The sequence below is a fragment of the Coregonus clupeaformis genome, unplaced genomic scaffold (assembly GCF_020615455.1).
Source record: "Coregonus clupeaformis isolate EN_2021a unplaced genomic scaffold, ASM2061545v1 scaf0235, whole genome shotgun sequence".
Taxonomy (NCBI): domain Eukaryota; kingdom Metazoa; phylum Chordata; class Actinopteri; order Salmoniformes; family Salmonidae; genus Coregonus; species Coregonus clupeaformis.
Window position 1 is genome coordinate 142,435 of NW_025533690.1, and position 69,306 is coordinate 211,740.

The following is a 69,306-nucleotide window of genomic DNA, read 5'->3' on the forward strand; positions in this document are numbered from 1 at the left end:
GGAATGGGCCAAAATACCAGCAACAGTGTGTGAAAACCTTGTGAAGACTTACAGAAAACGTTTGACCTGTGTCATTGCCAACAAAGGGTATATAACAAAGTATTGAGAAACTTTTGTTATTGACTAAATACTTATTTTCCACCATAATTTGCATATACTCCAGAATGTCATGAAGAGTGATCAGATTAATTGCAATTAATTGGCCCTCCTGTAGCTCAGTTGGTAGAGCATGGCGCTTGCAACACCAGGGTTGTGGGTTCGATTCCCACGGTGGGACAGTATGAAAAATGTATGCACTCACCTAACTGTAAGTCGCTCTGGATAAGAGCGTCTGCTAAATTACTAAAAATGTAAAAATAAAAATGTAAATGTAATTGCAAAGTCCCTCTTTGCCATGAAAATGAACTTAATCCCCCAAAAACATTCCCACTGCATTTCAGCCCTGCCACAAAAGGACCAGCTGCCATCATGTCAGTGATTCTCTCGTTAACACAGGTGAGAGTGTTGACGAGGACAAGGCTGGAGATCACTCTGTCATGCTGATTGAGTTAGAATAACAGACTGGAAGCTTTAAAAGGAGGGTGGTGCTTGAAATAATTGTTCTTCCTCTGTTAACCATGGTTACCTGCAAGGAAACATGTGCCGTCATCACTGCTTTGCACAAAAAGGGCTTCACGGGCAAGGATATTGCTGCTAGTAAGATTGCACCTAAATCAACCATTTCTCAGATCATCAAGAACTTCAAGGAGAGAGGTTAAATTGTTGTGAAGAAGGCGTCAGGGCGCCCAAGAAAGTCCAGCAAGCGCCAGGACCGTCTCCTAAAGTTGATTCAGCTGCGGGATCGGGGCACCACCAGTGCAGAGCTTGCTCAGGAATGGCAGCAGGCAGGCGTGAGTGCATCTGCATGCACAGTGAGGCGAAGACTTTTGGAGGATGGCCTGGTGTCAAGAAGGGCAGCAAAGAAGCCACTTCTCTCCAGGAAAAACATCAGGGACAGACTGATATTCTGCAAAAGGTACAGGGATTGGACTGCTGAGGACTGGGGTAAAGTCATTTTCTCTGATGAATCTCCTTTCTGATTGTTTGGGGCATCCGGAAAACACCTTGTCCGGAGAAGACAAGTTGAGCGCTACCATCAGTCCTGTGTCATGCCAACAGTAAAGCATCCTGAGACCATTCATGTGTGGGGTTGCTTCTCAGTCAAGGGAGTGGGCTCACTCACAATTTTGCCTAAGAACACAGCCATGAATAAAGAATGGTACCAACACATCCTCCGAGAGCAACTTCTCCCAACCATCCAAGAACAGTTTGGTGACGACCAATGCCTTTTCCAGCATGATGGAGCACCTTGCCATAAGGCAAAAGCGATAACTAAGTGGCTCGGGGAACAAAACATCAACATTTTGGGTCCATGGCCAGGAAACTCCCCAGACCTTAATCCCATTGAGAACTTGTGGTCGATCCTCAAGAGGCGGGTGGACAAACAAAAACCCACAAATTCTGACAAACTCCAAGCATTGATTATGCAAGAATGGGCTGCCATCAGTCAGGATGTGGAGGCTCTGTCCTAGCCGGCCGCGACCGGGAGACCCATGGGGCGGCGCATAATTGGCCCTGCGTCGTCCAGGGTAGGGGAGGGAATGGCCGGCAGGGATGTAGCTCAGTTGGTAGAGCATGGCGTTTGCAACGCCAGGGTTGTGGGTTTAATTCCCACGGTGGGCCAGTATTCAAAATAATGTATGCACTCACTAACTGTAAGTCGCTCTGGATAAGAGCGTCTGCTAAATGACTTAAATGTAAATGTAAATGTATGTGGCCCAGAAGTTAATTGACAGCATGCCAGGGCGGATTGCAGAGGTCTTGAAAAAGATGGGTCAACACTGCAAATATTGACTCTTTGCATAAACTTAATGTAATTGTCAATGAAAGCCTTTGAAACTTACGGAATGCTTGTAATTATACTTCAGTATACCATAGTAACATCTGACAAAAATATCTCATAACACTGAAGCAGTGAACTTTGTGAAGACCAATACTTGTGTCATTCTCAAAACTTTTGACCACGACTGTACAAAGCCCTACTTTTGAGGGGGTCATACATGCTATTGACATCAAAGCTCTGAGATTCCCCAGGATACTTCAACTGATGACTATCAGGGAGAATAAAGGAAAAATGAGCAGTCTGTTTCTGTGTGAATCTGATATTTCATTTAAACTGAACACTGTTTGGGGTGTACCGTTTCCCCATAATGACAGAGCTCTCAGGGTGGAGTTTACTGTGCTGTGATCATTGTGTAACATCAAAATGAGATGTTACATGACTCTCTGTAAAGGCGCAAGATCAACAGCACTGCATTAAAAAGGTTCATTCAGTTCCTCCAGCCCAACCCTGGGAAGTTCAGTCCTAGTCTATTCTAGCCTTCCCACACCTTCATCCCCCCGTCTGTACCCCAATCTGTCTCTGTAGGGACTTGGAGAGTGCTGGGCAATTTGTAAGAGATATGGTTTTCATCCCAAATAGCACCCTATTCCCTATGTAGTGCACTACTTTTGACCAGGGCCCATAAGGCTAAAGTACAGCACTAAATAGGGAAGAGGCAAGGTGCCGTTTGGGACGCATTCGTGCTGTCAGAAGTTGAAGTGTTTCTGTACTAAAGCCTTCCTGGAACCAGTGATCTCACAACAACATCCCCACCCACATGGTCTTGGCTGTGACCTCCAGTAACCCTGACAGGTTCAGAAACATCTGAGTCCCAAATAAATGGCACCTATTCCCCCTGTATAAAGCAATACTTTAGAGGGGGTCATACATCCTATAACTTCATCATAATGCATTACACAGAGATCCTATACAATTATTTCTAGTAATTAATTATATGGGATTATACCTGCAAGCTCTGGAATAAGAGGTAATAGAGGTAAGTCTATGACGATATCCTTTAAGTGAAGTGTTACCTGTGTTATGTAAATCAATCATAGCCGCCTTTAGAACCAGAATAAACAGCCTGCAGCTGGGCGCTAGCAGAAGAGCACTGCGCTGTTGCACAACAACTGTAGACTAGTGCCTTATGAACCGGTTCCGACTGGATCAGTCTGGATCCCTTCCGCAGTGAAGAGGCAAGAAGAAGACAGTCTGTTTGTCGGTCTGCAGCAGACTACTGTGGTCCTCTGTAGCTCAGCTGGTAGAGCACGGCGCTTGTCACGCCAAGGTAGTGGGTTCGATCCCCGGGACCACCCATACACTAAAATGTATGCACGCATGACTGTAAGTCGCTTTGGATAAAAGCGTCTGCTAAATGGCATATTACTAGAACGCAGAATGAAAGCGAAACAATGCAAAATGACCATCTACTCTCTAGGCTTCATAGGACAGCAGCGCTCCAGTGTAGTACCGTTATAGACTAGAAGCCTATCTGCCAACGCCGTTCACCTCTTCACTAGATAGAAAGCCTACCTACTCTTCTGTATTTGTAAATAGGATATAGGCAAAAGCGCGCACCTCAAGACAGAAAATGTCCAGAGTCATTGCTAAATAAGTGCAGATTTGTCTTGCAGACAAAGACGATTGAAGAGCGTGCTTTATGAGCCATACAACAGCTAGCGCAGTAGCGCGCGCGGTGGGTTCCACATGTAACATGTGTGTGTGTCAGAGAGAGAGAGAGACAGATGACAGCGCATAGGGGAACTCACCAAGGCTTCACCCGGTACGGCAGGAAGCTTTGTGTCCGCTCGAGTCGTGCGGTCCGACTGGCTGGCTGAAACACTTTATGTAAAAACAGTAGAGACTCGCGCTGGAAGTGTGAAACGACCGACTGACAAACTGCCTTTAAATTATCAATCAGAATCTGCCTTCTTTGCTGGGAAGAGGCGGGTCTACGGGCACGGTGAGTCCGGCTCAGCCAATAGCAGAAGCCGATGTAATCAAAAGGAACTAATACTGGCCAATGAGCGCCGGGGCTTCAGCGGAACTCCAGACGATTCATCGAATTCATGACATGACGTTAACAAAGTCTCAGTATCACAGAACAATGTCAAGGTAGCGGACTGGGGTGGATAAACACTAACCACTCAATGATAAAACTAGGAAAATGTTACATTGGACTCATAAACAGATTATGTCAAGTTATGGTCTCAAGAGTGCAGTTTGCCACCCTGAGATCATGCCATGCCAGAATAATAACCTAGTTGAAAATGACTGATAGACATGAACGAGACGTAGACCTATGTGACTGACATACCTTTGCTCCTTGTCAATCATTCATGACGCGTATCAACATTTGCGTAACAAGTTATTGGCTACAGTAGTCTATGGACAGCTTTTCAGATGACATTAGTCCATTTTGTTCTATCTGAACAGAACATGAAATTCAAATAAAATACAATCTTATTTGTCACACGCGCCGAATACAACAGGTGTAGACGTTACCGTGAAATGCTTACTTACAAGTCCTTAACCAACAATGCAGTTCAAGAAAGAGTAAAGAAAATATTTACTAAATAAACTAAAGTAAAAAATAAAATGAAAAGTAACAGTAAAATACAGAGTCAATGTGGGGGGGGTATCAATGTAGATAGTCCAGGTGGCCATTTGATTAGCTGTTCAGGAGTCTTATGGCTTGGGGGTAGAAGCTGTTAAGGAGCCTTTTGGACCTAGACTTGGCGCTCCGGTACCGCTTACCGTGCGGTAGCAGAGAGAACAGTCTATGACTATGGTGGCTGGAGTCTTTGAAAATGTTTTGGGCCTTCCTCGGACACCGCCTAGTATATAGGTCCTGGATGAAATTTGACATTTCTATTTGTTAACTGTTGAATACACATTCTCAGCAACACAGATGCACATTTACGTCATTTAGCAGACGCTCTTATCCAGAGCGACTTACAAATTGGTGCATTCACCTTATAGCCAGTGGGATAACCACTTTACAATATGTTTATTTTTTATTTTTTAGGGGTGGGTAAGGGAGGTAGAAGGATTACTTTATCCTATCCCAGGTATTCCTTAAAGAGGTGGGGTTTCAAGTGACTCCGGAAGGTGGTGAGTGACTCCGCTGTCCTGGCGTCGTGAGGGAGCTTGTTCCACCATTGGGGTGCCAGAGCAGCGAACAGTTTTGACTGGGCTGAGCGGGAACTGTGCTTCCACAGAGGTAGGGGGGCCAGCAGGCCAGAGGTGGATGAACGCAATGCCCTCGTTTGGGTGTAGGGACTGATCAGAGCCTGAAGGTACGGAGGTGCCGTTCCCCTCACAGCTCCGTAGGCAAGCACCATGGTCTTGTAGCAGATGCGAGCTTCAACTGGAAGCCAGTGGAGTGTGCGGAGGAGCGGGGTGACATGAGAGAACTTGGGAAGGTTGAACACCAGACGGGCTGCGACATTCTGGATGAGTTGTAGGGGTTTAATGGCACAGGCAGGGAGCCCAGCCAACAGCGAGTTGCAGTAATCCAGACGGGAGATGACAAGTGCCTGGATTAGGACCTGTGCCGCTTCCTGTGTAAGGCAGGGTCGTACTCTCCGAATGTTGTAGAGCATGAACCTACAGGATCGGGTCACCGCCTTGATGTTAGTGGAGAACAACAGGGTGTTGTCCAGGGTCACGCCAAGGCTCTTCGCACTCTGGGAGGAGGACACAACGGAGTTGTCAACCGTGATGGCGAGATCATGGAACGGGCAGTCCTTCCCCGGGAGGAAGAGAAGCTCCGTCTTGCTGAGGTTCAGCTTGAGGTGGTGATCCGTCATCCACACCGATATGTCTGCCAGACATGCAGAGATGCGATTCGCCACCTGGTTATCAGAAGGGGGAAAGGAGAAGATTAGTTGTGTGTCGTCTGCGTAGCAATGATAGGAGAGGCCATGTGAGGATATGACAGAGCCAAGTGACTTGGTGTATAGCGAGAATAGGAGAGGGCCTAGAACTGAGCCCTGGGGGACACCAGTGGTGAGAGCACGTGGTGCGGAGACAGATTCTCGCCACGCCACTTGGTAGGAGCGACCGGTCAGGTAGGACGCAATCCAAGAGTGAGCCGCGCTGGAGATGCCCAACTCGGAGAGGGTGGAGAGGAGGATCTGATGGTTCACAGTATCAAAGGCAGCAGACAGGTCTAGAAGGACAAGAGCAGAGGAGAGAGAGTTAGCTTTAGCAGTGCGGAGAGCCTCCGTGACACAGAGAAGAGCAGTCTCAGTTGAATGACCAGTCTTGAAACCTGACTGGTTTGGATCAAGAAGGTCATTCTGAGAGAGATAGCAAGAGAGTTGGCTAGAGACGGCACGCTCAAGAGTTTTGGAGAGAAAATAAAGAAGGGATACTGGTCTGTAGTTGTTGACATCAGTGGGATTGAGTGTTGGTTTTTTGAGAAGAGGTGCAACTCTCGCTCTCTTGAAGATGGAAGGGACATAGCCAGCGGTCAAGGATGAGTTGATCAGCGAGGTGAGATAAGGGAGAAGGTCACCGGAGATGGTCTGGAGAAGAGAGGAGGGGATAGGGTCAAGCGGGCAGGTTGTTGGGCGGCCGGCCGTCACAAGTTGCAAGATTTCATCTGGAGAGAAAGGGGAGAAAGAAGTCAAAGCATAGGCAGTGTGAGCAGGACCAGCAGTGTTATTTGACTTAACAAACGAGGATCGGATGTCGTCAACCTTCTTTTCAAAATGGTTGACGAAGTCATCCACAGAGAGGGAGGAGGGGGGAGGGGGAGGAGGATTCAGCAGGGAGGAGAAGGTGGCGAAGAGCTTCCTAGGGCTAGAGGCAGATGCTTGGAATTTAGAGTGGTATAAAGTGGCTTTAGCAGCAGAAACAGATGAAGAAAATGTAAAGAGGAGGGAGTGAAAAGATGCCAGGTCCGCAGGGAATCTAGTTTTCCTCCATTTCCGCTCGGCTGCCCGGAGCCCTGTTCTGTGAGCTCGCAATGACTCGTCAAGCCACGGAGCAGGAGAGGAGGACCGAGCCGGCCGAGAGGATAGGGGACATAGAGAGTCAAAGGATGCAGAAAGGGAGGAGAGGAGGGTTGAGGAGGCAGAATCAGGAGATTGGAGGGAGAAGGATTGAGCAGAGGGAAGAGATGATAGGATGGAAGAGGAGAGAGTAGCGGGAGAGAGAGAGTGAAGGTTGCGACGGCGCATTACCATCTGAGTAGGGGCAGAGTGAGTAGTGTTGGAGGAGAGCGAGAGAGAAAAGGATACAAAGTAGTGGTCGGAGACATGGAGGGGAGTTGCAGTGAGATTAGTAGAAGAATCTAGTAAAGATGAGGTCAAGCGTATTGCCTGCCTTGTGAGTAGGGGGGGACGGTGAGAGGGTGAGGTCAAAAGAGGAGAGGAGTGGAAAGAAGGAGGCAGAGAGAAATTAGTCAAAGGTAGACGTAGGGAGGTTGAAGTCACCCAGAACTGTGAGGGGTGAGCCATCCTCAGGAAAGGAACTTATCAAGGCGTCAAGCTCATTGATGAACTCTCCAAGGGAACCTGGAGGGCGATAAATGACAAGGATGTTAAGCTTGAATGGGCTAGTGACTGTGACAGCATGGAATTCAAATGAGGAGATAGACAGATGGGTCAGGGGAGAAAGAGAGAATGTCCACTTGGGAGAGATGAGGATTCCTGTGCCACCGCCGCACTGACCAGATGCTCTCGGGGTATGCGAGAACACATGGTCAGACGAGGAGAGAGCAGTAGGAGTAGCAGTGTTTTCAGTGGCAATCCATGTTTCCGTCAGCGCCACAAAATGCACGACATGCACACCTATCTGGGTGACACACACCAAGCTCAAACAACCAACCATTTCATTTGCATTTGACAGGTTATCTAAGACCTACAAGCAGTAAAATATCCTCAACTGATAGGCTGATCTGAATATAGAGGGCAACACCTGATAGAGTGATCTGACTATAGAGGACAACACCTGATAGGCTGATATGACTATAGAGGACAACACCTGATAGGCTGATCTGACTAAAGAGGGCAACACCTGATAAGCTGATCTGACTATAGAGGACAACACCTGATAGGCTGATCTGACTATAGAGGACAACACCTGATAGGCTGATCTGACTATAGAGGGCAACACCTGATAGGCTGATCTGACTATAGTGGGCAACACCTGATAGGCTGATCTGACTGTAGAGTGCAACACCTGCCACCAGAGTTGGACTGGGACCAGAAATCAATCAAGGCACTTCTGACACACCAGCCCATTTTTTACCTTGGCCCCCACACCGGCCCATTAAGTTTCTCATGGCCCCCATTATTAGCCAAATAATGGCAAAACCCCCAATTTAAACAGGCCAAGTATGCAAAAAATTGACCAGCCCATCTGGAATTTGCCAGAATTGCCCTATAATGACCATTCTGTCTCTGCCTGACATTGTTCTGACAGTAGAGGGCAACACCTGCCTGACATTGTTCTAAGGCACCTCCCGAGTGGCGCAGTGATCTAGCTGTGCCAATAGAGATCCTGGTTCGAATCCAGGCTCTGTCGTAGCCGGCCGCAACCGGGAGACCCATGGGGCGGCGCAAAATTGGCCCAGCGTCGTCCAGGGTAGGGGAGGGAATGGCCGGCAGGGATGTAGCTCAGTTGGTAGAGCATGGCGTTTGCAACGCCAGGATTGTGGGTTCGATTCCCACGGGGGGCCAGTATGAAAAAAAAATAATAATAATGTATGCACTCACTAACTGTAAGTTGCTCTGGATAAGAGCGTCTGCTAAATGACTAAAATGTAAATGTAAAATGTTCTGACTGTAGAGGGCAACACCTGTCTGACATTGTTCTGATGGTAGAGGGCAACACCTGCCTGACATTGTTCTGATGGTAGAGGGCAACACCTGCCTGACATTGTTCTGATGGTAGAGGGCAACACCTGCCTGACATTGTTCTGATGGTAGAGGGCAACACCTGCCTGACATTGTTCTGATGGTAGAGGGCAACACCTGCCTGACATTGTTCTGATGGTAGAGGGCAACACCTGCCTGACATTGTTCTGATGGTAGAGGGCAACACCTGCCTGACATTGTTCTGATGGTAGAGGGCAACACCTGCCTGACATTGTTCTGATGGTAGAGGGCAACACCTGCCTGACATTGTTCTGATGGTAGAGGGCAACACCTGCCTGACATTGTTCTGATGGTAGAGGGCAACACCTGCCTGACATTGTTCTGATGGTAGAGGGCAACACCTGCCTGACATTGTTCTGATGGTAGAGGGCAACACCTGCCTGACATTGTTCTGATGGTAGAGGGCAACACTATTTGACTACTCTCCACTCCTTCAGCTCTATAGGACCAGGGTAGTCTCATAGTAGGAGTGCTCATCTAGGATCTGTCCATATAATATAAAAGGCAGATCCTAGTTCAACACGCCTACTCTAAGACGCTTTGTGGATATGGGCCCTGGGTTCAGAATACTGTAGCCCTACTGCATAACACAAACCCACTGTTTCTAACACATCAACTCACCCTCATCAAAAGACAATGAAAGAAAGCAACACAGGAGGGCACGCAGTGACACCCTCAATAACACAGAGGAATAGAAAGCCTACATTCTTACATTACATTTTAGTCATTTAGCAGACGCTCTTATCCAGAGCGACTTACAGGAGCAATTAGGGTTAAGTGTCTTGCTTAAGGGCACATCAACAGATATTTCACCTAGTCGGCTCGGGGATTAGAACCAGCGACCTTTCAGTTACTGGCACAACGCTCTTAACCACTAAGCTACCTGCCGCCCTACCCAGGTCAGCAATGACTTATAACACAGAGGAATAGACAGCCTACCCATGTCAGCTATGCCTTAACTTTACCTCAGTCTGGATTCTAGGATCCTCGCTCTCCGGTGGAGTGATTTCAGTTGTTCACCAGTGAATGCAGCCTGACGTCAGGGGTTTCTCCGGCAAGACGGAGGCAAGCACAGGGAAAGTGATTTTCTAACTATCTGCAGCAGAGTGATGAGTAGAATGGTACTCTCTGTTCATCTCTCTGTACAGAACACACAGAGCTCCCTCTGCTGGTCACTGAGGTATGGCACTGGTTCATCTCTCTGTACAGAACACACAGAGCTCCCTCTGCTGGTCACTCTGAGGTATGGCACTGGTTCATTTCCGGTATCAAATTTCATTTCACAACAGGAGGCTGAAAAACTGGTCCATGTCATTAGTCTCTCCAGGGTTGTGTTATTGGAACACCCTCCTGTCTAGTGGCTCAATTACAACCCTGCAGCTTGTTTCACTTCCAAGTTCGATTAGTCATATGTACGGGTCACGCATGGTAACAGGGGATGTTAGCATTCTCTTTGGGGGGGGGAATGATATTTATGCCTCCAACTTTCTCACTCATCATTATTCATGTTTCATTCAGGATTATCTGTAATCATGGTAGCATCACATTAATGTAGAAGTGTTTAGAAACATATTATACTCTTATTTAGGGATGTACAAGCCTGATGTAATCATTGCGCGCTATGAATATGGGACCAAATACTTCACTTTTTACTATAATACACATAAGTGAATTTGTCCAATATATTTGGTCCCCTGAAATGGGGGAGGGGGGGGACTATTTACAAAAAGTGCTGTAATTTATAAATGGTTCACCTGATATGGATGAAAATACCCTCAAATTAAAGCTGACAGTCTGCACTTTAACCTCATAGTCATTGTACCATTTACATTTTTTTTAGCTGTTAATTTTTTATTAATTTTAAAATGTTTTATTAAAACATAATTCCGCTTTTACATTATGGAGTATTGTGTGTAGGCCAGTGACACAAAATACATTTAAAATTCAGGCTGTAATACAACAAAATGTGTAAAAAGTCAAGGGGTGTGAATACTTTCTGAAGGCACTGTACTACAGTAATTTACGCAAAAACACTACAGTAAATACTACAGTATAATACAATCCGCAAAAACACTACATTAATTACTATAGTATATACTACAGTTTTTTTTACTACAGTATTTATACTATAGCTAACTGTAAATACTACAGTATACTACAAGAAGTACTACAGTATTCGACTGTAGTGTTTTTGCAGACTTTGCAGACAATGGGTGGGAGACACTGCCTTAATTGGGTGTTTTTATTTCAGCTAGGTCTGTCCACAGTGTCAAGTTCACCTACTGTATTTGTATTTATTATGGATCCGCATTAGCTGTTGCCTCCCCATCCTAGCTACTGTTATATCAATATGTTTTTACCATGACAGGTTTTTTATTTTATTTAAATTTTTATTGGGGGGTAGATCAGCTTAATATTGCAGATAGATTGTAACTTCCATCAATGTAATTGTCTGCATCACTTCCAATCCCCCATGTTTTTAAAAAATATATATACAGTGGGGAGAACAAGTATTTGATACACTGCCGATTTTGCAGGTTTTCCTACTTACAAAGCATGTAGAGGTCTGTAATTTTTATTATAGGTAGTACACTTCAACTGTGAGAGACGGAATCTAAAACAAAAATCCAGAAAATCACATTGTATGATTTTTAAGTAATTAAGTTGCATTTTATTGCATGACATAAGTATTTGATACATCAGAAAAGCAGAACTTAATATTTGGTACAGAAACCTTTGTTTGCAATTACAGAGATCATACGTTTCCTGTAGGTCTTGACCAGGTTTGCACACACTGCAGCAGGGATTTTGGCCCACTCCTCCATACAGACCTTCTCCAGATCCTTCAGGTTTCGGGGCTGTCGCTGGGCAATATGGACTTTCAACTCCCTCCAAAGATTTTCTATTGGGTTCAGGTCTGGAGACTGGCTAGGCCACTCCAGGACCTTGAGATGCTTCTTACGGAGCCACTCCTTAGTTGCCCTGGCTGTGTGTTTCGGGTCGTTGTCATGCTGGAAGACCCAGCCACGACCCATCTTCAATGCTCTTACTGAGGGAAGGAGGTTGTTGGCCAAGATCTCGCGATACATGGCCCCATCCTTCCTCCCCTCAATACAGTGCAGTCGTCCTGTCCCCTTTGCAGAAAAGCATCCCCAAAGAATGATGTTTCCACCTCCATGCTTCACGGTTGGGATGGTGTTCTTGGGGTTGTACTCATCCTTCTTCTTCCTCCAAACACGGCGATTGGAGTTTAGACCAAAAAGCTATATTTTTGTCTCATCAGACCACATGACCTTCTCCCATTCCTCCTCTGAATCATCCAGATGGTCATTGGCAAACTTCAGACGGGCCTGGACATGCGCTGGCTTGAGCAGGGGGACCTTGCGTGCACTGCAGGATTTTTAATCCATAACGGCATAGTGTGTTACTAATGGTTTTCTTTGAGACTGTGGTCCCAGCTCTCTTCAGGTCATTGACCAGGTCCTGCCGTGTAGTTCTGGGCTGATCCCTTACCTTCCTCATGATCATTGATGCCCCACGAGGTGAGATCTTGCATGGAGCCCCAGACCGAGGGTGATTGACCGTCATCTTGAACTTCTTCAATTTTCTAATAATTGCGCCAACAGTTGTTGCCTTCTCACCAAGCTGCTTGCCTATTGTCCTGTAGCCCATCCCAGCCTTGTGCGGGTCTACAATTTTATCCCTGATGTCCTTACACAGCTCTCTGGTCTTGGCCATTGTGGAGAGGTTGGAGTCTGTTTGATTGAGTGTGTGGACAGGTGTCTTTTATACAGGTAACGAGTTCAAACAGGTGCAGTTAATACAGGTAATGAGTGGATAACAGGAGGGCTTCTTAAAGAAAAACTAACAGGTCTGTGAGAGCCGGAATTCTTACTGGTTGGTAGGTGATCAAATACTTATGTCATGCAATAAAATGCAAATTAATTACTTAAAAATCATACAATGTGATTTTCTGGATTTTTGTTTTAGATTCCGTCTCTCACAGTTGAAGTGTACCTATGATAAAAATTACAGACCTCTACATGCTTTGTAAGTAGGAAAACCTGCAAAATCGGCAGTGTATCAAATACTTGTTCTCCCCACTGTATATGCCATATCTTTCTAACTGTGCTCCTTCACAAAAACTCCCAACCTACAACCCATACACTTATTATGGACACAGCGTGCCTACAATATTAGTTATCTTGTTATTGTTTGTTGTTAGTTGTTATTAGTCCCATCCTTCAATTCCATTCAACCCCTCCCATCTATCTCTTAACACCATCCACATAGGATTTCTATTTGCCATATATTTTTCAACTGTACTGTGATGTCTTACAAAAGTTCTGAACCTTTCTATTCTCATTGTTTCTACAGATTGTGAATTGAAAATAAACAATTTTGCTAATAGTATTATTATGTTATTGATCGATTGACTATTACTTTTCAGATCACCCAGTAGTGCTATCTGCAGGGTTAGCTCCAGGTAAATATTGCAATCCTTTAGCCATTCCTGGACCTGTGTCCAAAAACAAGCTACAAATGGACAGAACCAAAACAAATGATCTAATGATTCTGTCTCTTCGCAGCAAAACATGAGCTTAGTTAAACTGTCTTACTGGAAATATAAGCTTGTTTTACTCCACTGTTTGTAAACAAACACTGTACAGCCTCAAAACATGGTTCAAACTATTATGTTGATCTCATAGATGGTCAGTCGTTGCATCCATAACTCCGTCTATGAATTTGAGAGTGGTTCCATTTCTCCAGCCCCATTGCTCAGCTGTTTACATAAAAAAGTGGCGGGGTGGGCTTTGTTGTTGGTTCAATCCCAAATTGCCCCTTTATGACATACAGTATGAATCAAAGTTCACAACAAGTTCTAATACATTTTTTAAAAGTTAAAATAAATCAATAACTTGTATTTTATTTAGTATTTTTAATCAAAAGATGACTGCATAATTTTGAAAACACCAGTGCCATGGTCTTGTATCAACAGACACACGTTATTAACACTATATGTCCAGTTATAAACCTCTTATGAACATTATTAAGTAGTTTGTTTTAATAAATATATGAACTTATAAATACTGATTGATAAACAGTTTATTTGCTAATTGTTAACAAGCTATTTAATAATGTCTTATAGATTATAAACAGACATTAAGGTAGGGTCCCAAATTGCACCCTATTCCCTATACCGTGCACTACTTTTGACCAGCGTCCATAGGGCTATATTGAGGATAGGGTGTCATTTGGGATGCATCCTAGGTCAGTGTTTACCTGATCACTCATAATTTACATAGGAACACAACATTCAGAGGCTATGGGGCTGTCCCATTCCAACTGTTCACTTCAATCTAACAATAAGTAAATAAGAATATATCACAACCCCTGGCCTGAGATTACAGTCTCTATATCACAATATCTTATTTAGCAAGTGTGTTCATTTACAGAGATCATTCCTAGTACCTTTGTTCACCGCTGTCCAGCTGCCCTGATTGCAATGAAATTACCGCTAAATAATCTATATACACTACCAGTCAAAAGTTGACACATCTACTCATTCAAGGGTTTTTCTTTATTTTTTACTATTTTCTACATTGTAGAATAATAGTGAAGACATCAAAACTATGAAATAACACAAATGGAATCATGTAATAACCAAAAGAGTGTTCAACAAATCAAAATATATTTTAGATTTTTCAAAGTAGCCACCCTTTGCCTTGATGACAGCTTTGCACACTCTTGGCATTCTCTCAACCAGCTTCATGAGGTAGTCACCTGGAATGGATTTCAGTTAACAGGTGTTCCTTCTTAAAAGTTAATTTGTGGAATTTCTTTCCTTCTTAATGCGTTTGAGCCAATCAGTTGTGTTGTGAAAAGGTAGGGGGGTATACAGAAGGTAGCCCTATTTGGTAAAAGACCAAGTCTATATTATGGCAAGAACAGCTCAAATAAGCAAAGAGAAACGACAGTCCATCATTACTTTAAGACATGAAGGTCAGTCAATACGGAAAATATCAAGAACTTTCTTCAAGTGCAGTTGCAAAAACCATCAAGCACTATGATGAAACTGGCTGTCATGAGGACCGCCACAGGAAAGGAAGACCCAGAGTTACCTCTGCTGCAGAGGATAAGTTCATTAGAGTTACCAGCCTCAGAAATTGCAGCCCAAATAAATGCTTCACAGAGTTCAATTAACAGACACATCTCAACATCAACTGTTCAGAGGGGACTGTGTGAATCAGGCCTTCATGGTCAAATTCCTGGAAAGAAATCACTACTAAAGGACACCAATAAGAAGAAGAGACCTGCTTGGGCCAAGAAACACGAGCAATGGACATTAGACCGGTGGAAATTTGTCCTTTGGTCTGGAGTCCAAATTTGAGATTTTTGGTTCGAACCACCGTGTCTTTGTGAGACGCGGTGTGGGTGAACGGATGATCTCCGCATGTGTAGTTCCCACGTGAAGCATGGAGGAGGAGGTGTGATGGTGCTTTGCTGGTGACACTGTCAGGGATTTATTTATAATTCAAGGCACATTTAACCAGCATGGCTACCACAGCATTCTGCAGCGATACACCATCCCATCTGGTTTGCGCTTAGTGTGACTATAATTTGTTTTTCAACAGGACAATGACCCAACACACCTCCAGGCTGTGTAAGGGCTATTTGACCAAGAAGGAGAGTGATGGAGAGCTGCATCAGATGACCTGGCCTCCACACTTACCCGACCTCAATCCAATTGAGAAGGTTTGGGATGAGTTGGCCCGCAGAGTGAAGGAAAAGCAGCCAACAAGTGCTCAGCATATGTGGGAACTCCTTCAAGACTGTTGGAAAAGCATTCCAGGTAAAGCTGGTTGAGAGAATGCCAAGCGTGTGCAAAGCTGTCATCAAGGCAAAGGGTGGCTACTTTGAAGAATCTAAAATCTAAAATATATTTTGATTTGTTTTACACTTTTTTGGTTATTACATGATTCCATATGTGTTATTTCATAGTTTTGATGTCTTCACTATTATTCTACAATGTAGAAAATAGTAAAAAATAAAGAAAAACCCTTGAATGAGTAGGTGTGTCCAAACTTTGACTGGTACTGTATATAAATAATCTCTATATTGTATCAATACTTTATCAACACTGACCACAAGAGGTTCAGAAAACACTAGGTCTAAGATCAGAAAACTCCATGTCTCAGGTGTAGGAGCAGGTCAAGGTGCAGGTGTAGGAGCAGGTCAGCTCCTCCGAGGGGGTTAGACAGGCACCGCTGTCACTTTCCACAACTCCTGGAAAAAGAGAATGTCTAACATCGGAATTGGAGTTGATGACAACACAATACATAAAAGACCGTAAATACCCAACTTGAAGCAACCATATATTTAGCCATGGAGCATGTTCTGATTGGCCAGTGAGGGGTCATGCCTTGACACACCTACAACTTATTCATCAAAACCAAGCCCTTTCGCGCCACCGCCAGCTCCTGCGCTCATAATTCCCGCTGTGAAAATAGCTAAACTATTTCAGACACCCGCCCTGGACCTATAGTGCTTCCGCCAGCGCTAAGATTTACCATTGTGTTAGGTTTGTAGATGTACCATTGTGTTAGTTTTGTAGATGTACCATTGTGTTAGCTTTGTAGATTTACCATTGTGTTAGGTAGATTTACCTTTGTGTTAGGTAGATTTACCTTTGTGTTAGCTTAGTAGATTTACCATTGTGTTAGCTTTGTAGAGTTACCATTGTGTTAGCTTTGTAGAGTTACCATTTTGTTCGATTTACCCTTACGTTAGCTTTGTAGAGTTACCATTTTGTTCGATTTACCCTTACGTTAGCTTTGTAGAGTTACCATTTTGTTCGATTTACCATTGTGTTAGGTTTGTAGATTTACCATTGTGTTAGGTAGATTTACCTTTGTGTTAGCTTAGTAGATTTACAATTGTGTTAGGTTTGTTAAATGGAGCCCACAATCCCACAGTGTACTAGAAATATAAGGATATAGTACTAGAAACATTCTGTTGGGTAGGGGTTTAGGATATAGTACTATAAACATTCTGTTGGTTAGGGGTTTAGGATATAGTACTAGAAACATTCTGTTGGTTAGGGGTTTAGGATATAGTACTGGAAACATTGTGTTGGGTAGGGGTTTAGGATATAGTACTAGAAACATTGTGTTGGGTAGGGGTTTAGGATATAGTACTAGAAACATTGTGTTGGGTAGGGGTTTAGGATATAGTACTAGAAACATTGTGTTGGGTAGGGGTTTAGGATATAGTACTAGAAACATTCTGTTGGGTAGGGGTTTAGGATATAGTACTAGAAACATTCTTTTGGGTAGGGGTTTAGGATATAGTACTAGAAACATTCTGTTGGGTAGGGGTTTAGGATATAGTACTGGAAACATTCTGTTGGGTAGGGGTTTAGGATATAGTACTAGAAACATTGTGTTGGGTAGGGGTTTAGGATATAGTACTAGAAACATTGTGTTGGGTAGGGGTTTAGGATATAGTACTAGAAACATTCTGTTGGGTAGGGGTTTAGGATATAGTACTAGAAACATTCTGTTGGTTAGGGGTTTAGGATATAGTACTAGAAACATTCTGTTGGGTAGGGGTTTAGGATATAGTACTAGAAACATTCTGTTGGGTAGGGGTTTAGGATATAGTACTATAAACATTGTGTTGGGTAGGGGTTTAGGATATAGTACTAGAAACATTCTGTTGGGTGGGGGTTTAGGATATAGTACTAGAAACATTCTGTTGGGTGGGGGTTTAGGATATAGTACTAGAAACATTCTGTTGGGTGGGGGTTTAGGATATAGTACTAGAAACATTCTGTTGGGTGGGGGTTTAGGATATAGTACTAGAAACATTGTGTTGGGTAGGGGTTTAGGATATAGTACTAGAAACATTCTGTTGGGTAGGGGTTTAGGATATAGTACTAGAAACATTCTGTTGGGTGGGGGTTTAGGATATAGTACTAGAAACATTCTGTTGGGTGGGGGTTTAGGATATAGTACTAGAAACATTCTGTTGGGTAGGGTTTAGGATATAGTACTAGAAACATTGTGTTGGGTAGGGGTTTAGGATATAGTACTAGAAACATTGTGTTGGGTAGGGGTTTAGGATATAGTACTAGAAACATTGTGTTGGGTAGGGGTTTAGGATATAGTACTAGAAACATTGTGTTGGGTAGGGGTTTAGGATATAGTACTAGAAACATTGTGTTGGGTAGGGGTTTAGGATATAGTACTAGAAACATTGTGTTGGGTAGGGGTTTAGGATATAGTACTAGAAACATTGTGTTGGGTAGGGGGTTTAGGATATAGTACTAGAAACATTGTGTTGGGTAGGGGTTTAGGATATAGTACTAGAAACATTGTGTTGGGTAGGGGTTTAGGATATAGTACTAGAAACATTGTGTTGGGTAGGGGTTTAGGATATAGTACTAGAAACATTGTGTTGGGTAGGGGTTTAGGATATAGTACTGGAAACATTCTGTTGGGTAGGGGTTTAGGATATAGTACTAGAAACATTGTGTTGGGTAGGGGTTTAGGATATAGTACTGGAAACATTCTGTTGGGTAGGGGTTTAGGATATAGTACTAGAAACATTCTGTTGGGTAGGGGTTTAGGATATAGTACTGGAAACATTATGTTGGGTAGGGGTTTAGGATATAGTACTGGAAACAATCTGTTGGGTAGGGGTTTAGGATATAGTACTAGAAACATTCTGTTGGGTAGGGGTTTAGGATATAGTACTGGAAACATTCTGTTGGGTAGGGGTTTAGGATATAGTACTGGAAACATTCTGTTGGGTAGGGGTTTAGGATATAGTACTAGAAACATTGTGTTGGGTAGGGTTTAGGATATAGTACTAGAAACATTCTGTTGGGTAGGGGGTTTAGGATATAGTACTAGAAACATTGTGTTGGGTAGGGGGTTTAGGATATAGTACTAGAAACATTGTGTTGGGTAGGGGTTTAGGATATAGTACTAGAAACATTGTGTTGGGTAGGGGTTTAGGATATAGTACTGGAAACATTGTGTTGGGTAGGGGTTTAGGATATAGTACTAGAAACATTGTGTTGGGTAGGGGTTTAGGATATAGTACTAGAAACATTGTGTTGGGTAGGGTTTAGGATATAGTACTGGAAACTATCTGTTGGGTAGGGGTTTAGGATATAGTACTGGAAACATTCTGTTGGGTAGGGGTTTAGGATATAGTACTAGAAACATTGTGTTGGGTAGGGTTTAGGATATAGTACTAGAAACATTCTGTTGGGTAGGGGTTTAGGATATAGTACTAGAAACATTGTGTTGGGTAGGGGTTTAGGATATAGTACTAGAAACATTGTGTTGGGTAGGGGTTTAGGATATAGTACTAGAAACATTGTGTTGGGTAGGGGTTTAGGATATAGTACTAGAAACATTGTGTTGGGTAGGGGTTTAGGATATAGTACTAGAAACATTGTGTTGGGTAGGGGTTTAGGATATAGTACTAGAAACATTGTGTTGGGTAGGGGTTTAGGATATAGTACTAGAAACATTGTGTTGGGTAGGGGTTTAGGATATAGTACTAGAAACATTGTGTTGGGTAGGGGTTTAGGATATAGTACTGGAAACATTCTGTTGGGTAGGGGTTTAGGATATAGTACTAGAAACATTGTGTTGGGTAGGGGTTTAGGATATAGTACTGGAAACATTCTGTTGGGTAGGGGTTTAGGATATAGTACTAGAAACATTCTGTTGGGTAGGGGTTTAGGATATAGTACTGGAAACATTATGTTGGGTAGGGGTTTAGGATATAGTACTGGAAACATTCTGTTGGGTAGGGGTTTAGGATATAGTACTAGAAACATTCTGTTGGGTAGGGGTTTAGGATATAGTACTGGAAACATTCTGTTGGGTAGGGGTTTAGGATATAGTACTGGAAACATTCTGTTGGGTAGGGGTTTAGGATATAGTACTAGAAACATTGTGTTGGGTAGGGTTTAGGATATAGTACTAGAAACATTCTGTTGGGTAGGGGTTTAGGATATAGTACTAGAAATATTCTGTTGGGTAGGGGTTTAGGATATAGTACTAGAAACATTCTGTTGGGTGGGGGTTTAGGATATAGTACTAGAAACATTGTGTTGGGTAGGCGTTTTCTAGGTTCAGTAAAGTGTGTTTCTCACCAGCTGCTCTATGCGCTCATACAGCAGGCACTGTGGGAAGGAGGGGGTGACCTGCTCCACTGTGAAGCATGTCCGGCCGTCCCTTAGCTCCTGCATCTCACACAGACAGTTGCGGAAATGGTTGTAGGCCTCGCAGGATACCTCCAGGTGTCTCAGAGTGAAGTTCAGCCTGGGGAACACACACACACACACACACACACACACACACACACACACACACACACACAAGTAGGCAAGCACGCGCGCACACACACACACACATCATTACACAAAGACTAAATGACAAGATGTGGCACATGAGCTGGATTTATTTTTTACATTTAGCATAAATCTAGAATATACAGTGTTATATATATATATATATATATATATATATATATATATATATATATATATATATATATATATACACACACACACAGTGAGGGAAAAAAGTATTTGATCCCGTGCTGATTTTGTACGTTTGCCAACTGACAAAGAAATGATCAGTCTATAATTTTAATGGTAGGTTTATTTGAACAGTGAGAGACAGAATAACAACAACAAAATCCAGAAAAACGCATGTCAAAAATTTTATAAATTGATTTGCATTTTAATGAGGGAAATAAGTATTTGACCCCCTCTCAATCAGAAAGATTTCTGGCTCCCAGGTGTCTTTTATACAGGTAACGAGCTGAGATTAGGAGCACACTCTTAAAGGGAGTGCTCCTAATCTCAGCTTGTTACCTGTATAAAAGACACCTGTCCACAGAAGCAATCAATCAATCAGATTCCAAACTCTCCACCATGGCCAAGACCAAAGAGCTCTCCAAGGATGTCAGGGACAAGATTGTAGACCTACACAAGGCTGGAATGGGCTACAAGACCATCGCCAAGCAGCTTGGTGAGAAGGTGACAATAGTTGGTGCGATTATTCGCAAATGGAAGAAACACAAAAGAACTGTCAATCTCCCTCGGCCTGGGGCTCCATGCAAGATCTCACCTCGTGGAGTTGCAGTGATCATGAGAACGGTGAGGAATCAGCCCAGAACTACACGGGAGGATCTTGTCAATGATCTCAAGGCAGCTGGGACCATAGTCACCAAGAAAACAATTGGTAACACACTACGCCGTGAAGGACTGAAATCCTGCAGCGCCCGCAAGGTCCCCCCTGCTCAAGAAAGCACATATACAGGCCCATCTGAAGTTTGCCAATGAACATCTGAATGATTCAGAGGAGAACTGGGTGAAAGTGTTGTGGTCAGATGAGACCAAAATCGAGCTCTTTGGCATCAACTCAACTCGCCGTGTTTGGAGGAGGAGGAATGCTGCCTATGATCCCAAGAACACCATCCCCACCGTCAAACATGGAGGTGGAAACATTATGCTTTGGGGGTGTTTTTCTGCTAAGGGGACAGGACAACTTCACCGCATCAAAGGGACGATGGACGGGGCCATGTACCGTCAAATCTTGGGTGAGAACCTCCTTCCCTCAGCCAGGGCATTGAAAATGGGTCGTGGATGGGTATTCCAGCATGACAATGACCCAAAACACACGGCCAAGGCAACAAAGGAGTGGATCAAGAAGAAGCACATTAAGGTCCTGGAGTGGCCTAGCCAGTCTCCAGACCTTAATCCCATAGAAAATCTGTGGAGGGAGCTGAAGGTTCGAGTTGCCAAACGTCAGCCTCGAAACCTTAATGACTTGGAGAAGATCTGCAAAGAGGAGTGGGACAAAATCCCTCCTGAGATGTGTGCAAACCTGGTGGCCAACTACAAGAAACGTCTGACCTCTGTGATTGCCAACAAGGGTTTTGCCACCAAGTACTAAGTCATGTTTTGCAGAGGGGTCAAATACTTATTTCCCTCATTAAAATGCAAATCAATTTATAACATTTTTGACATGAGTTTTTCTAGATGTTTTTGTTGTTATTCTGTCTGTCTCTGTTCAAATAAACCTAGCATTAAAATTATAGACTGATCATGTCTTTGTCAGTGGGCAAACGTGCAAAATCAGCAGGGGATCAAATACTTTTTTCCCTCACTGTATATACACACAGTATCAGTCAAAAGTTTGGACATACCTAATCATTCAAGGCTTTTTCTTTATTTTTACTATTTTCTACATTGTAGAATAATAGTGAAGACATACAAACTATGAAATAATACATATGGAATCATGTAGTAACCAATGTAAGTGTTTAACAAATCAAAATGTATTTTATATTTGAGATTCTTCAAAGTAGCCACCCTTTGCCTTGATGACAGCTTTGCACACTCTTGGCATTCTCTCAACCATTGTCCGTAGAGCACAGATCTGGGGAAGCGTACCAAAAAATGTCTGCAGCATTGAAGGTCTCCAAGAACACAGTGGCCTCCATCATTCTTAACTGGAAGAAGTTTGGAACCACCAAGACTCTTCCTAGAGCTGGCCGCCCGGCCAAACTGAGCAACCGGGGGAGAAGGGTCTTGGTCAGGGAGGTGACCAAGAACCTGATGGTCACTCTGACAGAGCTCCAGAGTTCCTCTGTGGAGATGGAATAAACTTACAGAAGGACAACCATCTCTGCAGCACTCCACCAATCAGGCCTTTATGGTAGAGTGGCCAGACGGATGCCACTCTTCAGTAAAAGGCAAATGACAGCCCGCTTGGAGTTTGCCAAAAGGCACCTAAAGGACTCTCAGACCATGAGAAACAAGATTCTCTGATCTGATGAAACCAAGATTTGGCCTGAATGCCAAGCGTCACGTCTGGAGGAAACCTGGCACCATCCCTACGGTGAAGCATGGTGGTGGCAGCATCATGCTGTGGGGATGTTTGTCAGCGGCAAGGACTGGGAGGCTAGTCAGGATCGAGGGAAAGATGAATGAAGCAAAGTACAGAGAGATCCTTGATGAAAACCTGCTCCAGAGCGCTCAGGACCTCAGACGGAGCGAAGTTTCACCTTCCAACAGGACAACAACCCTAAGCACACAGCCAAGACAACGCAAGAGTGGCTTCGGGACAAGTCTCTGAATGTCCTTGAGTGGCCCAGCCAGAGCCCGGACATGAACCCGATCTAACATCTCTGGAGAGACCTGAAAATAGCTGTGCAGTGACACTCCCCATTCTACCTGACAGAGCTTGAGAGGATCTACAGAGAAGAATGGGAGAAACTCCCCAAATACAGGTGTGCCAAGCTTGTAGCGTCATACCCAAGAAGACTAGAGGCAGTAATTGCTGCCAAAGGTGCTTCAACAAAGTACTGAGTAAAGGGTCTGAATACTTATGTAAATGTGATATTTCCGTTTATAATTTTTTTTACATTTCCAAACATTTCGAATAACCTGTTTTTGCTTTGTCATTATGGGATATTGTGTGTAGATTGATGAGGGAAAAAACTATTTAATCAATTTTAGAATAAGGCTGTAATGTAACAAAATGTGGAAAAGGTCAAGGGGTCTGAATACTTTCTGAATGCACTGTGGTACAGGTATGTTACCTCTTCTCTATAGACAGGTATGTAGTACAGGGGAGATGGAGGTTGTTACAGATTCTGTACAGAGTTCGGAACAGCGCGTCTGTCAGATCGTCATCATAGCACACTGGAATAAATCACAAATAAAGCACCATTTATTCCATTAATATTCCATAGAGATCATTCAGCACCATACCTGTGTTCAGCATCTCTAGCTCTGCTCTGAGTGCTAGTGAATTTGCAGGGGGAAATCCCAACTCAATAGTAAGGTTACATTAGATACCTACAGCATATAGGTAGATCAGTAGGGTCACACCTGATCCCACCTGATAACACCTGAACCCACCTGATAAACACCTGAACCCACCTGATCAACACCTGATCCCACCTGTCTTACCATCAGCCGCGATGATAACCGTTGTGTTGTCATGGAGATCTGCCACTTCATCCTCCGTCCATCCAAACTCTGCATCAGCATCTGAAACAAGGGATGAATTGAGAAAAGGAGGAGAGATCAGCAGAGAGACCATGGTTTAACATGGTGTGTGTGTTTCTCTATGTGTGTTTGTTTGTCTGTGTGTGTGTGTGTGTCTCTTTGTGTGTGTGTGTGTGTGTGTGTGTGTGTGTGTGTGTGTAGCCTACCCACCTGTGCAGAGATCGTGTCTGAGCCAGTCCAGTAGACGTACTCGCACCTCCCCACCTGTTATAGAGACAACACTATAATACTCAATACTATCACCTCCCCACCTGTTAAAGAGACAACACAACACTATAATACTCAATACTATCACCTCCCCACCTGTTAAAGAGACAACACTATAATACTCAATACTATCACCTCCCCACCTGTTAAAGAGACAACACTATAATACTCAATACTATCACCTCCCCACCTGTTATAGAGACAACACTATAATACTCAATACTATCACCTCCCCACCTGTTATAGAGACAACACAACACTATAATACTCAATACTATCACCTCCCCACCTGTTATAGAGACAACACTATAATACTCAATACTATCACCTCCCCACCTGTTAAAGAGACAACACTATAATACTCAATACTATCACCTCCCCACCTGTTAAAGAGACAACACTATAATACTCAATACTATCACCTAACCAGGTAAAACTCTGTTCCCTGTAGGGTATGACCGGGATTAATAAATTGTAAAACGGTTTTATATGGGCTATGATGGGACCAGCATTTTTCTAAAATCAGGTCATATGGGTTTTATAAAACTGCTGGAAAAACTCCTGGTCCTAGGGAGGATGAAAACTCTGTCGAACTGCAGCAATCTTGCACTTGTTCATATGAATTCCATGTAAAGACTAACAGGGTTGTACAGACACAGAGACAACAACTGTGATTGCACAATAGAACTAACAGGGCTGAGCTGGCTGTATGCAGGGTTGCATCATGTACGCCTTCGCATCTGTAATTAAAAAGGTGAATCACACAGTCTGTCATCACTATTGTGTTGATAGATTTTCCAGTTCATAATGTTGGATTAAACATGTCTAGGTAGGATTAACCATGTCTAGGTAGGATTAACCATGTCTAGGTAGGATTAACCATGTCTAGGTAGGATTAACCATGTCTAGGTTGGATTAACCATGTCTAGGTTGGATTAACCATGTCTAGGTAGGATTAACCATGTCTAGGTAGGATTAACCATGTCTAGGTAGGATTAACCATGTCTAGGTAGGATTAACCATGTCTAGGTTGGATTAACCATGTCTAGGTAGCCTAGCTAGCTGAAGTTTGAATATAAACCACATTTGATGACCTTAAATGATTTTCTCCTAACACAAATAAAAGGGCTATAAATAGATAAGGTTAGCGGTTGGTTTACCCTGTCAGAAAGGACAGGGCCACAGCAGGCTGTATTCGGTAGGCCAGTTGATCAGACTGGTAAAACGATTTCCTTTTGATCCAATACAGCATGTCAGACTGGTAAAACCATCTCCTTTTGATCCCATACAGCATGTCAGACTGGTAAAACCATCTCCTTTTGATCCCATACAGCATGTCAGACTGGTAAAACCATCTCCTTTTGATCCCATACAGCATGTCAGACTGGTAAAACCATCTCCTTTTGATCCCATACAGCATGTCAGACTGGTAAAACCATCTCCTTTTGATCCCATACAGCATGTCAGACTGGTAAAACCATCTCCTTTGATCCCATACAGCATGTCAGACTGGTAAAACCATCTCCTTTTGATCCCATACAGCATGTCAGACTGGTAAAACCATCTCCTTTTGATCCCATACAGCATGTCAGACTGGTAAAACCATTTCCTTTTGATCCCATACAGCATGTCAGACTGGTAAAACCATTTCCTTTTGATCCAATACAGCATGTCAGACTGGTAAAACCATCTCCTTTTGATCCCATACAGCATGTCAGACTGGTAAAACCATCTCCTTTTGATCCCATACAGCATGTCAGACTGGTAAAACCATCTCCTTTTGATCCAATACAGCATGTCAGACTGGTAAAACCATCTCCTTTTGATCCAATACAGCATGTCAGACTGGTAAAACCATCTCCTTTTGATCCCATACAGCATGTCAGACTGGTAAAACCATCTCCTTTTGATCCCATACAGCATGTCAGACTGGTAAAACCATCTCCTTTTGATCCAATACAGCATGTCAGACTGGTAAAACCATCTCCCTTTTTGATCCAATACAGCATGTCAGACTGGTAAAACCATCTCCTTTTGATCCCATACAGCATGTCAGACTGGTAAAACCATCTCCTTTTGATCCCATACAGCATGTCAGACTGGTAAAACCATCTCCTTTTGATCCCATACAGCATGTCAGACTGGTAAAACCATCTCCTTTTGATCCAATACAGCATGTCAGACTGGTAAAACCATCTCCTTTTGATCCCATACAGCATGTCAGACTGGTAAAACCATCTCCTTTTGATCCAATACAGCATGTCAGACTGGTAAAACCATCTCCTTTTGATCCAATACAGCATGTCAGACTGGTAAAACCATCTCCTTTTGATCCCATACAGCATGTCAGACTGGTAAAACCATCTCCTTTTGATCCAATACAGCATGTCAGACTGGTAAAACCATCTCCATTTGATCCAATACAGCATGTCAGACTGGTAAAACCATCTCCTTTTGATCCAATACAGCATGTCAGACTGGTAAAACCATTTCCTTTTGATCCCATACAGCATGTCAGACTGGTAAAACCATTTCCTTTTGATCCAATACAGCATGTCAGACTGGTGAAACCATCTACTTTTGATCCAATACAGCATGTCAGACTGGTAAAACCATCTCCTTTTGATCCAATACAGCATGTCAGACTGGTAAAACCATCTCCTTTTGATCCCATACAGCATGTCAGACTGGTAAAACCATCTCCTTTTGATCCCATACAGCATGTCAGACTGGTAAAACCATCTCCTTTTGATCCCATACAGCATGTCAGACTGGTAAAACCATCTCCTTTTGATCCAATACAGCATGTCAGACTGGTAAAACCATCTCCTTTTGATCCAATACAGCATGTCAGACTGGTAAAACCATCTCCTTTTGATCCCATACAGCATGTCAGACTGGTAAAACCATCTCCTTTTGATCCAATACAGCATGTCAGACTGGTAAAACCATCTCCTTTTGATCCCATACAGCATGTCAGACTGGTAAAACCATCTCCTTTTGATCCCATACAGCATGTCAGACTGGTAAAACCATTTCCTTTTGATCCAATACAGCATGTCAGACTGGTAAAACCATCTCCTTTTGATCCCATACAGCATGTCAGACTGGTAAAACCATCTCCTTTTGATCCCATACAGCATGTCAGACTGGTAAAACCATCTCCTTTTGATCCCATACAGCATGTCAGACTGGTAAAACCATCTCCTTTTGATCCAATACAGCATGTCAGACTGGTAAAACCATCTCCTTTTGATCCAATACAGCATGTCAGACTGGTAAAACCATCTCCCTTTTGATCCAATACAGCATGTCAGACTGGTAAAACCATCTCCTTTGATCCAATACAGCATGTCAGACTGGTAAAACCATCTCCTTTTTGATCCAATACAGCATGTCAGACTGGTAAAACCATCTCCTTTTGATCCCATACAGCATGTCAGACTGGTAAAACCATCTCCTTTTGATCCAATACAGCATGTCAGACTGGTAAAACCATCTCCTTTTGATCCCATACAGCATGTCAGACTGGTAAAACCATCTCCTTTTGATCCAATACAGCATGTCAGACTGGTAAAACCATCTCCTTTTGATCCCATACAGCATGTCAGACTGGTAAAACCATCTCCTTTTGATCCCATACAGCATGTCAGACTGGTAAAACCATCTCCTTTTGATCCAATACAGCATGTCAGACTGGTAAAACCATCTCCTTTTGATCCCATACAGCATGTCAGACTGGTAAAACCATCTCCTTTTGATCCAATACAGCATGTCAGACTGGTAAAACCATCTCCTTTTGATCCAATACAGCATGTCAGACTGGTAAAACCATCTCCTTTTGATCCCATACAGCATGTCAGACTGGTAAAACCATCTCCTTTTGATCCAATACAGCATGTCAGACTGGTAAAACCATCTCCTTTTGATCCCATACAGCATGTCAGACTGGTAAAACCATCTCCTTTTGATCCAATACAGGATGTCAGACTGGTAAAACCATCTCCCCTTTTGATCCAATACAGCATGTCAGACTGGTAAAACCATCTCCTTTTGATCCCATACAGCATGTCAGACTGGTAAAACCATCTCCCTTTTGATCCAATACAGCATGTCAGACTGGTAAAACCATCTCCTTTTGATCCAATACAGCATGTCAGACTGGTAAAACCATCTCCCTTTTGATCCAATACAGCATGTCAGACTGGTAAAACCATCTCCTTTTGATCCCATACAGCATGTCAGACTGGTAAAACCATTTCCTTTTGATCCAATACGGCATGTCAGACTGGTAAAACCATCTCCTTTTGATCCCATACAGCATGTCAGACTGGTAAAACCATCTCCTTTTGATCCAATACAGCATGTCAGACTGGTAAAACCATCTCCTTTTGATCCAATACAGCATGTCAGACTGGTAAAACCATCTCCTTTTGATCCCATAAGCATGTCAGACTGGTAAAACCATCTCCTTTTGATCCCATACAGCATGTCAGACTGGTAAAACCATCTCCTTTTGATCCCATACAACATGTCAGACTGGTAAAACCATCTCCTTTGATCCCATACAGCATGTCAGACTGGTAAAACCATCTCCTTTGATCCAATACAGCATGTCAGACTGGTAAAACCATCTCCTTTTGATCCAATACAGCATGTCAGACTGGTAAAACCATCTCCTTTTGATCCAATACAGCATGTCAGACTGGTAAAACCATCTCCTTTTGATCCAATACAGCATGTCAGACTGGTAAAACCATCTCCTTTTGATCCCATACAGCATGTCAGACTGGTAAAACCATCTCCTTTTGATCCAATACAGCATGTCAGACTGGTAAAACCATTTCCTTTTGATCCAATACAGCATGTCAGACTGGTAAAACCATCTCCTTTTGATCCAATACAGCATGTCAGACTGGTAAAACCATCTCCTTTTGATCCCATACAGCATGTCAGACTGGTAAAACCATTTCCTTTTGATCCAATACAGCATGTCAGACTGGTAAAACCATCTCCTTTTGATCCAATACAGCATGTCAGACTGGTAAAACCATCTCCTTTTGATCCAATACAGCATGTCAGACTGGTAAAACCATCTCCTTTTGATCCCATACAGCATGTCAGACTGGTAAAACCATCTCCTTTTGATCCCATACAGCATGTCAGACTGGTAAAACCATCTCCTTTTGATCCCATACAGCATGTCAGACTGGTAAAACCATCTCCTTTTGATCCAATACAGCATGTCAGACTGGTAAAACCATCTCCTTTTGATCCAATACAGCATGTCAGACTGGTAAAACCATCTCCTTTTGATCCAATACAGCATGTCAGACTGGTAAAACCATCTCCTTTTGATCCCATACAGCATGTCAGACTGGTAAAACCATCTCCTTTTGATCCAATACAGCATGTCAGACTGGTAAAACCATCTCCTTTTGATCCCATACAGCATGTCAGACTGGTAAAACCATCTCCTTTTGATCCAATACAGCATGTCAGACTGGTAAAACCATTTCCTTTTGATCCCATACAGCATGTCAGACTGGTAAAACCATCTCCTTTTGATCCCATACAGCATGTCAGACTGGTAAAACCATCTCCTTTTGATCCCATACAGCATGTGAGACTGGTAAAACCATCTCCTTTTGATCCATTACAGCATGTCAGACTGGTAAAACCATCTCCTTTTGATCCAATACAGCATGTCAGACTGGTAAAACCATCTCCTTTTGATCCAATACAGCATGTCAGACTGGTAAAACCATCTCCTTTTGATCCAATACAGCATGTCAGACTGGTAAAACCATCTCCTTTTGATCCCATACAGCATGTCAGACTGGTAAAACCATCTCCTTTTGATCCCATACAGCAGGTCAGACTGGTAAAACCATCTCCTTTTGATCCCATACAGCATGTCAGACTGGTAAAACCTTCTCCTTTTGATCCAATACAGCATGTCAGACTGGTAAAACCATCTCCTTTTGATCCAATACAGCATGTCAGACTGGTAAAACCATCTCCTTTTGATCCCATACAGCATGTGTCAGACTGGTAAAACCATCTCCTTTTGATCCAATACAGCATGTCAGACTGGTAAAACCATCTCCTTTTGATCCCATACAGCATGTCAGACTGGTAAAACCATCTCCTTTTGATCCCATACAGCATGTCAGACTGGTAAAACCATCTTCTTTTGATCCAATACAGCATGTCAGACTGGTAAAACCATCTCCTTTTGATCCAATACAGCATGTCAGACTGGTAAAACCATCTCCTTTTGATCCCATACAGCATGTCAGACTGGTAAAACCATCTCCTTTTGATCCCATACAGCATGTCAGACTGGTAAAACCATCTCCTTTTTGATCCAATACAGCATGTCAGACTGGTAAAACCATCTCCTTTTGATCCCATACAGCATGTCAGACTGGTAAAACCATCTCCTTTTGATCCAATACAGCATGTCAGACTGGTAAAACCATCTCCTTTTGATCCAATACAGCATGTCAGACTGGTAAAACCATCTCCTTTTGATCCAATACAGCATGTCAGACTGGTAAAACCATCTCCTTTTGATCCCATACAGCATGTCAGACTGGTAAAACCATCTCCTTTTGATCCAATACAGCATGTCAGACTGGTAAAACCATCTCCTTTTGATCCCATACAGCATGTCAGACTGGTAAAACCATCTCCTTTTGATCCAATACAGCATGTCAGACTGGTAAAACCATCTCCTTTTGATCCCATACAGCATGTCAGACTGGTAAAACCATCTCCTTTTGATCCCATACAGCATGTCAGACTGGTAAAACCATCTCCTTTTGATCCAATACAGCATGTCAGACTGGTAAAACCATCTCCTTTTGATCCCATACAGCATGTCAGACTGGTAAAACCATCTCCTTTTTGATCCAATACAGCATGTCAGACTGGTAAAACCATCTCCTTTTGATCCCATACAGCATGTCAGACTGGTAAAACCATCTCCTTTTGATCCAATACAGCATGTCAGACTGGTAAAACCATCTCCTTTTTGATCCCATACAGCATGTCAGACTGGTAAAACCATCTCCTTTTGATCCAATACAGCATGTCAGACTGGTAAAACCATCTCCTTTTGATCCAATACAGCATGTCAGACTGGTAAAACCATCTCCTTTTGATCCCATACAGCATGTCAGACTGGTAAAACCATCTCCTTTTGATCCAATACAGCATGTCAGACTGGTAAAACCATCTCCTTTTTGATCCAATACAGCATGTCAGACTGGTAAAACCATCTCCTTTTGATCCAATACAGCATGTCAGACTGGTAAAACCATCTCCTTTTGATCCCATACAGCATGTCAGACTGGTAAAACCATCTCCTTTTGATCCAATACAGCATGTCAGACTGGTAAAACCATCTCCTTTTGATCCAATACAGCATGTCAGACTGGTAAAACCATCTCCTTTTGATCCAATACAGCATGTCAGACTGGTAAAACCATCTCCTTTTGATCCCATACAGCATGTCAGACTGGTAAAACCATCTCCTTTTGATCCAATACAGCATGTCAGACTGGTAAAACCATCTCCCTTTTGATCCCATACAGCATGTCAGACTGGTAAAACCATCTCCTTTTGATCCAATACAGCATGTCAGACTGGTAAAACCATCTCCTTTTGATCCAATACAGCATGTCAGACTGGTAAAACCATCTCCTTTTGATCCCATACAGCATGTCAGACTGGTAAAACCATCTCCTTTTGATCCCATACAGCATGTCAGACTGGTAAAACCATCTCCTTTTGATCCCATACAGCATGTCAGACTGGTAAAACCATCTCCTTTTGATCCCATACAGCATGTCAGACTGGTAAAACCATCTCCTTTTGATCCAATACAGCATGTCAGACTGGTAAAACCATCTCCTTTTGATCCCATACAGCATGTCAGACTGGTAAAACCATCTCCTTTTGATCCAATACAGCATGTCAGACTGGTAAAACCATCTCATTTATATCCAATACAGCATGTCAGACTGGTAAAACCATCTCCTTTTGATCCCATACAGCATGTCAGACTGGTAAAACCATCTCCTTTTGATCCAATACAGCATGTCAGACTGGTAAAACCATCTCCTTTTGATCCAATACAGCATGTCAGACTGGTAAAACCATCTCCTTTTGATCCAATACAGCATGTCAGACTGGTAAAACCATTTCCTTTTGATCCCATACAGCATGTCAGACTGGTAAAACCATTTCCTTTTGATCCAATACAGCATGTCAGACTGGTAAAACCATCTCCTTTTGATCCAATACAGCATGTCAGACTGGTAAAACCATCTCCTTTTGATCCAATACAGAATGTCAGACTGGTAAAACCATCTCCTTTTGATCCAATACAGCATGTCAGACTGGTAAAACCATCTCCTTTTGATCCCATACAGCATGTCAGACAGGTAAAACCATCTCCTTTTGATCCAATACAGCATGTCAGACTGGTAAAACCATCTCCTTTTGATCCAATACAGCATGTCAGACTGGTAAAACCATCTCCTTTTGATCCCATACAGCATGTCAGACTGGTAAAACCATCTCCTTTTGATCCCATACAGCATGTCAGACTGGTAAAACCATCTCCTTTTGATCCCATACAGCATGTCAGACTGGTAAAACCATCTCCTTTTGATCCCATACAGCATGTCAGACTGGTAAAACCATCTCCTTTTGATCCCATACAGCATGTCAGACTGGTAAAACCATCTCCTTTTGATCCCATACAGCATGTCAGACTGGTAAAACCATTTCCTTTTGATCCCATACAGCATGTCAGACTGGTAAAACCATTTCCTTTTGATCCAATACAGCATGTCAGACTGGTAAAACCATCTCCTTTTGATCCCATACAGCATGTCAGACTGGTAAAACCATCTCCTTTTGATCCCATACAGCATGTCAGACTGGTAAAACCATCTCCTTTTGATCCAATACAGCATGTCAGACTGGTAAAACCATCTCCTTTTGATCCAATACAGCATGTCAGACTGGTAAAACCATCTCCTTTTGATCCCATACAGCATGTCAGACTGGTAAAACCATCTCCTTTTGATCCCATACAGCATGTCAGACTGGTAAAACCATCTCCTTTTTGATCCAATACAGCATGTCAGACTGGTAAAACCATCTCCTTTTGATCCCATACAGCATGTCAGACTGGTAAAACCATCTCCTTTTGATCCAATACAGCATGTCAGACTGGTAAAACCATCTCCTTTTGATCCCATACAGCATGTCAGACTGGTAAAACCATCTCCTTTTGATCCAATACAGCATGTCAGACTGGTAAAACCATCTCCTTTTGATCCAATACAGCATGTCAGACTGGTAAAACCATCTCCTTTTGATCCCATACAGCATGTCAGACTGGTAAAACCATCTCCTTTTGATCCCATACAGCATGTCAGACTGGTAAAACCATCTCCTTTTGATCCCATACAGCATGTCAGACTGGTAAAACCATCTCCTTTTGATCCCATACAGCATGTCAGACTGGTAAAACCATCTCCTTTTGATCCAATACAGCATGTCAGACTGGTAAAACCATCTCCTTTTGATCCCATACAGCATGTCAGACTGGTAAAACCATCTCCTTTTGATCCAATACAGCATGTCAGACTGGTAAAACCATCTCCTTTTGATCCAATACAGCATGTCAGACTGGTAAAACCATCTCCTTTTGATCCCATACAGCATGTCAGACTGGTAAAACCATCTCCTTTTGATCCAATACAGCATGTCAGACTGGTAAAACCATCTCCTTTTGATCCAATACAGCATGTCAGACTGGTAAAACCATCTCCTTTTGATCCAATACAGCATGTCAGACTGGTAAAACCATCTCCTTTTGATCCCATACAGCATGTCAGACTGGTAAAACCATCTCCTTTTGATCCAATACAGCATGTCAGACTGGTAAAACCATCTCCTTTTGATCCAATACAGCATGTCAGACTGGTAAAACCATCTCCTTTTGATCCAATACAGCATGTCAGACTGGTAAAACCATCTCCTTTGATCCAATACAGCATGTCAGACTGGTAAAACCATCTCCTTTTGATCCCATACAGCATGTCAGACAGGTAAAACCATCTCCTTTTGATCCAATACAGCATGTCAGACTGGTAAAACCATCTCCTTTTGATCCAATACAGCATGTCAGACTGGTAAAACCATCTCCTTTTGATCCCATACAGCATGTCAGACTGGTAAAACCATCTCCTTTTGATCCCATACAGCATGTCAGACTGGTAAAACCATCTCCTTTTGATCCCATACAGCATGTCAGACTGGTAAAACCATCTCCTTTTGATCCCATACAGCATGTCAGACTGGTAAAACCATCTCCTTTTGATCCCATACAGCATGTCAGACTGGTAAAACCATCTCCTTTTGATCCCATACAGCATGTCAGACTGGTAAAACCATTTCCTTTTGATCCCATACAGCATGTCAGACTGGTAAAACCATCTCCTTTTGATCCAATACAGCATGTCAGACTGGTAAAACCATCTCCTTTTGATCCCATACAGCATGTCAGACTGGTAAAACCATCTCCTTTTGATCCCATACAGCATGTCAGACTGGTAAAACCATCTCCTTTTGATCCAATACAGCATGTCAGACTGGTAAAACCATCTCCTTTTGATCCAATACAGCATGTCAGACTGGTAAAACCATCTCCTTTTGATCCCATACAGCATGTCAGACTGGTAAAACCATCTCCTTTTGATCCCATACAGCATGTCAGACTGGTAAAACCATCTCCCTTTTGATCCAATACGGCATGTCAGACTGGTAAAACCATCTCCTTTTGATCCAATACAGCATGTCAGACTGGTAAAACCATCTCCTTTTGATCCCATACAGCATGTCAGACTGGTAAAACCATCTCCTTTTGATCCCATACAGCATGTCAGACTGGTAAAACCATCTCCCTTTTGATCCCATACAGCATGTCAGACTGGTAAAACCATCTCCTTTTGATCCAATACAGCATGTCAGACTGGTAAAACCATCTCCTTTTGATCCCATACAGCATGTCAGACTGGTAAAACCATCTCCTTTTGATCCAATACAGCATGTCAGACTGGTAAAACCATCTCCTTTTGATCCAATACAGCATGTCAGACTGGTAAAACCATCTCCTTTTGATCCCATACAGCATGTCAGACTGGTAAAACCATCTCCCTTTTGATCCAATACAGCATGTCAGACTGGTAAAACCATCTCCTTTTGATCCAATACAGCATGTCAGACTGGTAAAACCATCTCCTTTTGATCCAATACAGCATGTCAGACTGGTAAAACCATCTCCTTTTGATCCCATACAGCATGTCAGACTGGTAAAACCATTTCCTTTTGATCCAATACAGCATGTCAGACTGGTGAAACCATCTCCTTTTGATCCAATACAGCATGTCAGACTGGTAAAACCATCTCCTTTTGATCCAATACAGCATGTCAGACTGGTAAAACCATCTCCTTTTGATCCCATACAGCATGTCAGACTGGTAAAACCATCTCCTTTTGATCCCATACAGCATGTCAGACTGGTAAAACCATCTCCTTTTGATCCCATACAGCATGTCAGACTGGTAAAACCATCTCCTTTTGATCCAATACAGCATGTCAGACTGGTAAAACCATCTCCTTTTGATCCAATACAGCATGTCAGACTGGTAAAACCATCTCCTTTTGATCCCATACAGCATGTCAGACTGGTAAAACCATCTCCTTTTTGATCCAATACAGCATGTCAGACTGGTAAAACCATCTCCTTTTGATCCCATACAGCATGTCAGACTGGTAAAACCATCTCCTTTTGATCCCATACAGCATGTCAGACTGGTAAAACCATCTCCTTTTGATCCAATACAGCATGTCAGACTGGTAAAACCATCTCCTTTTGATCCCATACAGCATGTCAGACTGGTAAAACCATCTCCTTTTGATCCCATACAGCATGTCAGACTGGTAAAACCATCTCCTTTTGATCCCATACAGCATGTCAGACTGGTAAAACCATCTCCTTTTGATCCAATACAGCATGTCAGACTGGTAAAACCATCTCCTTTTGATCCAATACAGCATGTCAGACTGGTAAAACCATCTCCTTTTGATCCAATACAGCATGTCAGACTGGTAAAACCATCTCCTTTTGATCCAATACAGCATGTCAGACTGGTAAAACCATCTCCTTTTGATCCAATACAGCATGTCAGACTGGTAAAACCATCTCCTTTTGATCCCATACAGCATGTCAGACTGGTAAAACCATCTCCTTTTGATCCAATACAGCATGTCAGACTGGTAAAACCATCTCCTTTTGATCCCATACAGCATGTCAGACTGGTAAAACCATCTCCTTTTGATCCAATACAGCATGTCAGACTGGTAAAACCATCTCCTTTTGATCCCATACAGCATGTCAGACTGGTAAAACCATCTCCTTTTGATCCCATACAGCATGTCAGACTGGTAAAACCATCTCCTTTTGATCCAATACAGCATGTCAGACTGGTAAAACCATCTCCCTTTTGATCCCATACAGCATGTCAGACTGGTAAAACCATCTCCTTTTGATCCAATACAGCATGTCAGACTGGTAAAACCATCTCCTTTTGATCCAATACAGCATGTCAGACTGGTAAAACCATCTCCTTTGATCCCATACAGCATGTCAGACTGGTAAAACCATCTCCTTTTGATCCAATACAGCATGTCAGACTGGTAAAACCATCTCCTTTTGATCCCATACAGCATGTCAGACTGGTAAAACCATCTCCTTTTGATCCAATACAGCATGTCAGACTGGTAAAACCATCTCCTTTTGATCCCATACAGCATGTCAGACTGGTAAAACCATCTCCTTTTGATCCCATACAGCATGTCAGACTGGTAAAACCATCTCCTTTTGATCCAATACAGCATGTCAGACTGGTAAAACCATCTCCTTTTGATCCAATACAGCATGTCAGACTGGTAAAACCATCTCCTTTTGATCCAATACAGCATGTCAGACTGGTAAAACCATCTCCTTTTGATCCCATACAGCATGTCAGACTGGTAAAACCATCTCCTTTTGATCCAATACAGCATGTCAGACTGGTAAAACCATCTCCTTTTGATCCCATACAGCATGTCAGACTGGTAAAACCATCTCCTTTTGATCCAATACAGCATGTCAGACTGGTAAAACCATCTCCTTTTGATCCCAATACAGCATGTCAGACTGGTAAAACCATCTCCTTTTGATCCCATACAGCATGTCAGACTGGTAAAACCATCTCCTTTTGATCCCATACAGCATGTCAGACTGGTAAAACCATCTCCTTTTGATCCCATACAGCATGTCAGACTGGTAAAACCATCTCCTTTTGATCCCATACAGCATGTCAGACTGGTAAAACCATCTCCTTTTGATCCAATACAGCATGTCAGACTGGTAAAACCATCTCCTTTTGATCCCATACAGCATGTCAGACTGGTAAAACCATCTCCTTTTGATCCAATACAGCATGTCAGACTGGTAAAACCATCTCCTTTTGATCCCATACAGCATGTCAGACTGGTAAAACCATCTCCTTTTGATCCCATACAGCATGTCAGACTGGTAAAACCATCTCCTTTTGATCCATACAGCATGTCAGACTGGTAAAACCATCTCCCTTTTGATCCCATACAGCATGTCAGACTGGTAAAACCATCTCCTTTTGATCCCATACAGCATGTCAGACTGGTAAAACCATCTCCTTTTGATCCCATACAGCATGTCAGACTGGTAAAACCATCTCCTTTTGATCCAATACAGCATGTCAGACTGGTAAAACCATCTCCTTTTGATCCAATACAGCATGTCAGACTGGTAAAACCATCTCCTTTTGATCCAATACAGCATGTCAGACTGGTAAAACCATCTCCTTTTGATCCCATACAGCATGTCAGACTGGTAAAACCATCTCCTTTTGATCCAATACAGCATGTCAGACTGGTAAAACCATCTCCTTTTGATCCAATACAGCATGTCAGACTGGTAAAACCATCTCCTTTTGATCCAATACAGCATGTCAGACTGGTAAAACCATCTCCTTTTGATCCCATACAGCATGTCAGACTGGTAAAACCATCTCCTTTTGATCCAATACAGCATGTCAGACTGGTAAAACCATCTCCTTTTGATCCCATACAGCATGTCAGACTGGTAAAACCATCTCCTTTTGATCCAATACAGCATGTCAGACTGGTAAAACCATCTCCTTTTGATCCAATACAGCATGTCAGACTGGTAAAACCATCTCCTTTTGATCCAATACAGCATGTCAGACTGGTAAAACCATCTCCTTTTGATCCAATACAGCATGTCAGACTGGTAAAACCATCTCCTTTTGATCCAATACAGCATGTCAGACTGGTAAAACCATCTCCTTTTGATCCAATACAGCATGTCAGACTGGTAAAACCATCTCCTTTTGATCCAATACAGCATGTCAGACTGGTAAAACCATCTCCTTTTGATCCCATACAGCATGTCAGACTGGTAAAACCATCTCCCTTTTGATCCAATACAGCATGTCAGACTGGTAAAACCATCTCCTTTTGATCCCATACAGCATGTCAGACTGGTAAAACCATCTCCTTTTGATCCCATACAGCATGTCAGACTGGTAAAACCATCTCCTTTTGATCCAATACAGCATGTCAGACTGGTAAAACCATCTCCTTTTGATCCCATACAGCATGTCAGACTGGTAAAACCATCTCCTTTTGATCCAATACAGCATGTCAGACTGGTAAAACCATCTCCTTTTGATCCAATACAGCATGTCAGACTGGTAAAACCATCTCCTTTTGATCCCATACAGCATGTCAGACTGGTAAAACCATCTCCTTTTGATCCAATACAGCATGTCAGACTGGTAAAACCATCTCCTTTTGATCCCATACAGCATGTCAGACTGGTAAAACCATCTCCTTTTGATCCAATACAGGATGTCAGACTGGTAAAACCATCTCCTTTTGATCCAATACAGCATGTCAGACTGGTAAAACCATCTCCTTTTGATCCCATACAGCATGTCAGACTGGTAAAACCATCTCCTTTTGATCCAATACAGCATGTCAGACTGGTAAAACCATCTCCTTTTGATCCAATACAGCATGTCAGACTGGTAAAACCATCTCCTTTTGATCCAATACAGCATGTCAGACTGGTAAAACCATCTCCTTTTGATCCCATACAGCATGTCAGACTGGTAAAACCATCTCCTTTTGATCCAATACAGCATGTCAGACTGGTAAAACCATCTCCTTTTGATCCCATACAGCATGTCAGACTGGTAAAACCATCTCCTTTTGATCCAATACAGCATGTCAGACTGGTAAAACCATCTCCTTTTGATCCAATACAGCATGTCAGACTGGTAAAACCATCTCCTTTTGATCCCATACAGCATGTCAGACTGGTAAAACCATCTCCTTTTGATCCCATACAGCATGTCAGACTGGTAAAACCATCTCCTTTTGATCCCATACAGCATGTCAGACTGGTAAAACCATCTCCTTTTGATCCCATACAGCATGTCAGACTGGTAAAACCATCTCCTTTTGATCCAATACAGCATGTCAGACTGGTAAAACCATCTCCTTTTGATCCCATACAGCATGTCAGACTGGTAAAACCATCTCCTTTTGATCCAATACAGCATGTCAGACTGGTAAAACCATCTCCTTTTGATCCAATACAGCATGTCAGACTGGTAAAACCATCTCCTTTTGATCCCATACAGCATGTCAGACTGGTAAAACCATCTCCTTTTGATCCAATACAGCATGTCAGACTGGTAAAACCATCTCCTTTTGATCCAATACAGCATGTCAGACTGGTAAAACCATCTCCTTTTGATCCCATACAGCATGTCAGACTGGTAAAACCATCTCCTTTTGATCCCATACAGCATGTCAGACTGGTAAAACCATCTCCTTTTTGATCCCATACAGCATGTCAGACTGGTAAAACCATCTCCTTTTGATCCAATACAGCATGTCAGACTGGTAAAACCATCTCCTTTTGATCCAATACAGCATGTCAGACTGGTAAAACCATCTCCTTTTGATCCAATACAGCATGTCAGACTGGTAAAACCATCTCCTTTTGATCCAATACAGCATGTCAGACAGGTAAAACCATCTCCTTTTGATCCAATACAGCATGTCAGACTGGTAAAACCATCTCCTTTTGATCCCATACAGCATGTCAGACTGGTAAAACCATCTCCTTTTGATCCCATACAGCATGTCAGACTGGTAAAACCATCTCCTTTTGATCCAATACAGCATGTCAGACTGGTAAAACCATCTCCTTTTGATCCCATACAGCATGTCAGACTGGTAAAACCATCTCCTTTTGATCCAATACAGCATGTCAGACTGGTAAAACCATCTCCTTTTGATCCCATACAGCATGTCAGACTGGTAAAACCATCTCCTTTTGATCCAATACAGCATGTCAGACTGGTAAAACCATCTCCTTTTGATCCAATACAGCATGTCAGACTGGTAAAACCATCTCCTTTTGATCCAATACAGCATGTCAGACTGGTAAAACCATCTCCTTTTGATCCAATACAGCATGTCAGACTGGTAAAACCATCTCCTTTTGATCCAATACAGCATGTCAGACTGGTAAAACCATCTCCTTTTGATCCCATACAGCATGTCAGACTGGTAAAACCATCTCCTTTTGATCCAATACAGCATGTCAGACTGGTAAAACCATCTCCTTTTGATCCAATACAGCATGTCAGACTGGTAAAACCATCTCCTTTTGATCCAATACAGCATGTCAGACTGGTAAAACCATCTCCTTTTGATCCCATACAGCATGTCAGACTGGTAAAACCATCTCCTTTTGATCCAATACAGCATGTCAGACTGGTAAAACCATCTCCTTTTGATCCAATACAGCATGTCAGACTGGTAAAACCATCTCCTTTTGATCCCATACAGCATGTCAGACTGGTAAAACCATCTCCTTTTGATCCCATACAGCATGTCAGACTGGTAAAACCATCTCCTTTTGATCCAATACAGCATGTCAGACTGGTAAAACCATCTCCTTTTGATCCAATACAGCATGTCAGACTGGTAAAACCATCTCCTTTTGATCCAATACAGCATGTCAGACTGGTAAAACCATCTCCTTTTGATCCAATACAGCATGTCAGACTGGTAAAACCATCTCCTTTTGATCCAATACAGCATGTCAGACTGGTAAAACCATCTCCTTTTGATCCCATACAGCATGTCAGACTGGTAAAACCATCTCCTTTTGATCCAATACAGCATGTCAGACTGGTAAAACCATCTCCTTTTGATCCCATACAGCATGTCAGACTGGTAAAACCATCTCCTTTTGATCCAATACAGCATGTCAGACTGGTAAAACCATCTCCTTTTGATCCCATACAGCATGTCAGACTGGTAAAACCATCTCCTTTTGATCCCATACAGCATGTCAGACTGGTAAAACCATCTCCTTTTGATCCAATACAGCATGTCAGACTGGTAAAACCATCTCCTTTTGATCCCATACAGCATGTCAGACTGGTAAAACCATCTCCTTTTGATCCAATACAGCATGTCAGACTGGTAAAACCATCTCCTTTTGATCCCATACAGCATGTCAGACTGGTAAAACCATCTCCTTTTGATCCAATACAGCATGTCAGACTGGTAAAACCATCTCCTTTTGATCCCATACAGCATGTCAGACTGGTAAAACCATCTCCTTTTGATCCAATACAGCATGTCAGACTGGTAAAACCATCTCCTTTTGATCCAATACAGCATGTCAGACTGGTAAAACCATCTCCTTTTGATCCCATACAGCATGTCAGACTGGTAAAACCATCTCCTTTTGATCCAATACAGCATGTCAGACTGGTAAAACCATCTCCTTTTGATCCAATACAGCATGTCAGACTGGTAAAACCATCTCCTTTTGATCCAATACAGCATGTCAGACTGGTAAAACCATCTCCTTTTGATCCCATACAGCATGTCAGACTGGTAAAACCATCTCCTTTTGATCCAATACAGCATGTCAGACTGGTAAAACCATCTCCTTTTGATCCAATACAGCATGTCAGACTGGTAAAACCATCTCCTTTTGATCCAATACAGCATGTCAGACTGGTAAAACCATCTCCTTTTGATCCAATACAGCATGTCAGACTGGTAAAACCATCTCCTTTTGATCCAATACAGCATGTCAGACTGGTAAAACCATCTCCTTTTGATCCAATACAGCATGTCAGACTGGTAAAACCATCTCCTTTTGATCCCATACAGCATGTCAGACTGGTAAAACCATCTCCTTTTGATCCAATACAGCATGTCAGACTGGTAAAACCATCTCCTTTTGATCCCATACAGCATGTCAGACTGGTAAAACCATCTCCTTTTGATCCAATACAGCATGTCAGACTGGTAAAACCATCTCCTTTTGATCCAATACAGCATGTCAGACTGGTAAAACCATCTCCTTTTGATCCCATACAGCATGTCAGACTGGTAAAACCATCTCCTTTTGATCCCATACAGCATGTCAGACTGGTAAAACCATCTCCTTTTGATCCCATACAGCATGTCAGACTGGTAAAACCATCTCCTTTTGATCCCATACAGCATGTCAGACTGGTAAAACCATCTCCTTTTGATCCAATACAGCATGTCAGACTGGTAAAACCATCTCCTTTTGATCCAATACAGCATGTCAGACTGGTAAAACCATCTCCTTTTGATCCAATACAGCATGTCAGACTGGTAAAACCATCTCCTTTTGATCCAATACAGCATGTCAGACTGGTAAAACCATCTCCTTTTGATCCCATACAGCATGTAAGACTGGTAAAACCATCTCTTTTTGATCCAATACAGCATGTCAGACTGGTAAAACCATCTCCTTTTGATCCAATACAGCATGTCAGACTGGTAAAACCATCTCCTTTTGATCCAATACAGCATGTCAGACTGGTAAAACCATTTCCTTTTGATCCCATACAGCATGTCAGACTGGTAAAACCATCTCCTTTTGATCCAATACAGCATGTCAGACTGGTAAAACCATCTCCTTTTGATCCAATACAGCATGTCAGACTGGTAAAACCATCTCCTTTTGATCCAATACAGCATGTCAGACTGGTAAAACCATCTCCTTTTGATCCAATACAGCATGTCAGACTGGTAAAACCATCTCCTTTTGATCCCATACAGCATGTCAGACTGGTAAAACCATCTCCTTTTGATCCAATACAGCATGTCAGACTGGTAAAACCATCTCCTTTTGATCCCATACAGCATGTCAGACTGGTAAAACCATCTCCTTTTGATCCCATACAGCATGTCAGACTGGTAAAACCATCTCCTTTTGATCCAATACAGCATGTCAGACTGGTAAAACCATCTCCTTTTGATCCCATACAGCATGTCAGACTGGTAAAACCATCTCCTTTTTGATCCCATACAGCATGTCAGACTGGTAAAACCATCTCCTTTTGATCCAATACAGCATGTCAGACTGGTAAAACCATCTCCTTTTGATCCCATACAGCATGTCAGACTGGTAAAACCATCTCCTTTTGATCCAATACAGCATGTCAGACTGGTAAAACCATCTCCTTTTGATCCAATACAGCATGTCAGACTGGTAAAACCATCTCCCTTTTGATCCAATACAGCATGTCAGACTGGTAAAACCATCTCCTTTTGATCCAATACAGCATGTCAGACTGGTAAAACCATCTCCTTTTGATCCAATACAGCATGTCAGACTGGTAAAACCATCTCCTTTTGATCCAATACAGCATGTCAGACTGGTAAAACCATCTCCTTTTGATCCCATACAGCATGTCAGACTGGTAAAACCATCTCCTTTTGATCCAATACAGCATGTCAGACTGGTAAAACCATCTCCTTTTGATCCCATACAGCATGTCAGACTGGTAAAACCATCTCCTTTTGATCCAATACAGCATGTCAGACTGGTAAAACCATCTCCTTTTGATCCAATACAGCATGTCAGACTGGTAAAACCATCTCCTTTTGATCCAATACAGCATGTCAGACTGGTAAAACCATCTCCTTTTGATCCAATACAGCATGTCAGACTGGTAAAACCATCTCCTTTTGATCCCATACAGCATGTCAGACTGGTAAAACCATCTCCTTTTGATCCAATACAGCATGTCAGACTGGTAAAACCATCTCCTTTTGATCCCATACAGCATGTCAGACTGGTAAAACCATCTCCTTTTGATCCCATACAGCATGTCAGACTGGTAAAACCATCTCCTTTTGATCCAATACAGCATGTCAGACTGGTAAAACCATCTCCTTTTGATCCCATACAGCATGTCAGACTGGTAAAACCATCTCCTTTTGATCCAATACAGCATGTCAGACTGGTAAAACCATCTCCTTTTGATCCAATACAGCATGTCAGACTGGTAAAACCATCTCCTTTTGATCCCATACAGCATGTCAGACTGGTAAAACCATATCCTTTTGATCCAATACAGCATGTCAGACTGGTAAAACCATCTCCTTTTGATCCAATACAGCATGTCAGACTGGTAAAACCATCTCCTTTTGATCCAATACAGCATGTCAGACTGGTAAAACCATCTCCTTTTGATCCCATACAGCATGTCAGACTGGTAAAACCATCTCCTTTTGATCCAATACAGCATGTCAGACTGGTAAAACCATCTCCTTTTGATCCAATACAGCATGTCAGACTGGTAAAACCATCTCCTTTTGATCCAATACAGCATGTCAGACTGGTAAAACCATCTCCTTTTGATCCAATACAGCATGTCAGACTGGTAAAACCATCTCCTTTTGATCCAATACAGCATGTCAGACTGGTAAAACCATTTCCTTTTGATCCAATACAGCATGTCAGACTGGTAAAACCATCTCCTTTTGATCCCATACAGCATGTCAGACTGGTAAAACCATTTCCTTTTGATCCAATACAGCATGTCAGACTGGTAAAACCATCTCCTTTTGATCCCATACAGCATGTCAGACTGGTAAAACCATCTCCTTTTGATCCAATACAGCATGTCAGACTGGTAAAACCTTCTCCTTTTGATCCAATACAGCATGTCAGACTGGTAAAACCATCTCCTTTTGATCCCATACAGCATGTCAGACTGGTAAAACCATCTCCTTTTGATCCCATACAGCATGTCAGACTGGTAAAACCATCTCCTTTTGATCCAATACAGCATGTCAGACTGGTAAAACCATCTCCTTTTGATCCCATACAGCATGTCAGACTGGTAAAACCATCTCCTTTTGATCCAATACAGCATGTCAGACTGGTAAAACCATCTCCTTTTGATCCCATACAGCATGTCAGACTGGTAAAACCATCTCCTTTTGATCCAATACAGCATGTCAGACTGGTAAAACCATCTCCTTTTGATCCAATACAGCATGTCAGACTGGTAAAACCATCTCCTTTTGATCCCATACAGCATGTCAGACTGGTAAAACCATCTCCTTTTGATCCCATACAGCATGTCAGACTGGTAATGGTTTGGTGTAGGCTGCTGCAACATTTCTGTTAAGAGTTTTTGCTTGTGTCTAGACTCGGCCGGTAGCTTAGTGGTTAAGAGCGTAGTGCCAGTAACCGAAAGGTCGCTGGTTCTAATCCCCGAGCCGACTAGGTGAAAGATCTGTCGATGTGCCCTTGAGCAAGGCACTTAACCCTAATTGCTCCTGTAATTCGCTCTGGATAAGAGCGTCTGCTAAATGACTAAAATGTAAATGTTGTCATGTTGGCTAAATAAATAGCTGTATTAGCGTGCCACCGTGAACTGTGATTTCTGGGAATCTGGTTTGTCAAGAAAAATACAACCACGAGTTGACAATTCATGAGGCAAATCAGTCTAAAAAAACATGACTTTGTCCCTCATCTTAAACCTTTGAATGAATATTTTTTATTAAACTAAATCAAAAGTGGTGAGGCGCTGCCCGACCTGATTGAAAATTGCTGGGGCAAATGCCAGCTGGCCACACGTTTGCCCGAAGCCCTGGGCTAAACGTAACAAATGCCAGCTGGCCACACGTTTGCCCGCAGCCCTGGGCTAAACGTAACAAATGCCAGCTGGCCACACGTTTGCCCGCAGCCCTGGGCTAAACGTAACAAATGCCAGCTGGCCACACGTTTGCCCGCAGCCCTGGGCTAAACGTAACAAATGTTCTCTCACCTGCAGGCTCCATCAGGTGTCTGTTTAAAATCACGTTCTTCTGGCACATGCTCAGTAGGTCCTCCCCAACGTCTGCAACACAACATTCCACAGATATTGGGATTTTACACAGCATTTATATAACTTTAAAACTTAACAGAGACATTGGGCTTTAAACATTACAGAGACATTGGGCTTACAACATCCCAAAAACACAACATTTTAAATAGAACAAACAGGGCAAAAAAATTATTAATGTAATTAAGAACAGCTTGCTAACATACTAGCTCATCAATTCTTACGATGATTCTAACCTTGGTTCACTGAAGCCTGGTAACTACCATGTAGAATGGTTTCTGCATCAGAGATGATTCTGACTTTGGTTCATTGAAGCCTGGTAACTACCATGTAGAATGGTTTCTGTATCAGAGATGATTCTGATGGTATAGGCTAGAGTATGGTACAGTATAGTATAGGCTAGAGTATAGTATAGGCTACAATATAGTATAGGCTACAGTATAGTATAGGCTAGAGTATGGTACAGTATAGTATAGGCTACAGTATAGTATAGGCTACAGTATAGTATAGGCTACAGTATAGTATAGGCTAGAGTATGGTACAGTATAGTATAGGCTACAGTATAGTATAGGCTACAGTATAGTATAGGCTACAGTATAGGCTACAGTATAGTACAGGCTACAGTATAGTATAGGCTACAGTATAGTATAGGCTACAGTATAGTACAGTATAGTATAGGCTACAGTATAGTACAGGCTACAGTATAGTATAGGCTACAGTATAGGCTACAGTATAGTACAGGCTACAGTATAGTATAGGCTACAGTATGGTATAGGCTACAGTATAGTACAGTATAGTATAGGCTACAGTATGGTATAGGCTACAGTATAGTATAGGCTACAGTATGGTATAGGCTACAGTATAGGCTACAGTATGGTATAGGCTACAGTATAGTATAGTACAGTATAGTACAGTATAGTATATGCTACAGTATAGTACAGTATAGTATAGGCTACAGTATAGTATAGGCTACAGTATAGTATAGGCTACAGTATAGTACAGGCTACAGTATAGTATAGGCTACAGTATAGTATAGGCTACAGTATAGTACAGGCTACAGTATAGTACAAGCTACAATATAGTATAGTACAGTATAGTATAGGCTACAGTATAGTATAGGCTACAGTATAGTACAGGCTACAGTATAGTATAGTATAGGCTACAGTATAGTATAGGCTACAGTATAGTATAGGCTACAGTATAGTATAGGCTACAGTATAGTATAGGCTACAGTACAGTATAGTATAGGCTACAGTATAGTATAGGCTACAGTATAGTATAGGCTACAGTACAGTATAGTATAGGCTACAGTATAGTACAGGCTACAGTATAGTATAGGCTACAGTACAGTATAGTATAGGCTACAGTATAGTACAGTATAGTATAGGCTACAGTATAGTATAGGCTACAGTATAGTATAGGCTACAGTATAGTACAGGCTACAGTATAGTATAGGCTACAGTATAGGCTACAGTATAGTACAGGCTACAGTATAGTATAGGCTACAGTATAGTACAGTAGAGTATAGGCTACAGTATAGTATAGGCTACAGTATAGTATAGACTACAGTATAGTATAGTATAGGCTACAGTATAGTATAGGCTACAGTATAGTACAGTAGAGTATATGCTACAGTATAGTATAGGCTACAGTATAGTATAGTATAGGCTACAGTATAGTATAGGCTACAGTATAGTACAGTATAGGCTACAGTATAGTATAGGCTACAGTATAGTATAGGCTACAGTATAGTATAGACTACAGTATAGTATAGGCTACAGTATAGTATAGGCTACAGTATAGTACAGGCTACAGTATAGTATAGGCTACAGTATGGTATAGGCTACAGTATGGTATAGGCTACAGTATAGTATAGGCTACAGTATAGTATAGGCTACAGTATAGTACAGGCTACAGTATAGTACAGGCTACAGTATAGTATAGTATAGGCTACAGTATAGTATAGGCTACAGTATAGTATAGGCTACAGTATAGTATAGGCTACAGTATAGTACAGCATAGTATAGGCTACAGTATAGTACAGGCTACAGTATAGTATAGTATAGGCTACAGTATAGTATAGGCTACAGTATAGTATAGGCTACAGTATAGTACAGGCTACAGTATAGTATAGGCTACAGTATAGTACAGTATAGTATAGGCTACAGTATAGTATAGGCTACAGTATAGGCTACAGTATAGTACAGGCTACAGTATAGTACAGGCTACAGTATAGGCTACAGTATAGTATAGGCTACAGTATAGGCTACAGTATAGTACAGGCTACAGTATAGTACAGGCTACAGTATAGGCTACAGTATAGTATAGGCTACAGTATAGTACAGTATAGTATAGGCTACAGTATAGTATAGGCTACAGTATAGTATAGGCTACAGTATAGTATAGGCTACAGTATGGTACAGGCTACAGTATAGTATAGGCTACAGTATAGTACAGTATAGTATAGGCTACAGTATAGTATAGGCTACAGTATAGGCTACAGTATAGTACAGGCTACAGTATAGTACAGGCTACAGTATAGTACAGTAGAGTATAGGCTACAGTATAGTATAGGCTACAGTATAGTACAGTAGAGTATAGGCTACAGTATAGTATAGGCTACAGTATAGTATAGTATAGTATAGGCTACAGTATAGTATAGGCTACAGTATAGTACAGTATAGTACAGTATAGTGCTACAGTATAGTATAGGCTACAGTATAGTACAGTATAGGCTACAGTACTATGGTCCTCTGTAGCTCAGCTGGTAGAGCACGGCGCTTGTAACGCCAAGGTAGTGGGGTCGAACCCCGGGACCACCCATATACAAAAAAAAAATGTATGCACGCATGACTGTAAGTCGCTTTGGATAAAAGCGTCTGCTAAATGGCATATTATTATTATTATTATTATTATTATTATTATTATAGTGTATAGTACAGTATAGTATAGGCTACAGTATAGTATAGGCTACAGTATAGTATAGGCTACAGTATAGTACAGTATAGTATAGGCTACAGTATAGTATAGGCTACAGTATAGTACAGTATGGTATAGGCTACAGTATAGTATAGGCTACAGTATAGTACAGTATAGTATAGGCTACAGTATAGTACAGGCTACAGTATAGTACAGGCTACAGTATAGTACAGGCTACAGTATAGTATAGGCTACAGTATAGTATAGGCTACAGTATAGTACAGTATAGTATAGGCTACAGTATAGTATAGGCTACAGTATAGTACAGTATAGTATAGGCTACAGTATAGTACAGGCTACAGTATAGTACAGTATAGTATAGGCTACAGTATAGTACAGGCTACAGTATAGTACAGGCTACAGTATAGTACAGGCTACAGTATAGTATAGGCTACAGTATAGTATAGGCTACAGTATAGTACAGTATAGTATAGGCTACAGTAGAGTATAGGCTACAGTATAGTACAGTATAGTATAGGCTACAGTATAGTACAGTATAGTATAGGCTACAGTATAGTATAGGCTACAGTATAGTACAGTATAGTATAGGCTACAGTAGAGTATAGGCTACAGTATAGTACAGTATAGTATAGGCCAGAGGTGTGGACTCGAGTCATGTGACTTGGACTCGAGTCAGACTCGAGTCATGAATTTGATGACTTCAGACTCGACTCGACAAAATGTACAAAGACTTGCAACTCGACTTGGACTTTAACATCAATGACTCGTGACTTGACTTGGACTTGCGCCTTATGACTCGAGAAGACTTGCTACGAGGACTTGTAATGACTTGCAAAGGCTTGCTAAGAGGACTTGAAATGACTCGAAACTAAAATGTAGGACTTTGGACTCGACTTGAGACTTGATGGCTTTGACTTTTGACTCGACTTGGGACTTGCCTCATCTTTGACTCGACTTGACTCGGGACTCGAGGGCAAAGACTTGAGACTTACTTGTGACTTGCATAACAATGACTTTGTCCCACCTCTGGTATAGGCTACAGTATAGTACAGTATAGTATAGGCTACAGTATAGTATAGGCTACAGTATAGTACAGTATAGTATAGGCTACAGTATAGTATAGGCTACAGTATAGTACAGTATAGTATAGGCTACAGTATAGTATAGGCTACAGTATAGTACAGTATAGGCTACAGTATAGTACAGTATAGTATAGGCTACAGTATAGTACAGTATAGTATAGGCTACAGTATAGTATAGGCTACATTATAGTACAGTATAGTATAGGCTACAGTATAGTATAGGCTACAGTATAGTACAGTATGGTATAGGCTACAGTATAGTATAGGCTACAGTATAGTACAGTATAGTATAGGCTACAGTAGAGTATATGCTACAGTATAGTACAGTATAGTATAGGCTACAGTATAGTACAGTATAGTATAGGCTACAGTATAGTATAGGCTACAGTATAGTACAGTATAGTATAGGCTACAGTATAGTATAGGCTACAGTATAGTACAGTATGGTATAGGCTACAGTATAGTATAGGCTACAGTATAGTACAGTATAGTATAGGCTACAGTATAGTATAGGCTACAGTATAGTACAGGCTACAGTATAGTACAGGCTACAGTATAGTATAGGCTACAGTATAGTATAGGCTACAGTATAGTACAGTATAGTATAGGCTACAGTAGAGTATAGGCTACAGTATAGTACAGTATAGTATAGGCTACAGTATAGTACAGTATAGTATAGGCTACAGTATAGTATAGGCTACAGTATAGTACAGTATAGTATAGGCTACAGTAGAGTATAGGCTACAGTATAGTACAGTATAGTATAGGCTACAGTATAGTACAGTATAGTATAGGCTACAGTATAGTACAGTATGGTATAGGCTACAGTATAGTACAGTATAGTATAGGCTACAGTATAGTATAGGCTACAGTATAGTACAGTATAGTATAGGCTACAGTATAGTACAGTATAGTATAGGCTACAGTATAGTACAGTATAGTATAGGCTACAGTATAGTATAGGCTACAGTATAGTACAGTATAGTATAGGCTACAGTATAGTATAGGCTACAGTATAGTACAGTATGGTATAGGCTACAGTATAGTATAGGCTACAGTATAGTACAGTATAGTATAGGCTACAGTATAGTATAGGCTACAGTATAGTACAGGCTACAGTATAGTACAGGCTACAGTATAGTACAGGCTACAGTATAGTATAGGCTACAGTATAGTATAGGCTACAGTATAGTACAGTATAGTATAGGCTACAGTAGAGTATAGGCTACAGTATAGTATAGGCTACAGTAGAGTATAGGCTACAGTATAGTATAGTATAGTATAGGCTACAGTATATTATAGGCTACAGTATAGTACAGTATAGTATAGGCTACAGTAGAGTATAGGCTACAGTATAGTATAGTATAGTATAGGCTACAGTATATTATAGGCTACAGTATAGTACAGTATAGTATAGGCTACAGTATATTATAGGCTACAGTATAGTACAGTATAGTATAGGCTACAGTAGAGTATAGGCTACAGTATAGTATAGGCTACAGTATAGTATAGTATAGTATAGGCTACAGTATAGTATAGGCTACAGTAGAGTATAGGCTACAGTATAGTATAGTATAGTATAGGCTACAGTATATTATAGGCTACAGTATAGTACAGTATAGTATAGGCTACAGTATATTATAGGCTACAGTATAGTACAGTATAGTATAGGCTACAGTAGAGTATAGGCTACAGTATGGGTATTCTACTCAGAAATGGTGCACGCAGATATTTAGTGTGAAATTTACGCAGCGGTTATAAATGAGGCCCCAGGGGAGAAGAACCCTGGTTTACCTGTTGGTACCTCACCTGTGCAGTACACAGTTTTGGCCACCGTTGCCATGACTATGCTGGTCAGCCCAGTCCCCGCCCCCAACTCCAAGACGGTGGCTCCTCTGAACGTAGTTGGCTGAGACAGGATTAAATCAGCCAATAGGAACGCACCACGCCAGACCTAGGAAAGGAGAGATAGTGTCACATAATAAGTTGCATGGACTCACTCTGTGTGCAATAATAGTGTTTAACATGACTACCTCATCTCTGTACCCCACACATACAATTATCTGTAAGGTCCCTGAGTCGAGCAGTGAATTTCAAGCACAGATTCAACTACAAAGACCAGGGAGGTTTTCCAATGCCTCGTTAAGAAGGGCTCCTATTGGTAGATGGGTAAAAAATAAATAAATCTGACATTGAATATCCGTTTGAGCACGGTGAAGTTATTAATTACACTTTGGATGGTGTATCAATACACCCAGTCACTACAAAGATACAGTCATCCTTCCTAACTCAGTTGCCAGAGAGGAAGGAAACCGCTCAGGGATTTCACCATGAGGCCAATGGTGACTATTAAACAGTTACAGAGTTTAATGGCTGTAATAGGAGAAAACTGAGGAGGGATCAACAACATTGTAGTTACTCCACAATACTAACCTAATTAAAAGAGTGAAAAGAAGGAAGCATGTACAGAATAAAAATATTCCAAAACATGCATCCTGTTTGCAACAAGCCACTAAAGTAATACCGCAAAAAATGTGACAAGGCAATTCCCTTTTTGTCCTGAATACAAAGCATGATGTTTGGGGCAAATCCCATTGCTGAGTAACACTCTCCATATTTTCAAGCATAGTGGTGACTGCATCATGTTATGGGTATGTTTGTAATCGTTAAGGACTGGGGAGTTTTTCAAGATAAAAAAATTAAGCACAGGCAAAATCCTAGAGGCAAACCTGGTTCAATCTGCTTTCCACCAGACATTGGGAGATTAATACACCTTTCATCAGGACAATAACCTAAAACACAAGGCCAAATCTACACTATGGATGTTTACCAAAAAGACAGTGAATGTTCCGGAGTAGCCGAGTTACAGTTTTGACGTGAAAATCTAAGGCAAGACCTGAAAATGGTTGTCTAGCAATGATCAACAACCAATTTGACTGAGCTTAAAGAATTTTGAAAATAATAATGGGCAAATTTTGCACATCTAGGTGTGAATACTTACATAAATGAAATATTTTGAACTTATTTGTCAATAAATTTGCAAAAATGTCTAAAAACATGTTTTCACTTGTTCATTATAGGGTATTGTGTCTAGATGGGTGAGAAAATAAATCAATTTAATCAATTTTGAATTCAGGCTGTAACACAACAAAATATGGAATAAGTCAAGGGGTGTAAATACTTTTTGAAGGCACTGTACATTATATATATCAGAGGAAGGAAAAAGAAGGTAGCGAGAGAGAGAGTAAGAGAGACAGACACAGAGCGAGGGAGAGAGACAGACACAGAGCGAGGGAGAGAGACAGACACAGAGCGAGGGAGAGAGACAGACACAGAGCGAGGGAGAGAGACAGACACAGAGCGAGGGAGAGAGACAGACACAGAGCGAGGGAGAGAGACAGACACAGAGCGAGGGAGAGAGACAGACACAGAGCGAGGGAGAGAGACAGACACAGAGCGAGGGGAGAGAGACAGACACAGAGCGAGGGAGAGAGACAGACACAGAGCGAGGGAGAGAGACAGACACAGAGCGAGGGAGAGAGACAGACACAGAGCGAGGGAGAGAGACAGACACAGAGCGAGGGAGAGGGAGAGTGGAAGAGTGACTCACCTGTTTACCAACATCTTCTAAAGGCGTGGCCATAGTGTGTTCTGTTAGAGATATGTTGGATTTAAACAGTTATAACACACACATAAACACAGTTATAACTCACACATAAACACAGTTATAACACACACACCAACAGTTATAACTCACACAAACAGTTATAACACACACATAAACACAGTTATAACACACACACCAACACAGTTATAACACACACACACCAACAGTTATAACACACACACCAACACAGTTATAACACACACACATTAACACAGTTATAACTCACATAAACAGAGTTATAACACACACACCAACAGTTATAACTCACACAAATAGTTATAACACACATAAACAGTTATAACACACACATAAACACAGTTATAACACACACACCAACACAGTTATAACACACACACCAACACAGTTATAACACACACACCAACACAGTTATAACTCACATAAACAGAGTTAACACACACAAATAGTTATAACACACACATAAACACAGTTATAACACACACATAAACACAGTTATAACACACACATAAACACAGTTATAACACACATAAACACAGTTATAACACACACATAAACACAGTTATAACACACACACATAAACACAGTTATAACTCACACAAACACAGTTATAACTCACACATACACATAGTTATAACACACAAACAGTTATAGCTCACATAAACAGTTATATCACCACATAAACACAGTTATAACTCACAAATACAGTTATAACAAACACAAACAAAGTTATAACACACAAACAGTTATAACTCACACATAAACACAGTTATAACACACACACCAACAGTTATAACTCACACACCAACAGTTATAACTCACACATAAACACAGTTATAACTCACACATAAACACAGTTATAACTCACACATAAACACAGTGATAACTCACACATAAACACAGTGATAACTCACACATAAACACAGTGATAACTCACACATAAACACAGTGATAACTCACACATAAACACAGTGATAACTCACACATAAACACAGTGATAACTCACACATAAACACAGTGATAACTCACACATAAACACAGTGATAACTCACACATAAACACAGTGATAACTCACACATAAACACAGTGATAACACACATAAACACAGTGATAACACACATAAACACAGTGATAACACACATAAACACAGTGATAACACACATAAACACAATGATAACTCACATAAACACAGTGATAACACACAGACACAGTGATAACTCACATAAACACAGTTACAACACATACTTCTGCCTCTCAGACCTGTCTTCACTCAGCTCTTCAGGAATTACACTGGACTAAAAAGAAAAGTAGTGACCAGGGTCAGTCAGAGGTAGAAACAAGTCTTGTTGTCTTCTCACCTATCCTGATGACGTCTCTAGGACACTCCTCCTCCTCTTCCTCCTCCTCTTCCTCTCTTCTTGCCTGGCTGAGGATGATGGGGTAGACCACGTCTCTGTCTCTGTCCATCCTAGGGAGGCTCTGTCTGGACAGGGATGACATGTACAATAGTCGGTTAGTCATGTCTCTCTCAGGGAGGCTCTGTGTGAGCAGGGATGCTATGTACAATAGTCAGTTAGTCATGTCTCTCTCAGGGAGGCTCTGTCTGGGCTGGGATGACATGTACAATAGTCGGTTAGTCATGTCTCTCTCAGGGAGGCTCTGTCTGGGCTGGGATGACATGTACAATAGTCGGTTAGTCATGTCTCTCTCAGGGAGGCTCTGTCTGAGCAGGGATGACATGTACAATAGTCGGTTAGTCATGTCTCTCTCAGGGAGGCTCTGTCTGAGCAGGGATGACATGTACAATAGTCGGTTAGTCATGTCTCTCTCAGGGAGGCTCTGTCTGAGCAGGGATGACATGTACAATAGTCGGTTAGTCATGTCTCTCTCAGGGAGGCTCTGTCTGGGCTGGGATGACATGTACAATAGTCGGTTAGTCATGTCTCTCTCAGGGAGGCTCTGTCTGAGCAGGGATGACATGTACAATAGTCGGTTAGTCATGTCTCTCTCAGGGAGGCTCTGTCTGAGCAGGGATGACATGTACAATAGTCGGTTAGTCATGTCTCTCTCAGGGAGGCTCTGTCTGAGCAGGGATGACATGTACAATAGTTGGTTAGTCATGTCTCTCTCAGGGAGGCTCTGTCTGAGCAGGGATGACATGTACAATAGTCGGTTAGTCTGGAACAGGGATGGGAAACTTTGATGGGGGTGGGGCCTTTAAAAAAAGGAGCGGAGAGAAGATTTTGCTATTTTTATTTTATCACTAATTTCCTGCAATTCTACACATTCTGCCATAGGGTGGAGAGAATTGTTTACTGTTCTTAATATGATATCTGAGTGAGAGACTAACAACATCAATGGGGGCCCCCCGGTCTGTAATTCGACCATGATTACTAAAAGTTGAAATAGCTGGCGGCTAGACTAACTTACCAATCTAAAAAAATGAAATGCTGAGAGAAAGCTAATTGAGTGACTGTCAGTGACTGACATAAGAGAAAAACGGCTGGTGCCCAACCACATGTCCAAATAGCACCTTGTGTATTGTACTATTCTATTGATCCACTGGCCTTAAAACATTTCTAGTAAAACAATAAAATGAAGGCGATAAGAAACAAAGTGAAGGTTTGACTGTAATAACTGGTGACTGATGTGGAGGTGAGACGTAACATTACTGACCTGCGTGTTACCGCTAGATCTCCATCTTCATCCAGGGGTGGTTCTACCCCTCCGTCCTCCCCTCCGTCAGCCCCTCCGTCAGCCCCTCCGTCCTCCCCTCCGTCAGCCCCTCCGTCCTCCCCTCCGTCAGCCCCTCCGTCCTCCCCTCCGTCAGCCACTCCGTCCTCCCCTCCGTCAGCCCCTCCGTCAGCCCCTCCGTCCTCCACTCCGTCAGCCCCTGTCTCACTCCCCCTAGCATCTCCCCTTCCCTTCTCCTCCTGGGTGTCGCGGTCTAACTCTTCCCCTCCGCATGGGGAACCGAGGTCACAGGTGTCCTGCTTTGCTCCGTCCCACAGGATTCTGAACCGGGAGATGAACACTAGACACACAGGCTGCGTTTAGACAGGCACCCCAATTCTAATATTTTTTTCAACTAATTGCTATTTTGACAATCAGATCAGCTCTGAAACAGAAATTATGTGAATAGATCTGATGTGATTGGTCAAAAGACCAATTGGGCTGCCTGTGTAAACGCAGCCATAGAGAGTTGGGACAGTTCCATTGACATTCAGGAGAGCCCTACATTGAAACTAAATTACAACATTTACATAATTTAATTTTGTGTCATTTCACTCACTCACACACACACACACACACACACACATGCACGCACACACGCACACACGCACGCCAGTACCTGGTTGTCCTACGCTGTTAAGGCGTGCCATGAGGTGGCAAGAGTTGGGCAGCAACAGGTGAACGTCAGACAGCACCGTGTCATAATGGAAGGTGATCTGGTCCATGGCTCACCCTGCATGTCATCTACCTGCCTGCAGCACACCTGGGGAACACACACACACGTCAGATACACGTGTCGCAAGCTAACAACACACACACACACACACACACACACACACACACACACACACAGGCGCATACATGTGTCGCAAGCACACAGGTCAAACACACACACCCTTTTAAGACCTTAAACTACAAAATACCAAGAGCAAACATAGATCCTGCCAGTGCCATATTCCCAGATACACACTCCTGTTGTGACAGCGTGATAGATACACACTCCTGTTGTGACACCGTGACAGATACACACTCCTGTTGTGACACCGTGACAGATACACACTCCTGTTGTGACACCGTGACAGATACACACTCCTGTTGTGACACCGTGATAGATACACACTCCTGTTGTGACACCGTGATAGATACACACTCCTGTTGTGACACCATGATAGATACACACTCCTGTTGTGACACCGTGATAGATACACACTCCTGTTGTGACAGCGTGACAGATACACACGCCTGTTGTGACAGCGTGACAGATACACACTCCTGTTGTGACACCGTGATAGATACACACTCCTGTTGTGACACCGTGATAGATACACACTCCTGTTGTGACAGCGTGACAGATACACACTCCTGTTGTGACAGCGTGATAGATACACACTCCTGTTGTGACACCGTGACAGATACACACTCCTGTTGTGACACCGTGACAGATACACACTCCTGTTGTGACACCGTGACAGATACACACTCCTGTTGTGACACCGTGATAGATACACACTCCTGTTGTGACACCGTGATAGATACACACTCCTGTTGTGACACCATGATAGATACACACTCCTGTTGTGACACCGTGATAGATACACACTCCTGTTGTGACAGCGTGACAGATACACACTCCTGTTGTGACACCGTGATAGATACACACGCCTGTTGTGACACCGTGATAGATACACACTCCTGTTGTGACACCGTGATAGATACACACTCCTGTTGTGACAGCGTGACAGATACACACTCCTGTTGTGACAGCGTGACAGATACACACGCCTGTTGTGACACCGTGATAGATACACACGCCTGTTGTGACACCGTGACAGATACACACTCCTGTTGTGACACCGTGACAGATACACACGCCTGTTGTGACACCGTGATAGATACACACTCCTGTTGTGACACCGTGATAGATACACACTCCTGTTGTGACAGCGTGACAGATACACACTCCTGTTGTGACACCGTGACAGATACACACGCCTGTTGTGACACCGTGACAGATACACACTCCTGCCTCACTGCTAAGAAACATGAGACTGCTCAGAACATCTCACAAACAGATAGACAGGCAGTGTTTAAGTGGTCCAATCAGAGCACAAAGAAGTCAGAAGAAGACATTGAAGGGAGTCTGTTGGTATAAGAGACATCAGCCAGACCCACGCAGAGAGAAGACTGGAGAGATGAGAACAGTTTGACTATCTGTTAGACAGGTGAAATACAACCCTGCTATCTGTTAGACAGGTGAAATACAGGCCTGCTATCTGTTATACAGGTGAAATACAGACCTGCTATCTGTTAGACAGGTGAAATACAGACCTGCTATCTGTTAGACAGGTGAAATACAGCCCTGCTATCTGTTAGACAGGTGAAATACAGCCCTGCTATCTGTTAGACAGGTGAAATACAGCCCTGCTATCTGTTAGACAGGTGAAATACAGCCCTGCTATCTGTTAGACAGGTGAAATACAGCCCTGCTATCTGTTAGACAGGTGAAATACAGCCCTGCTATCTGTTAGACAGATTAAATACAGTCCGTGCCGGAACACAGAACTAAAAGACAAGGCCAACAGCTAAATGGATTGTCCAGCCCTCAGCCAGAGGCAATCTGCGGCTCATTTAAGTGCCCTGTAAAAGCTGAAATTGACGTCGCCATAGCTACCGACTAAGGAGAGTGTGTTAACGATCTTGTATTTACTATGTCAACAAGAGACATAATACATTGTTTGGAAACACAATCTTCTTAGTCGGTGTGGCTAAAATGTATGTTGTTATGCACTGCAGTTAGCTAGCAGCTAACTGTTAGCTGTCACTCACCTTTCCAGTGGTAGCTGGCTAGCTAGCTTGCTAGCCAGAAGCTGTCAATTAAAATGCTGCAAATACGTGTGTCTGGTAAACATGTATTCATTTGGTTAGCCAAATAAACTAGTCTTCCCTACGGTGGGAACCTCTGACAAAAGTAACTGAATGGGTGGGAGGGAACCTGCTAGAAACAGCTACCCTGCGCTAGCTTGATGCTAGCTACTTTGATAATGAATGACTGCAAGGTCCAGAGCAGACTAACTACGAAGCTAGCTAACGTGGGACATTTAAATGAAACACTTCCAACAAATGACATACAGTACAGTCTAATAACACAAACACGCATTCAAATCTGAGCTTACAACGACGCACAGATTCGCAGCTTGTCTCAAATGTCAGCTTCCAAGCAGTACAGAAAGAACACTGAGAGTCCAGAATGCACACGGTGCATCAATATTATTTCACCCACCAACAAAGGAAACAAAAGCCATCCAAAACGTTCTGCTTGCTACGCATCAAGAAATCATTCAATATGTAAACTGCAACACTGCTCCAAAGGCACTAAAATGGCATTTGGATTAGAATTAAAATGTAAACAGAGTTAGATTTTCACGTAGATTGTGAATAAGTATCTACGTGTGTGTTGTTGCCACTTTTCCTCACTCAAATAATTCAAACGCTAAAACGGATTAAATTAACATAATGTGTTCAACACAATTATTCCAGTACTGGCATTTGGGGTTAAATAAACTGCCAATTTAAAACAGGCACTATCAGAGTCTGGCTTTGGTAATGTATTGGTGGACATCTCTAATATAAGTTAAATAATTAGATAGGTACCTGGGGGCTAAGTCAGTAATAATTATGTGGACCAGACAGAGTTTGATTAATATTACCCTTTTCTCTACAGATAGCAGGCCAAGCTGATTAAAATGCTTGACCTCCAGATGAGTAGGAGGGGGGAGTTTAAGTACAACTCACCAGCTTGTTTTGGTTGGTTTGTAGCTTATTCTTTAGATGTTTAGGGATGCTGGTGAACCATGATGTGCAGGCTTAATCAAAGTGACACTGAACTAGCGCACCAGCCAGATTCATTAGGGTGTCTCTATCAAGATATTTTGAGGTCCGAGCTAGGAATTAAAACATTTTTGGTTTATCTTTGTTAAAACCTTCAGTGCCATAGTCTCACCAGTCAGGTACCTATCCAATTCCCACACAAGGTAGCTGCCGGAGGTGTTTGGCGTAACGGAGGTTTTTTGGTGTGACCACTGAGTTGCCCACTTTGACCCTCAAACCAGGGGTCCTTGCAAGATTTACTCTGGAACCAAATTAGATGGATTCTGTTTTTCCAAGAGGAAGAGAAAGTTTGTAATCTGAAAGCCATTTAGTGATATTGGATAACTCTGCACTAAGGATCTCTTCTAGTGAGGCTTTGTTCTTATGGGACACCAGTAGAGCAGAGTCATCTACATACAAAAACAATTTACGAGAGCAGGCTGATTTCTCTATTATTAATGTACAGTAGGAAGAGAAGTGGGCCAAGGCTGCTCCCCTGCGGGACCCCACGGCCAATCCCTTTCCATTAACATCCAACCATTTGGTCTCTACCTGTTAATTAGGATTTAACCCAGTCAATGGCCCTGCTGTTAATACCAAGGGCTTTTAACTTGTAGAGCATGATACTATGGTCAACCATGTCAAATGCCTTCTGCAGATCCAGCATTACCATTCCACAGAAATGTCCCCGGTCAACTTCTTTCCTGATAAAGTAAGTTAAAGAGCGACTGAACACGCCGATTGGTACGTGTGTTTTTCTGTTGCTCATTAGAAAAACGAGATTTCAGTCTTGGAGTTGTGAGACACTGTAGACGTGGAAGCATATTTCACTTCCTCAAAATCCCCAGAATGAATCTAAAATAACTCAAGAAATCTGTAATTAATTTTGACCTTTTTTGCTGAGGATGTTTTCGTTGTTCAATTTTACATCTAACTAAGGTGTTTGGTGCCATATTTCTGAAGTTTAAAAATGCGAGACACGTTGTCGTATGTAAACAAAGTCGGAGCTGCTGGTCAGGGCTGTTTCACGGTCTATGCTATTGTATGGAGAGCAATCACTGCACCTTGTGACACACGGATGTTCCAAAGTCTGTTTTAGACAAGACTGACTTTATGACCAAAATTATACTATTTACAATTTTTAGTCGTTTTTTACACTAAAATACCTGACATATTGATGCCACGTAGGCCGTTTTCAAAGGGATGTGTTGCTTTTTAAAGGCAGTCACACTTTAAAACAATAGACGGGTCAGTGGAGTGGGACTTTCTAAAACCAGACTGTAGTTTGTATAAAATATTATTCTTGCCAGTATATTCCTCTGTTCCTATGGATACGGAACAAGCTAGAGTGTTTATATTATTCTTGCCAGTATATTCCTCTGTTCCTATGGATACGGAACACGCTAGAGTGTTTATATTATTCTTGCCAGTATATTCCTCTGTTCCTATGGATACGGAACACGCTAGAGTGTTTATATTATTCTTGCCAGTATATTCCTCTGTTCCTATGGATACGGAACACGCTAGAGTGTTTATATTATTCTTGCCAGTATATTCCTCTGTTCCTATGGATACGGAACACGCTAGAGTGTTTATATTATTCTTGCCAGTATATTCCTCTGTTCCTATGGATACGGAACACGCTAGAGTGTTTATATTATTCTTGCCAGTATATTCCTCTGTTCCTATGGATACGGAACACGCTAGAGTGTTTATATTATTCTTGCCAGTATATTCCTCTGTTCCTATGGATACGGAACACGCTAGAGTGTTTATATTATTCTTGCCAGTATATTCCTCTGTTCCTATGGATACGGAACACGCTAGAGTGTTTATATTATTCTTGCCAGTATATTCCTCTGTTCCTATGGATACGGAACACGCTAGAGTGTTTATATTATTCTTGCCAGTATATTCCTCTGTTCCTATGGATACGGAACACGCTAGAGTGTTTATATTATTCTTGCCAGTATATTCCTCTGTTCCTATGGATACGGAACACGCTAGAGTGTTTATATTATTCTTGCCAGTATATTCCTCTGTTCCTATGGATACGGAACACGCTAGAGTGTTTATATTATTCTTGCCAGTATATTCCTCTGTTCCTATGGATACGGAACACGCTAGAGTGTTTATATTATTCTTGCCAGTATATTCCTCTGTTCCTATGGATACGGAACAAGCTAGAGTGTTTATATTATTCTTGCCAGTATATTCCTCTGTTCCTATGGATACGGAACACGCTAGAGTGTTTATATTATTCTTGCCAGTATATTCCTCTGTTCCTATGGATACGGAACACGCTAGAGTGTTTATATTATTCTTGCCAGTATATTCCTCTGTTCCTATGGATACGGAACACGCTAGAGTGTTTATATTATTCTTGCCAGTATATTCCTCTGTTCCTATGGATACGGAACACGCTAGAGTGTTTATATTATTCTTGCCAGTATATTCCTCTGTTCCTATGGATACGGAACACGCTAGAGTGTTTATATTATTCTTGCCAGTATATTCCTCTGTTCCTATGGATACGGAACACGCTAGAGTGTTTATATTATTCTTGCCAGTATATTCCTCTGTTCCTATGGATACGGAACACGCTAGAGTGTTTATATTATTCTTGCCAGTATATTCCTCTGTTCCTATGGATACGGAACACGCTAGAGTGTTTATATTATTCTTGCCAGTATATTCCTCTGTTCCTATGGATACGGAACACGCTAGAGTGTTTATATTATTCTTGCCAGTATATTCCTCTGTTCCTATGGATACGGAACACGCTAGAGTGTTTATATTATTCTTGCCAGTATATTCCTCTGTTCCTATGGATACGGAACACGCTAGAGTGTTTATATTATTCTTGCCAGTATATTCCTCTGTTCCTATGGATACGGAACAAGCTATAGTGTTTATATTATTCTTGCCAGTATATTCCTCTGTTCCTATGGATACGGAACACGCTAGAGTGTTTATATTATTCTTGCCAGTATATTCCTCTGTTCCTATGGATACGGAACACGCTAGAGTGTTTATATTATTCTTGCCAGTATATTCCTCTGTTCCTATGGATACGGAACACGCTAGAGTGTTTATATTATTCTTGCCAGTATATTCCTCTGTTCCTATGGATACGGAACACGCTAGAGTGTTTATATTATTCTTGCCAGTATATTCCTCTGTTCCTATGGATACGGAACACGCTAGAGTGTTTATATTATTCTTGCCAGTATATTCCTCTGTTCCTATGGATACGGAACACGCTAGAGTGTTTATATTATTCTTGCCAGTATATTCCTCTGTTCCTATGGATACGGAACAAGCTAGAGTGTTTATATTATTCTTGCCAGTATATTCCTCTGTTCCTATGGATACGGAACACGCTAGAGTGTTTATATTATTCTTGCCAGTATATTCCTCTGTTCCTATGGATACGGAACAAGCTAGAGTGTTTATATTATTCTTGCCAGTATATTCCTCTGTTCCTATGGATACGGAACACGCTAGAGTGTTTATATTATTCTTGCCAGTATATTCCTCTGTTCCTATGGATACGGAACACGCTAGAGTGTTTATATTATTCTTGCCAGTATATTCCTCTGTTCCTATGGATACGGAACACGCTAGAGTGTTTATATTATTCTTGCCAGTATATTCCTCTGTTCCTATGGATACGGAACACGCTAGAGTGTTTATATTATTCTTGCCAGTATATTCCTCTGTTCCTATGGATACGGAACACGCTAGAGTGTTTATATTATTCTTGCCAGTATATTCCTCTGTTCCTATGGATACGGAACACGCTAGAGTGTTTATATTATTCTTGCCAGTATATTCCTCTGTTCCTATGGATACGGAACACGCTAGAGTGTTTATATTATTCTTGCCAGTATATTCCTCTGTTCCTATGGATACGGAACACGCTAGAGTGTTTATATTATTCTTGCCAGTATATTCCTCTGTTCCTATGGATACGGAACACGCTAGAGTGTTTATATTATTCTTGCCAGTATATTCCTCTGTTCCTATGGATACGGAACACGCTAGAGTGTTTATATTATTCTTGCCAGTATATTCCTCTGTTCCTATGGATACGGAACACGCTAGAGTGTTTATATTATTCTTGCCAGTATATTCCTCTGTTCCTATGGATACGGAACACGCTAGAGTGTTTATATTATTCTTGCCAGTATATTCCTCTGTTCCTATGGATACGGAACACGCTAGAGTGTTTATATTATTCTTGCCAGTATATTCCTCTGTTCCTATGGATACGGAACAAGCTAGAGTGTTTATATTATTCTTGCCAGTATATTCCTCTGTTCCTATGGATACGGAACACGCTAGAGTGTTTATATTATTCTTGCCAGTATATTCCTCTGTTCCTATGGATACGGAACAAGCTAGAGTGTTTATATTATTCTTGCCAGTATATTCCTCTGTTCCTATGGATACGGAACACGCTAGAGTGTTTATATTATTCTTGCCAGTATATTCCTCTGTTCCTATGGATACGGAACACGCTAGAGTGTTTATATTATTCTTGCCAGTATATTCCTCTGTTCCTATGGATACGGAACACGCTAGAGTGTTTATATTATTCTTGCCAGTATATTCCTCTGTTCCTATGGATACGGAACACGCTAGAGTGTTTATATTATTCTTGCCAGTATATTCCTCTGTTCCTATGGATACGGAACACGCTAGAGTGTTTATATTATTCCTCTGTTCATAAATTACTTTTTTCTCAGCACTTTAGACAGCACACTCAAAATAGATGTAGCGTGTTCCGTATCCATAGGAACTCTTGCCTGCTCAATAAAGATGATGACTGAAGCGGTGACACGGGGGGCAAGAAGTTCAGCACTATCTCTTAAAAACCTGGCAGGGATATTGTGAAGGCCTGTAGCATTGGAGCAGTTTTAGTTCAGACAGTCTCTTGATAACTTCAGCCTGAGACACTGCTGTGAAGGAAAAGGCCTCAGCTTGTACACCCATCTTGGAGGAACATCCCAGTATGAATAATGTATGCACTCACTAACCGTAAGTCGCTCTGGATAAGAGCGTCTGCTAAATGACTAAAATGTAAATGTAATGACCCTCCCCATACACTCCAGTACACCCATCTTGGAGGAACATCCTAGGACCTGACCCTGCCCATACACTCCAGTACACCCTTCTTGGAGGAACATCCTAGGACCTGACCCTGCCCATACACTCCAGTACACCCTTCTTGGAGGAACATCCTAGGACCTGACCCTCCCCATACACTCCAGTACACCCATCTTGGAGGAACATCCTAGGACCTGACCCTCCCCATACACTCCAGTACACCCAGGTAGCTTCTCAACCAAATTTGAGGCAACTGTTGTGAAAAAAGGTATCCTTGTCAAACGTGATTTCTCCACTGACCTCAAGACCCAAGCTTTTGCAATTACTTTTCTGTTTATCACTATGTCCCAACTGTTTTAGGGACTGACACACATTCCTAGGATTATTCCTTTTCTCACTAATTGTATATTTAAAATATGATTTTTTAAGCATCTTTAATCATCTGACTGGCTTTGTTCCTTAGGGTTCTGTGTCTCGTGAAAGCATCTTCCTCTTCGGCTCTGTTATATTCTAGAAATGCAGTATTTCTTGATTTAATGGCCTCAAGGATTTCCTGATTCATCCCAGGTTCAGGCCTTTGTGTCCATGGAGCCAATATAGCCACAATGCTTAAGAAACAGTTTCATGCTTTATCCATATCTAGACATGTACAGGGCCTTCAGAAAGTATTCATACCCTTGACTTATTCCACATTTTGTTGTGTTACAGCCTGAATTCAAAACTGATTAAATATATGTTTTTCCTCACCCATGTACACACAATACCCCATAATGATAAAGTGAAACATGTTTTTAGAAATATTTGCAAATGTATTGAAAATGGAATACAGAAGTATCTAATTTACATAAGTATTCACAACCCTGAGTCAATATGTGTTAGAATCACCTTTGGCAGCGATTACAGCTGTGAGTCTTTCGGGGTAAGTCTCTAAGATCTTTGCACACCTAGATTGTAAAATATTTGCACATAATTCTTTATTTAATTCTTCAAGCTCTGTCAAGTTGGTTGTTGATCATTGCTAGACAGACATTTTCAAGTCTTGCCATAGATTTTCAAGCCGATACATGTCAAAACTGTAACTAGGCCACTCAGGAACCTTCAATGTCGTCTTGGTAACCAACTCCAGTGTATATTTGGCCTTGTGTTTTAGGTTATTGTCCTGCTGAAAGGTGAATTTGTCTCCCAGTGTATGTTGGAAAGCAGAAAAACAGATTTTCCTCTAGGATTTTTCCTGTGCTTAGGTCCATTCCATTTATTTTCATCGTAAAAAAAACTCCCTAATCTTTGCAGATGGCAAGCATACACATAACATGATTCCGCCACCACAATACTTGAAAATATGAAGACCCGTACTCAGGGAAGTGTTGTATTGGATTTTCCACAAACATAACACTTTGTATTCAGGACATAAAGTTAATTTCTTTGCCACATTCTTTACAGTTCCACTTTGGTGCCTTATCACAAACAGGATGGATGTTTTGGAATATTTTTATTCTGTACAGGCTTCCTTCTTTTCACTCATTTACAGTGCATTGAAAAGTATTCAGGCACTTTGACTTTTTCAACATTTTGTTACGTTACAGCCTTATTCTAAAATTGATTTTTCTACAAACAATACCCCAGGGTTGGAGTTAAAACCTACATGAGGGTATCTCTCCAGGAACAGGGTTGGAGAGCCCTGATATAGAATCGGGCAAGGTTGTTTGTTATCAAACAAATACTTAGCGGCCCGTGTGTAGTTTAAAACGGCCAGTGATGTGGTTTATTAAATTATAATATGTGATAGAAAGAAAACCATGTAACGTCTGTAATATGAGTCATAATTTACAGCAGGTTTGGGCTTCATCTGGGTTTACAGAGAAACAAAGGAAGGAGTGCTTTTATATATTTCAAAATGGCCTCCTATTGATCAGATTATTGCAACTAATTTACCAATCACATCATGTTTTATTTTATATTTGTTTTATTATCAACATTGTGATTAGTGACGTGGTCATTTTGAAATGTATAAAATCATCCTTCATTTTCCTATCTGTATTTGCTGGGAAGTTTGGCTCTTTTTACTGACTCTGATCTTTTCGTTCAATCGAAAGAACAAATCTTTTGACTCATTTTGTTCATTTGATTCCGTAATGCCCAGAGCACGCTGGAACACTTACTGGTGAACGATGAACTGAAAACTCGTCATGATTCTACAAGCCTCTTGTTCATATGTCATTTGTGACTGAGACTTGTAAACCTATGCTTTAAACAATGTACATTTGTTGATTGCTAGGCATACAAATAAGATTATTTCTTGATACATTTGAAAAGAGGTCTAGTTGGCGGAATGCATTGCCTGACTGCTGTGAGGGTGATAAGCACAGTGTCGTTCGCCAACTGCAGCCCCCCAAACGATTTGTTTTCTAGTTTGTTGAGCAGAGGCTGTGCATGTTTTGGTCCATAACATTCAATAATCAATTAATTGCATTCATTCTTGCACCATGCGATCAATTATCAGTTCTAAACATGTATTTTTATTCTCTATACTCTATACTGAACAAAAATATAAACGCAACATGCAACGGTTCCCAGGACCGAGTTTGGGAAAGAGACTCCAGCCAACCTAGTCATAGACTGTTCTCTCTGCTACGCTGCTGCTACTCACTGTTTATTATCAATGAATAGTCACTTTACCCCTACCTAAACGTACATATTACCTCAATTACCTCGACTAACCCGTACCCCCGCACATTGACTCCGTACCGGTACTCCTTCTATATAGCCTCGCTATTGTTATTTTATTGTGCTACTTTTTAAAACTTTAGTTTATTTAGCAAATATTTTCTTACTCTGCATTGTTGGTTAAGGGCTTGTAAGTAAGCATTTCACGGTAAGGTCTACACCTTTTGTAGTCGACGCATTAGATTTGATTTAATTTTGTTCTGGACGAGACTGCCGAATTGAGGCGAAGGTAAGAATCTCTGGATTAACTATCTAACGTTAGCTAAATGTAGTAATGAATAAATTGGCTAAATCTCTTTAAATTGACAATTCTGTGAACTGTCTTGTGCAAGTTTTAAATTGGCACAATACCTGTTAGCAAAGGAGTCAGCTAGAGATGACATGCATGAGCTTGCAGGGACTTGTAGTCTTGCATGATGTCTACGTTGATGCTAATTAGCATTTTTGAATCTGAGAGTAAATAGAGACTAATATATTGATAAAAGTCACCTTTTCCGATTGAGATTTACATGGTTATCAAAACGTCCCGCCAGGGTAATCCTACACGAAACACAGCCCTTATTTTTGGGGGGGTATTTCTAAAATCCCCTATGGGAAAAATGAATGGTGGAAAAACGATTGGAGCCATTTCCCTGTTTGACTGCTAGGTTTTATGGGTATTATGACACCTCCACTGTGGAGCTCTATAAG

At 41.8% G+C, this 69,306-nt stretch overlaps 2 protein-coding genes across 2 annotated transcripts in view; both read right to left on the reverse strand.

Moving 5' to 3' along the window:
* abat (4-aminobutyrate aminotransferase) overlaps positions 1-3,863 on the reverse strand; it is a 90,545-nt gene extending 86,682 nt beyond the window's left edge. Inside the window, exon 1 of the mRNA XM_045214328.1 lies at positions 3,691-3,863. The gene's annotated coding sequence lies outside the window, so the exon portion shown is untranslated. The remainder of the gene's footprint in view (positions 1-3,690) is intronic.
* Positions 3,864-15,851: 11,988 nt separating this feature from the next.
* Positions 15,852-60,166, reverse strand: LOC121551613 (methyltransferase-like protein 22). The gene is made up of 13 exons (XM_041864315.2): positions 60,087-60,166; positions 57,533-57,676; positions 57,063-57,214; positions 56,857-56,948; positions 55,539-55,663; positions 54,148-54,188; positions 52,347-52,491; positions 46,459-46,530; positions 24,071-24,124; positions 23,822-23,902; positions 23,449-23,551; positions 19,988-20,156; positions 15,852-16,098 (listed from the first exon to the last, which is right to left on the reverse strand). Exons 2-13 carry the CDS (start codon positions 57,636-57,638, stop codon positions 16,066-16,068), a joined length of 1,173 nt encoding a protein of 390 aa, XP_041720249.2. The 5' UTR covers positions 57,639-57,676; positions 60,087-60,166; the 3' UTR covers positions 15,852-16,065.
* Positions 60,167-69,306: the final 9,140 nt, after the last annotated feature.

What these genes read in the sequence shown, in the direction of transcription:
- LOC121551613 (XM_041864315.2), bottom strand. Translation starts at nt 57,638, where the DNA reads ATGGACCAGATCACCTTCCATTATGACACGGTGCTGTCTGACGTTCAC. An exon ending in GATCTAGCGGTAACACGCAG is followed by an intron (nt 55,664 to 56,856) that starts GTCAGTAATGTT and finishes ATCCCTGTCCAG; the next exon opens with ACAGAGCCTCCCTAGGATGG. An exon ending in CAGACACGATCTCTGCACAG is followed by an intron (nt 23,903 to 24,070) that starts GTGGGTAGGCTA and finishes CCCTTGTTTCAG; the next exon opens with ATGCTGATGCAGAGTTTGGA.